The following is a 71,231-nucleotide window of genomic DNA, read 5'->3' as shown; positions in this document are numbered from 1 at the left end:
TACAGATTTTTAAAATTCGTCTTAGTAGACATATCAAAAAGGAAAACTTGTATGTAGGAATACTTTAAAGTATTCCCACAACAAACCAGCATCTATGCCTACTACACTATGCCTACTATTTCTGAGTTGGAATAAGTCTCTTTTTAGTCCACTCTTGATTCCAGAGGTGCCCACAAAACTTCAATGACCGTTACAAAGTCAAAGGAAATATTTAATTGTCACTTCATTATTTTTTCTTTTTTTCTTTTTCTAAACTGAAAATGAGATGAAGATACACATAACCAAACATGGTTAATTCAGAATAATATACTTGTGCTTAATAAAACAATTACAAGTATGCTGGGAAAGAAAAGTTCCAGAAAAATAAATTGTTTTTTATCCCTGTGGACTAAAATAACAACAAATCTAAGAGAACACTGTGTATTTTATCCTCAATTGAACTTGATTTTGACAGTACCATGTAGCAGTCTGGTCATAGATACTCGAAACTTGCCATTTTATGTGAGGAAATGGCTGCCATATATCTTTCTACAGTATAGTTTTGAGGTTTTATGCATATACTTTTAAGGATAAGCAAAAGATGGGATGTTGAGTCCAGTCCTTGGTCTTGTTCTGCTTCTGCTGTTCTTCACAGTAAAAGGCAAGAAAAGATGAAAAGAAAATAATTATTTTAACTAGACAATCAAGAAGCAGGCAGAAAATATAATTAATACTACTACTACTAATACTAATAATAAATAATAATAATAAGCTTTGTTTCAACCACCTAAAAGTTAGGTGTTTCATTTCATTTAATGTCATTGTTCTCTACAGTGACCTTTGGAGCAGTGTTCATCAATGCCAAGTAGGCAATGGAGAGAAGGAAAATGGGTCATCTTTCTGCAGATACCCCACTTTCCCATCTGCTCAGAAAAAAAGCCAATGTACCAGACTAGACACATGATTTCTGGCTTGGTCCTGCCCTGAAAAACTGCTACCAAAAAGTTCTCACTTGGTCTGAATGTCTTGATGGTTACAGGTTCAGGAGATATGCAAATGCAAAGGACGCACTCCATATCTTAGACACCAACTACAGCAGATGCTGGATGTGTTCCTCTCTTGCTAAATGTAAGAGGATGGCTTCTTAGGCCTGACCAAGCTTGGATGACCTGTTGGGCTGACAAGGGGATTGAAGCTCCAAGCAAGGAGCAAGGCAGGGTCAGGTGAGCTCTGCAAGAGGTGGAGAGAGGGCACACAATGTTTCAGCAGCTCTGAGGTATGCGACAGAGTGTGTTACCTGCTGACAGCTCTGGAGCACAGTGTTGCAAAAAGATCCCGAGCTGCTGCTGCAAAAGGGTGCCAAAAGAAAAAGCATTCTGGCATGGCTCCAGCTACTTCTCTGCTGTTTTCCCTGCTGATTTGAGCAGACAATGAGGCAGCAGATGAGAATGAGGAAAAGCCTTCTTAGCTCATCGGGTTTTCCTCTTTGACAAGGTAGAGATATTCCCCGTTTCCTGCATGGGGACAGTCAGCTCTGGAAGGAAGTACAGTTTCAGATCGCCTGGAGTGAAATTCCCACATTCCCCTCATGCACCTCAACATCACAGTTGACACGAAGAAGAAATGTTGATATTTACAAAAAAAAAAAAAAAAGTTGTTCTGGATTACGAAGGATGTAGCTGCCAACCCCCCACCCCAACTTGCCAAATGTTCTCCCTTACTGCACAGCAGCCCCATTTGAGCACAAGCCTTGTTTGCTTATTTATTAAGTACATATGTTTTATGGAGTCTATGATCTGCAGAAAACATTCCAGCATTTGGACCCAAGGGCAAAATCTCTCTTTCAAATCTGCACAGCCGATCTTTATGTTGATATTTTGCTCTTCCTAGGGGATTTCCGTGCAGTGAGGGAAAGAGAAATATCAGAACTCAATTCCACCAGGTGTATCTGAAAGGAAAAGCTTGCTTCATTGTCCTCCTCCTTGAGTCCCTCAGAAAAAAAAAAAAAAAAAAAGCAGAAAGTAAAATGTCATAGAAGAGATGACGGTTGATATTACTGATATTTAATAAATGGGATATTTTGAACTAAATCTGATGGCTTTTTGTAATAAAATGTTGGTTTCATCAACATTAGTAGGACTTCATATCTCTACAAAGGAATGGAGATATTTGTCTCACACTCAACTTAAGTGTTTTCTGTGAGAAAGAGCAACATTTTAGAAAAGGCTTCCTTTCCACTCTTTAGATGTGTGTGATCTTGGATCACCCCTCTAGTTTCTCTTCCTTCTTTTTTCAGCAAGAGTAGTCATTTCCAATAAGGTTCATGAAGGCTTTCTGCTTTTGAAGGTCCCAAATGGCTTAAATCACTCCTAGCACAAATGCACTCTCTATTGTGGAAACTGAAACCTGCCACACCATAAGGTGATCTGTATATTAGAACCAGATATCCCTTCACATCTGCATTTCCAAGCAGCAATGTGGTATGTTTTGAGTTAGCCTACTTTTAGAGAGTGGCTCATCAGATAGAGATATAGCTATAAATACTGCTAAAGGGATGGTGCTTGCCAGGCTTTTGCAGGGCTGCTGGCTCGGGAGAAGATGACATGTAGGCAAGGGGTACACTCCTTTGCAAAACACACATCACAGCCTACCAAATTGCCATACCTGCATGCATGATGACAGGGCACATTTTCTTCCTATTAGTTTGTACTAACATTATTTTTCCTACTGCTTAACAGTGTTTGGGGTGCTTTCGGTTGGATTTGTGCTCACCTGATCCTTTAGTCCTGAGAGCAATTGTCATGGCATGGCTTGGATCTGCACACTACGTCCTCCTCCAAAACAGAGTGGTCTGATACTCATCATGAATAGTCCCTGCCCTTTATTTTCCTTGTGAGTGTCCTGAGGTAGTCTGAATGAGAGCTGGTGGACCAAAATATGCTAGGGAGCAAGCTGTGTGAAAACAAGCCTGTGCAATGATCCATTTTAGCTTGCTAACATACACAGAGCCATATGGAGCATTTGAGCTAGACAAGAGAAGACCATGTCAGGTGTGACCTGGAGCTGAGAAGCCGGCTGAAGAGAGTGGCCCCATCTCCCATTGAGTGCTTACCCTTACAATATTTGGTTAACTGCATCTGTACCATGGCATATACTGTCATGACATGGCAAGAAAACCTCTCCAAGGCCACGCAGCTGGAAGACACAGGGAATGATTCACCTGACTTTACACGACAGTTACCCCCTGAATGAACAGAAAATGTTGAGTAGACATGTACTGGCTTTAAGGGGAGCATAGGATGTAAACGCTAGTCATAGATGTCTCTGCTTAGTTTGATGAATCCCCCCAAGTGAGAGGAGAACCTTGCATGACAGGAGGCTATAAAAGGGGCACTGGCACCTCCTCCTGGTCAGTCAGCTGGACATGTACCCCTGCCACTCACCACGAGGGTGCACCTTCAGCTCTCCTTGCCCATCCTTCCAGTACCTTTAAAACAAGATTTACCATTTAAAACAAGACATTATCTTTCTCTGGGTAAAATGTGGATTTACAAAGTGTGATATGAAAATGTTCCTGCTGCAAGTCCACTTACCACTCCAATTTCAGATAACTGCAGTGTAGATTTTGTTATTCATAGCCAGAGGCCTGTGTAAATTTCTAGGTTGACTTCTCATGTCCTCACAAGGGTAGAATGTGGGCCACAATGTTCAGGTTTCATGAAGAATTACTGTGGGAACTGACTCGCACCCACCTAACACAACTCGAGGATTTTGCAAAGTCAAAGGGGAATCTTATGAGAAGGAGCTGATACGGCTGGGTTTCCTGCTGAGCTCCGCTGAGATCCTGGGGAAGATAGCACATCTCAGTGTGCTTGCCGAGAGAAAGCAAACAGAGCTTTACCACTGAGTTCACTCAGTGTTTGACCCAGCCTTCCTACCGCTTCAGGGTTTTCTAGGACTAATCAGACTTGATAACAAAATAATTCAGAACAAGAAAGTGAATGCATTTGGGGTTTCCATGGATTTACATTAGGATCTGTGCTCACTACAATATTAATTTTGACTAGGTCCAGTCCTTTCTAAAGACATTTCAACACTACTTTCATGCTATGTGAAAATGTAATTTTTGTATACCATAATAAACAAATTCATATGCATGTAACTGTATATATCTCCAGATATGTATCTCCACATATGCTGGAACATTGCAAAACCATTTATAATACATCACAGAACCATTTGAAAACTGCCTTCATCCCCAGATTTTAATGACTCACATAAACTCCAACTACTCATTGATTTCTGTAAAGATTATTTCTAAGCTGATTCAAAAATTCATGGGCATACTTATGTACACATATATCATGGATGATAGGGGTATTTTAGATAGAGGTGGGTAGGAAGAACTATATGCCTCATTCAAATATGATTTGCCAATATATATTTTTCACATGCCAATAAAAAATATTTTTCTTGGTGTAACAGCAGGTTTAGAGATAGGTATTGTTGTCCTCTAGTAGGATAAATGGATTACAAGTCAATGGAAAATAGATATTTTCTGCTTCCTGTCTATGCACTCTTGCTTCTTATTAATATAGTTCACAAATATGGGTGATTTTATACAGAATAAGGCTCCATCATGATTTTCACAAGTTTTCTTAAATCTCTGCCTTAGAATATACACAGTTTGAATCATTTTATTAGCAAAGTGTAAAAGCTAGTATAATGTTTAATCTTATGTTAGCAGTGGTTGGGGGCTAACTTTGATCTATGCATCAATTTTCTTTTTACACAACTGTAAAAATACAAAGAATGTTTTGTACCATACAGTTCTTAATACCTTCTTTGATTGAATTTGGCTCCTTCCTGGAATTAATCTAAAACTTCTGAGTCAATCAGGAGTCAATCAGATTTAAGAAGGTAGGAATTTTTGCTGAATTTATAGAGCTCTAAAAGTTGTTGAAGTTTGATCTAAGAATCCAGTGTATCAACACATGGGGGACATTCATTGCAGTCCTTGACAGTGGTTTAATACTGCACTAAAATCACACAAGATTGGATGAAGATAGGTGAATAACATTTTCATTAAATCTTGCTTTAGAATCCTGAACTTCAAACTCTGGTACAAAATCTGTTTCAAACTTCAGGTAAATACAAACCACAGGTAAAGGCTACCTTGTCAATTAAAAAAAAAAAAATCTTAATATTCTTACATTACATAACACACATGCACAAAAATTATTTCAAAATAAAAACAGTTGCATTCTGTTGTGACAGTGCAGTGTTTTTCCCCTTAATCTTTTCTTTTAGGCAACGCCAAAAGTCATGTGTAGTGTTTCATTTCAGGAGACCTTCATTTTCTGGGGGAAAATAATGCCAAAAGTTTTAGGATAATAGGTTAATGCCCAATGGCTCTGAAAAGTCACTTTTTTTTTTTTTTTTTTTTTTTTTTTTTTTACTGTGTCTCTGTATTTTCCAACTTGATTGTTAACAGAACAAAATATCCATGGTTAGGTCTGGTAAGGATCTCTTTCCATAATGTTCTTTTGTCTGTATAACAATAATAAAAGCTTTATTGGCACCTATTTCACATGACCTCCATAATTCTCCTGTGGCTGACCCTAACCAGTACCAATAAAACCATGCATTCTCTCACTGTACATACCAAAAGAAGTCATTTTAAAATTGTGTAATGAAATCGATGCCAAAGACCTTTCTGGAAAAGTCACTTTAAAGCAGGACTGTATTATAAATGTTAACTCTTTTCAATAGGGACTACTTTTTTTTTTTTTTTTACATCACATAATTTGCTGATTTTCTCCCTTTCTCCTAACCTCTATTCAAATAATGAATAACTATTTCAGTTATTACATGGAATAGATATTCCCCCAAATCATTCTCGAATTGTTTTCTTCATTTGTTTATCCACCTACACAAGGATATTCCCCTGCTTGATCATTTATCATGGGTTAAAATTTCCTTCACTTAGAAAGGAAACAGCACTTAAGTCATGCGATTAATGCTCCCAATTGCATGCCATCTATAACGAACAATAAATGGGCAACACAGACAGTCAGGACATTCTACGGACTGGAAGTTTCCACCCAAAGCACTTAGTGACTATCTGTGAATAATGAATACATTCATGGGAATCAGCATGGGTTGTGCAGCATTCTTGAAAGGGGAAAAGTCCTCTTCCAGTGTCACTGGCAGTGAAGAATTAAGTAGGGATTGGTTTATAGTTAACAAGTTACTGGAGAGAAAAATAAATAAATAAATAAATAAATAAATAAATAAATAAATAAATAAATACCAGTTTCCCTGTTTGCCCATCTTTGGGCATCCCTTAAAATGTACTTCGCATTAAGGGAAAGCCCCAAAGTGTCGCTGCGTTAAGTGCTATTTGACTCGCATTTGAAAGTTTTTAGTACTCTAAGAGTTCTCAGGCTTGCATGTGCCTATAGCTTGGGGCTACGAAAGGCTCCGGCCAGAGCCCCCTGGGGCTTCTGCAAGGCAGGATTGGGTCCCCCGGCTGGGCAGTGGCTGGTGGTCTACCTGCAGCAAAAGGGGGTCCCACTCTTCCAGCCGGCGAGGCCCCCTGAAATGGAGCATCCTCGGGAGATGCTCCCGGGATCCTCACCCCGATGGAGCTCTCCTGGCCGGGACACCCCCTCGGGGATTCCCCATCCGCTCGGCCCGGCCCGGGCCGAGGAGCTGCGAGCCCAGCTCCCGGGGTCCCACTCTGCACTCGCGGATTTCGGAGGGCGGCGGAGCCGGAGCGGGGACCCAGCGAGTTCCCTGCGGAGACAGGAGCAGCCCCGGGGAGAGGCTGTGGGGACCCCCGGGCACTCAGCATCCCCGCATCCCCAGCGCTCACGGGGAAGAAGAGAAGGAAGAGGAGGAAAATGTTACTCAGAGGCCGGTAAACCAGCTGCTGGTCCATCGTTTTATTTTACGATCCTTTTCAAAGCAGACATCCAAACATTTCCACCACTATTTGTGCTCTTCCAAAGGAACGCTGGACCCGAAAAAAGTTCCTTCCGAGTGTTTCCCTTGGCGTTTTTGACGGCTCCCGTCAGTTTACTGAAGATGTGAATACGGTCTTTTATTAGCTTTATTTTTATAGTTCAAGCGAACCTCTCTGAAAACTATTTTTTAATATTTATATGTATATACATACATGCATATATATCAACCAGAGACAGATGTTGGCCAAGGAATTCCTTATCTGCGGCGCTGCCTCTGAGCTGTGAGGAGGGCAAGAGGAACCCAGGGATCTGCTCAGAGCCTCTTTTCTGGCACGGGGCAAGGAGAACCAATCCCCCCTTCCCCAAAAAACCCTTCTGCCCGCAGCGCTGGGGGGTTAAACGCCTCCTGCAGAGATCTCGGCTGCAAAACCCGCGGGCCCTTAAAAGCAGAGAGGAGCAGAGGTTAGGTAGCGAGCGCTAAAGCCTGTCTTTCATTTCGCTTCTATTTTACGACATATCGAGGCAGTGCCGGTGGGGGGAGAGCTAGGGGAGACATCAAACACAGGCAGAGTAATTGCATTCACATTGCAGGCAGGCCCGCTCCACTTCGGGGACCGGCATCGCCTTGCTGCGCCTCTCTGGAGGCACTTGTCACACCTATTTGCACGCTTTCGGCCCCAAACGGAGCCCTTCTCCTGCTGGTCCGTCCGTGTCCCCCGTGTCCCCCCACCACCCCAGGAACCCGAACCCAAGCCCCCACTTCTGCCTGCCCTATGCTTTGCGAGCACGTCGAGCAAGCGCTGCCGGCGGCTCGGGCGCCGTTGGAGGTGAAGAAGGGACAAGGTGAAGAGGGACGGCCCCGACCCCACACAGTTGCTCACTGCCGGCAGCCCAGCCAGCACTGAGGAACGGAAACTGGGAACCAGCACCAGGCTGCTCAGCGGGAGAGACCCCACCCCAGAGCCCCAAAACCCCACTGCAGAGCCCCGCGACCCCATTGTAGAGCCCCGCGACCCCACCGCTGTCCCGAGATGCTTTGAGTCAGGGGAGAGAAGCAGAGCCAGGGGGTGGGAAATGAACCCCCCCACACACACGACGGGCAATGCCCTGGGCTCAGGGGACATCCCCCGTACCCCGTTACCTAGGGGGCTGCACCGAAAGGAGTCGGACATGCCATGGACTCCGCCGCTAGGTGCCAGCCGCCTCCGGGGGTCGCCGGTCCCTGCAGACGGGCAGCCGAGATAGGAGCAAGGCCTGCCCGGCCCAAGGGGTCCCTCTGAGAATAAATGACGAAAATTCCATCGCTGGATGCTTTTCTTGCGCTCTACATAGAGCCCTGCATGGTGGCTGCAGTGAGACATCCAGTAAACATAACCGTGTATTTTGTTTGTTTGTTTGTTTGTTTTGTTTGTTTTTTCTTCCTTCTTGTCATCATAATAAGCAAAAAGAGTACTCAGCACAAAGTTTCAGCAGTCGTGCTGCTAGAGCTATGCAAAAGGTACACAAATATATCAGCAAGCCTAAAAATTACACCACACACAAACACGTCTGTGCAAGTGTTGTGTTTGCAGGTATAGAGTTGTATACATAATGATTTTGTGTTTCGGGAATATGTCTGAATAAAGATGACTTTTCACAAACACAGTTCAGGATTATTGCACGCTAGAAGTTATACATTGTGCTTTTTAGCACAATGAAAGGAAAAAAAAAAAAAAAAGCCAGAGTGAATTAATTCTTATTGATTTTATTATACTTTTTCTAAGTGGAAAGCAAACAATATTACAAAAGTTACATGACTACACTGTAGGAACACTTTAAAAAATACAGGCAGGGGCTACATGCATATTGTTTGCACATTGAATATAAAATATATAGAAGTAACCGGGGTCCACATTCTTCTTTTTATTCCGGAAAGCACACATATATTTTCTGAGTCTGCCAGTGCAACAGAGCAGACGGTTTATAGATGCGTAAGACATATTGGTCAGACTCATATTTCCTATCTAGTAAAACGCACCACGATGGACAAAGCATAAAAGAAATGTTCACTAGCATCACTCCTGTGCAACAAGAGATAAATGTACTTTCGCCTGGTTTACAGTTTGTTGGTCATCAGTCTCTGCTCAGGTAGTACTGAAACCCGAACATGTCCCTGTACATTCCTGCTTTTCCAGAGTTCACTTCAGAGTTCTGATAGCTTTTTTTTTTTTTTTTTGAGTTTTTGGAAATTGAAAGTTTTTTCTCCTTTCTCTTTCCTTCCTTCCTTCCTTCCTTCCTTCCTTCCTTCCTTCCTTCCTTCCTTCCTTCCTTCCTTCCTTCCTTCCTTCCTTCCTTCCTTCCTTCCTTCCTTCTCTCTTTCTTTTTCTTTTTCCCTCATTTCTTTCTCTTTTTCTTTTTCCCTCATTTCTTTCTTTCTTTCTTTCTTTCTTTCTTTCTTTCTTTCTTTCTTTCTTTCTTTCTTTCTTTCTTTCTTTCTTTCTTTCTTTCTTTCTTTCTTTCTTTCTTTCTTTCTTTCTTTCTTTCTTTCTTTCTTTCTTTCTTTCTTTCTTTCTTTCTTTCTTTCTTTCTTTCTTTCTTTCTTTCTCTCCCCCCCTCCCCATTTTGCCCCTTTCTCCACCTCCCTAGACAGCCCCGACAGCCGGTTCCCCCCAGGGGCCGGCTCTGGCTGCTCCCCGTCTCGTCGCTGCGGCGGCCAGGTGGCAGCAGGCAGTGCCCGACTGCTCCGCTCCCTAAATCGAGCACGGGAAGGGGTGCCCAGGGGTACTGCAAAGGGGAACAAGGAGGGAAATCCCGCCGGAGGAGGTAGAGTGGAGCCAGGGAACTGGTGAGCATTGCCTCTGAGTCGTGCTTTTAATCCGCTCAAGCAGTACTCCCAGAAGCAGAGGGCAGTGAGTTGAATATGTAGTTTTCAGGGCATTTGTATACTCACCCAAACCTTCCCGGTCTCCGACGTGCATTTCGGATCGACAGACTTGTCCCACTTGGTCTCCAGGAAAAAGGCAGCGAGTCACTGTCCTGCCCTGGAGCTCTGCGGGGATGCTGGGGGTCCCTGTCCCGAGCGGGGCACATCCGAAAGGCTCGGCAAAAGGAGACAAGCAGGGGGTGGCTTTACGGCTTCACATGAAGTGGGATTATAATAGCAGCAAGAATCACAAAATCGAAGTGCAGAGAGAGAACGCCGGGAGCGATGGGCTCGGGAGCTGGCAGTGGGCGCGCCCTGGGCAGTGGGAGACGGGGATGGAGAACTGTCTTCCTTCTCATAAACTACCGCCTAAATCTAGAGACGTAATATGCATATATACACATACATATACATGTGCATACAGGATAAGAGTATAGACGTACATACATATAAATATTCATATAAAATAAGTGTATCGACATAATACACTTATATATAAACATACATATAAAAGTGTATATATTATAATATATATATATATACATAAAGGGAATATTTATATATAGAAAGAGAAAGGTTGAATGGCACTAACCGTGCTATGAAGAGCAAGGCGGACTCGGGAGATGAAGGCCGCCCGCCCTCCAATGCCGCCGGCCTCTTGGCCACTTGGGCACCCTGGGGGCAGACGCTCCCTGGGTTCTCCCCGATCCCAGTGCTCCGTATGGGGGTCCAGGACAGGGGGATCCTGCCTGCTCCGCCAGGAGCCCACGGCGGTGGCTGCAGGGCCACATCTCCTCCATCCATCCATCCATCCATCCATCCATCCCCGCCGCCGCAGACATGAAAGCTCAGCGGCCGCCGCACTCCAAAGGGGGGGGAGGGGGGCTAATTATTATTAATGATATTAATATAACCGCAGTGCCTGCAGAGCCGATTGGCTGCGTGGGCTGCCCTCCGAGCCCGCTGCATCCAATGGCAAGGCAAAGACGTGCGGTGGCCAAACCTCCCCCCGGCTGTTCCCCGTGCGCCAGGGCCGGCCCTGCCGCTCCCCCGCTCCGGGATTTGCTCCCTAATTGACCTAAATAAGCAGCTCGTGAGTAGCAGCCCCGGGGCGGCGCACGCACACGCGGGCACACACACACACACACACACCCGCACACCCAAACGCACCCGCACAGGCAGAGCCCGGCCCCGGCCCCGCCGAGCTCCGCGCCAGCCATCGCCCTGCGCGCCCCCGCGGAGATCCCATTTGCCTCCGCGCTCCTCCAATCGCAGGATCCCCCCCCTCGCCGTGCACGGCGTTTAACTCGCATGACATTTTTATTTCGTTATTATCGTTTTCGCGCAGAATCTGGCGCCTCCGATGGGTTGTCGGCTTGTTTTTTTTTTTTTTTTTTTTTTTTTTCTCCTTCCCCGTTCCCTTCCCCTCCTCCCCCTTCCCCCTCCCCTCCTAGCTCGCAGGAAATGATGGCAAACCGCGATCTGAAATGATTACTCCGGAAAAAAAACCTTTTATACCAGGAGAGCATCCACGGGGCTAAGCAGAGGCAGGAGGCGGCGGCGGGGCAGCGGGGAGCCGAGAAGCCAGCCTCCCGCGGAGCCGGGGACACCCCCCCCCCCGTCCCCGTCCCCGTCTCCTTCCCCGTCCCTCCCTCAGCTCCTCTCCGACGATGCCGGACGAAGCGACGGAAAACTCGGGCTCCACCTCCGCCCGCGTCTCGTCCTTCTTCATCGAGGACCTGCTGGGCACCGAGGGCGCTGCGGGCGGCGGGGCGAGGAGGGCGACTGCGGGCGGAGGTGGCCGCGGGGCTCCGCGCTCCCCGCTGCGCCTCGGAGCCTCGGGCTGCCCGCTCCGCGACGCCGCCGTCGGCTGGTACCGCCGGGCGCACGCCGCCTTCCTGGGCTGCGCCAGCCCCGACAGTAAGTCACTTTTCCCTGCTAACCCCTTCCCACCGGGCCCTGATGGGTTTGGGGTAGCCGCTTTCCAAGGCGGGCCGGTGCCGCCGCGGTCCCCGGTGAAATGGGAGAGGGGTGTGCCGCAGGGGAGCCCCTCGCAGCCTTCTCGCCCTGCATCTCTCCGGGTTCGGGCTTCTGGTGTAAATTTCCGGAAATGTTCGCAGTGTGGCAGGCACCTGGAGCCTTCTCCCCGCCTGCTTCTTGCCCCAAAATGTAAACAGTTGGGGTTGTTTGCTCGCTTGGATTTCTCTCTCTCTCTCTTTTTTTTTTTTTTTTTTCCCCTACACTTTTTTTCATTTTATTTTTTTTTCCTAAGAGGGATGTCTAGCTGTTTCAGACTCCCCTGAAAGCCGGGGCCACGGTCTCTAGCAGAGCAGCAAAGAATTTGGGACCCCCAAAGGGCAGCTGGGGGCCCCGCTGCCCTTTCCCGCAGCCCCGGCCCCGCTGCTCTCCACGGACAGTGCAGCTCTGCACAGCGCGGCCTGGCACCTCTGGAGAAAAAGCCCCGATTCCCCGGGCACAAATTAACATCTGAAAAAGTTTATGGGCTGCGATCAGTGGTTATTTTTATCCTGATAGAAAAAATATTGTCCCTCGGCGCAACTCTTTGATTCTGTACGAGCCTGTAGAGTTCACACGATTACTCAGTGAGCAGAAGAGGCGTGATTTATAACCCAAAGAGTTTCTTTTTACAGTGATGGGTTTATTTATATTTTTAATTTATCTCAAAAGTACGCCTAGAAGTAGAAAATAACTACCAAAACAACTGTTTTGTCTTCCTGGCTTGATTTGCTTTTATTTTTTTCCCTCTGTTCTATAAATACTAGGGTATTTTTTCCCCTTTAAAATGCAATTCGAAAACACAGTGTTGGAAACGACGGAGACATGCTGGAAGGCTATTTTCCGATATTGGAGTAGCTGACCCGAACGATTTGGTTTATCTAGTTGAGAATATTAAGAGTGAAAATATTTATTTCCCCCCTCCCTTTATATACACACACGTACTAATATGCTTGCCCCACTATCCACACACCCCAGTTTACTTACATACGTACTTGTAAATATGTGTGTGCATGTGTGTGAATAGATTTGTATATGTATACATGTGCGTATAAATATATACATGCACATGTGTTTATAAGTGTATGTCTCTATTATAAAAATATTTATATTCTTATGTACATATGTACATGTGTATATACGCTTACATATATATGCTGGTATTCATTCGTACAAAACATAAATCAAAGTACATGTATGTTACATATATATATTTGAATTTGCATAGGTATGTGTGTACACGTAGACATGTTATTATATCTTATCATACCTATACACACGTAGATATACATATACACATATACGTGCATGATCGTGTCCGTATATGCGTATATATGCACGAGATGTAACTTACGGGTTTGTGCAGGACTGTGTGCACACATCCTCACGGCTGCCGGGAGGGTACGGCAGGGCTATACAGCAGGCCATATAGCAACCCAGGGCCGGGCTCCCCGGCATCGCCCTTTCCGCGGCCTTTTCCCTTCCCCTCCTGGTGACCCGGGCAGGGGCAGGCGCAGCCTCTGGGCTCTCCCCATCCCCATCAGGGGCAATGTCCAGAGCGGGCCGCCCCCCCCAGCTCTGTCTGTGCCTCTCTCCGCAGCCAGCGACCGGGACTCGCCCGAGCTGCCCGAGGAGCCGGCGGAGCCGGCGGGTGGCGGCGGCGGGCGGGCGGCGGCGGTGCGGGGCCCCTCGGGAGGGCGACCGGGCCCCGGAGGCCGTGAGGAAGAGGAGGAGCGAGGCGAGGAGCCGGGCGAGCCTGAGCAGCGAGCGGCCGGCCGCAAGAAGAAGACGCGCACAGTGTTCAGCCGCAGCCAGGTCTTCCAGCTGGAGTCCACCTTCGACGTGAAGCGCTACTTGAGCAGCTCGGAGAGGGCCGGGCTGGCAGCCTCGCTGCACCTCACCGAGACCCAGGTGAAGATCTGGTTCCAGAACCGGCGCAACAAGTGGAAGAGGCAGCTGGCCGCCGACCTGGAGGCGGCCAACCTCTCCCACGCCGCCCAAAGGATAGTGCGGGTCCCCATTTTGTACCACGAGAACTCGCCGGCCAGCGCCTTGGGCTTCACCCTGCCCCACATGTCGCCCCCCTTGGTGGGCTTCTCCAGCGGCGTCAGCTACCCCCTGGGCACCTTCCCCGCCGCCTCCCTTCCCTTCCTACGGTCGCAGATGACAGGACTCGTTTGAGCGCCCACCTGTGCCAGGACCGCGGCCCCTTCGCCCCAGCCCCCGGCTTCCAGCTCCACCTCCCCCCCCCCCCCCCCCCCCGTATCATCCCCAGACTTTTTTCTTTCCACTTCCACGTTTCTCGATTTACCGCTTTGGGACATTTTTTTTTTTTTTTTTTTTTTTTTTTAACGTGCAATACACTCACCGCTGGGGTTAACTCGGAACGATGCGCGGCCGCCGGACACAACCGAGGGGACACCGGGGACCGCCGGCCATGAACCGGGAGCCACTCGGCGGGGCCCCCCCGCGCCAAGCATCCAAAGAAAACTCGGACTCAGCCCCGGGGGGACACAGACCGGCGTTTTTCGGGGGGGCAGCAGCCCCCTAATTCTCCCTCCCCCCCCCCCCCCCCCCCCCCCCCGAGCGTCAGACGAATGTACGGAACTGCCAGGGCCGGGGGCTCTTCCCGGCCGCGCGGTCCCCGCCCCAAAAGACGGCGAAGCCTCGGGGCCCCCACCGCGGCCACGGGACCCTCAGCAGCTTCTCCAGGGCCCTTTATTTTAGCCACTTAATTCCTACAGACACCCAACCCCCCTCCCCCCCCCCCCAATTGTTACTCTAATTTTCATACGATCAATACCCAAGCATGTGTTGGTGCCTCCCCTGGTCCTTCTCGGTGCAGGCTTTTTGATTTCCAACAACTTGAAGGCAAATTACTCGAGTGAATTCGCCCCACTGAAGTCAGAGCTGTGAGGATTTGGTTTCTTTATTTCCATTTTATTTCCCCGATAAACTATCCGCTAAAGATACGCGGTGGAAAAAAAATATTAATAATAATAAGTGAACATTACTGTGTTTTATTAGCTGGATTTGCCTCTTATTTGGGTCTCCTGAGGAGGCCGAGGAAAATGCACCTCAGCTTTTTCCGTCTCTTACGGGGTCGGTTTGTAATCGATTAACAGTTCGCACTGGCAGTTTAAAACAGAGAAAAATAATCAGATGGCGACAGACTGGGGAGTTGTACGGCTAGTTATGCAAGCTAAACTGTAATGTGGTATTATATGAAGTATTATGCATGCCAAGCTATTTTTCCTTTAATAACTGTTTTTGTTTCTCACTCTCTACTCACTGCTAAAATTAACATCGGGTTATTGTTTCCAAAGGTTTGATTTTTTTTTCTTAATATTAAGGGGAAAATGACTTTATAAAACTCAGCCTTGAGCTCAGCCAAGGTCAAGCTTTGATCCTACGTTTTAGGGCATAATCAGGTGTAATTTAACTGACCAGCTCGCAACACTCGGTGTCCCCGTGGCAAAAAACGGGTCCATGGGTCTGTTGGGGTACGTGCATGCAGACTGGTCCCGGTGAAGGAAGAAAGATCTAATTCTTACTGTTTCCTACACTTTACATTATGTTTGGAGCGATCTCACGCTTTCGTGTTGTGAAATCGATCGGCGAGATGCGGCGGAGCTTCAACTTTGATACGAAACCCAAGAAGAAGGCTCAGGGGTGGATTACGACCTCTCCACTGCTTTTTTTTTTTTTTTTTTTCCCCTCTCTTTGGCCTGAAACACGGCTCTGGGCATCATGCACAATTGAAGTCAGGACGCTGAAAACTTCAAAACCACTCGAGAAGTAAAATAATAATAATAGATGCGTATTGTGGGTTCCTGAGAAAAGCGTTAACTTGCCGGTATGCTCGTTTCGACTCGAGCCTCGGGTTTGGGAGCTTTTTTTTTTTTTTTTTTTTTCACTGCTCTGAAATTTCTCTTCTCGCTCCGGGAGGGCTTTTCCAGCTGTTTGCTTGGCGTAGCCGGGAAACTCCCGCTTTTGGGGCGAAAACTTCTAAAAGCTGTTGATCTGATACGGGAAAGGGGAAGGGGGATGGGGAACGGCGGGGTGGGGGTCCCGAAGCCCCCGGCGGGACTCGGGGGGATTTAAGCCTTTTAATGCGCAGAGGGGGCGGCTTTGGGCGACGTCGCTTCCTCTGGGCTCACCGCTTGGCTTGGTACCGTTCAGAGCCTGACTATGCCTGGAGGAAAACAGCCAGAGCCTTTCCCCGTCCTATCCAGCTCCCCAGCTCTCCCAACGTTACCTACTGGAGCAAAATCCTGACTCCCTACGGTCATATCAGAGTAGATTGTAATCCAACGGGAAACTGAACATGCCTGCCACTCTCCACATGCCTTTTCTTTGGAGTAACATATGAGATTATTATACTTCTGATTCTACTAAATATTATTTTCTTGAAGTTAAGGAACTGGCAGGGCTAAATGATCAATCGGATTTTTAAAATGTGTTTTGACATTAGTTTGTTTGTTTTTTAAAGACGTGCTAATTATATCAATAAACAGATTTTTTTTTCATACACTGTATTTGTAACTTATGACCATAGTAAAATATTAAAAGGTGCAAGATGTGAGTTCTTCTAAGAAAAAAAAATGCTTACTTATGCCTTATTCTGTACCTGCAGGAAGTGCTTTATTAAAAGTATGTACTGAAAGTAGGAACATAAACACCTCAGGTTTCTTTATCTAGTCGATTTTTAACGACTCTTTTCATTGTACCTGATGGCAAGAAAATTGCAGGATCTACAGAAACAGCTAGCAGAAGACGTGGTCACTGATGAATATATATTGGCAATTTCAAAGCAGGCAAAAAAAGCCTAACCTCAAATTACGAGAACAGATTCCTCGCAGTTTTATTCCCTCTGTATATCTCTATTAAACAAATCAAAGAGGTAAGAGTCACTCTGTGCTTCTTCTGCAAACAGAACGCTATAAGAAATATGTTGGCAGACTATAAAGCCCAAAGTAGTTTCACAATGGCTGTTTGCGACATATAGAGACATACGTTGCTGTTTTATAGATCAAAGCAACCTCAGAATAGCTTTAAAATAAATCCAGTTATACTACAGCTGTAATATTATTATGCAGCATAAATCCTTGTCTGTTGACATTTATTTAATGAATGTTGCTACAACAGCTTAGCTAGATGGCACTCCAGAGGCGAGGCTAAGGAAAACCTTGCCAGACTACTCAGAAAGATAACTTGTGCTTATTGGAAGCTAATAAAAATAATTAGTGAAGAGGTGATCTTTTAACTTTTTTTTTTTTTTAAGCAAACAAAAAAAAATCAAAATACTGTACGAACTGCCCCCCCTGAAATAAACTAGTTTAGCTGCTCTAAGATGTTATTATTAATTACACTTTAAATGAAAGCGATCAATATGCTGCAAAGCACCTTGTTACAAGGCTGCTTTGCAAATGGTACAGTGCTCACCGGCTTAAGATGGCCTATAACTTTTCTCCTTGGCAGGGGTCTAAAATATTCATGCAAATCAATACTTAATAAATCTCATAGGTGCGCCCTGGCTCCACTGTTGAACAATATATTTGAATCGATTTTTTTTCCCCCCCTTTCTTTTATACTGCATTATCTTGGAAGAGACTGTCTCTACCCCCTGCGAACACGTCAGCCTGGCGGGGTGCGCACGCCGCGTCGCGCCATCGATCGGGGCCTCGCTGCAGACTGCAACGCCCTGGCAGGATTAGTGCTCTCTGCCTTGAATTAGATCCAGGCAATTTTCTTGTATTTCTCATCCCATTCCCAATGAATGCTACTTTACGACGGACTTCTTAATGCTTCATTTAACTATTCTGAGGTTCTCAACTCTTCTTAGTGATCCTATGTTTTAATTTCTGTGTACGGAGATGCATGAACATCTGTGCATGTATTATGAAAATCTGGACTTGTGATGAGAATGTCAAACTTTTTTTTTTTTTTTTTTTTTTTAATACTGTTCTTTGCTTTGCTTTGCTCTTCTTTGCTTTTTCTTTTCTTCTACTCCTAGTTCTTCTACTACCAGTTCTGCTTTCTTGGTTCTTCTCCTTTCTTCTCTGTTCTTCTACTTTCTTCTCTATTCTACTTTCTTCTCTATTTTACCTTCCTCTCTATTGTCTTCTTTCTTCTTATCTGCCTATCTCTCTACTTATCTATCTATCATCTGTCTATCTCTTTCCTCTTCTTTTTCTCCATCTTCTTCCTCTTCTCTCTCCCTTCTGTCTTTGGCAACCCTAGTCTGTTGAACACCTGGGACTTACCTACGTTATTCAGAAATCCCCTCTGGAATTTTACTGCACACCTCTCGTATCAAGTGCAGAGGTTGCAGGAAGACGATTTAACCGAGGACTTTAAACTGACCTAACAAAAGATTTCCAAAAAGGATGCGTCAGGGCCCCATCCTGCCCGTGTCCTGCACCTCGGGAGTGAAAGAATCGGCCTGGTTACTGAAGCTGCCCCCCGCTGAAAGCCTGTTTATGCGTGACAGTTGTAGCTGCCTTCCTACGGGAAACCCTTTTCTCCCCCGTCCCTCCCAGCTCCTGTACCTGGCATAGGCGGGCGATGGCCCTGTACTTGGGGGCGGAGGTGGGGGGGTTGTACCCTCGAATTTCAGCCGCGGGGTGGAGGAGAAGGACATCACGATAGTAATCGGCAATTAATACCCAGCGAGTGCTGAACTGCAAGGTCGGGTTTATTTGAGGGACCTGCAGCACTATCCCAAAGCCACCGTTTATTCCGTTTATTTATTTATTTATTTTTATTCCGTTTTACTTTTTTTTTTTTTTAATGAAATTTTTATTTTCAGGCAGCTCTTTTGGTTTGGATCTTCTACGCCCTGCCGGGAGAGGAGTGGGGACTCCTTAAGGACTGCTTCGAAGTCCTGGTGCGGCCGTACTTATTTGCAAGGGGATGTGAAATCCAGATAGGGCCTATTTTGTCCTCCAGCACACCGGGGGATGAAACAATCCCGATCCCGTAAACCAAGCAAAACCGGACCCTTTCGCTTTTCTGTAGAATCTAATCAGATTTCGTGTCAGTGACTTTTAGTTTCAGATTTTTTTTTTCCTTCTCTGAGCTGAAATGGAAATAAAGATATGCATACTGTCTGGTTTCTCGTAAAAAGCTTTCCCAGGTAAAAGGTTTCCATTCAGCTTGACGTGAGTTGCTAGTACAGGAATATATTATTCAAAGATAAAGACCTGCTCTCCTGCCCTGTCGCTGCCCGTTAGCGGACTCCCTGGCACGAAATGTCGCAGACGACAGGATCGCTCCGAGATACAGCGCAGATGAAGAGCAGGATTTAAAAGTATCGCTAGCAGAAAATCTCTGTAGAAAAATCTCTAAAAATATATATATTGTAGGAAAATCTTTTTGTTTGTTTGTTTGTTTGTTTGTTTTTGTCGGAGTGGCTGTGCGCCTTGTCCGTCGGCCTTTTGTGGCTGAGGCAGGGAATTGCGTGGTGTGGAGCGGAGACTTGGCCAAAATCTCCCCTCCAAACACCTCCAGCCTTTGCCCTAGGCTTTCGCCACGACCAAAGAGCCAATGACTTGGAAAAAAGTCTGTGACTTTTGGCAACGTCTCTCGCCCAGCCGTCCCGTGGGACACTTTTTTTCCCCTTCGGGTGCCCCGAGCAGGTCCGCGGCGGCTCCTCCGACCTTCCCGAGGCAGCAGCCTCTGTGTCCCCCCAGCCTCTGCCGGAGACCACTTGGCGGTCTGCAGGATTGCAACCTGTCGGCGTGCGGAACCCGCACTTTACTCTCCTCTGAAGATGAGGGAGACTCTAAGAGAGGGCGTGAGGTACGGATCTGACTTGTAGGACCCGCTGCGGGGGGGCAGCGGTCGCCCCCATCCTCTTGTTACCAATGAGTTGCCAAAAAGCCTGGGGAGCTGCGGGGCTGCGCTGCATTCCCTCCCTGCGCACAGCTTGCCAGGGAAAAAGCGTTTCTGTAGGGCGGCCAAATGGGGCTGGGAAAGGAGTCAGACCTCTCCCGGCGGGGTGCTACTGGGACTGGGTCTGTATCTGCCAGGGCTGGCCTTGAGCTGCTCGTAGGGGGCGCAGGGGGCCGCAGTGTAATAAAACGAGTAGGCAAAGCTTAAGGAGCTTATGTCTCTTTCTTCAATTTCCTTCTAATTTTCTGCCTTCTTCAAATTGTCCTTTTTATTCCAAGAAAATGTCTTTTAGGAAAACACATTGAGAAGTCGATGCATTTGTTCTTTTGTGTGGATTTTTTTTTTTTTTTTTTTTTTTCGCGACTAAGAGGGAAATAGTTTGCAGCAAAGACAGATGTGAGCACCTGGGACGTGGCTACCTCGACCCTTTCCAGGCAGAGGGAAAGGAGGCCGGGACAGCAGCACAGGGACTCGGACCGACCCGATCTGGCATCCAAGTGCTCCACTCTCTGAGTTGTGCCAGCTGACACGGAATAATGTAATTTATCTTCTCAGCTTCTTCCCACTTCGCACCACTCCTCCCTTCCCTCTCCCTGTCGCTCTCCCTTAACAGGACGTTTCGCCCCACCAGAACCGCAAGCTTGTACAGGAGATTGCAAGACAAATACAATGACTTTGGGAGTTTGGCCAATGACCGTGTTAATGGAAGACGGGACGTTTTATTTTTTTTCGCCTGGTGGAAAAAAATACAGCTCTCCAGCAGACGGCTGCATTAAAATCTGAGTGCATTTATAAAGCGAAACAAAATTTCATGAAAAAGAGCTGAAACCCGCTCTCCCAAGAACCAGTGCTTTAAAGATTAACACAGTCCAAAGCCTTAAAAGATGTCCTGATTTTAGCTCACGGAATCTTCTGCATCACAATATTTAAGAGCCTGTCAGCACTTCTATTGTCAACTCTTTTTCAAGGGCTTCTCGCTTGCCCTCAGCACTTTTCGTGGTGGAAACATCGAGACTCGGACTAAAAGGCCTCCTAAAAGCCGGTTACAAACATTCGCCGGGCTTTACAAAGGGGCTCAGGGGAGGAAAGGGTTCCCTGTGCTCAGCAGCTAGCTGCTAGCTGATGGCGGCCCTTGGGTTGTGTAAACCAGTTTTAAGACATTGCGATGTTGGTAGGTGGTGGAGAGCAAAAGTTCTCCAGACACCACACAAACGTACAAATCCTTCCCCGAGTCCCGAGGAGCATCGGGAGTGCTTGCTCCAATAGCACATTTTCTCCAGCCTCCAAAAGGTTTAGCTTTCGAAATTTTTAGCTTTTTCGAAATTTTTAGCTTTCGAAAACTACAGAAGAGCTGTGCAGATCTGCGGGGCGGATTTCGGGATGACCTTCACACGGGGCTCCTCGGAAGGAAAGGGTCTCCCTTTCGCCTCTAGGACCCCGAGAAGCTGCAGTGATTTCCCCCTGCGCATCCATTGCTCCCTTCCCTGTCCATTACTCCTTTCTACTCTTCCTCCCTCTTCTGCTTCTTAAATCTCCGTTTCATTTTTTTTTCTCGACTTTATCTCTTTCCCCTCTCCCCTCAGTAAAGGCTCTCACTTGCTGCCTCCTCCCTCGTGATGACCCCCTTCTATCACTCACCCCCTATCATTCTTTTGACCTCTGTGCAATATTTCCTCTCCACCTCTCTGCCCTCCTTCATTTTCCAGATCCTCTTCTTTCCCCATCCCGCCTTCCCAGAGACCCATTTCCTCTCTCTTATTTCCATCCCTCTCTCCCCATCCCTTTCTTTATTCTCCACCCCAGAGCCCTCCGCCCTACCATCCCACCTCCCCATCGCCCTTTCCCGTGGGCCTGACTCTGCCCCGTCCCTCCAGCAGCGAAAGTCCGGAGCTGGGGGACAGCCAACCCTGCACTGCGCAGGGACACCCCCTCGGGCACACCTCATCCACAGTAAAGAAAGAGGCACTTTGGCGTGCTTTCCCCCATCCCCACCCCCCCAAAAAAAAATATAAAAAAATAAAAATCCTCTTCGCTTCCTTCCAGCTCCTGCTCCTTTCTCTTTTCTTCTCTCTCTCTCCTTCTACCTCTTGCCTTCCTCTCTCCCTCCCCTGCACCACTCCCTCCTCAGTCCTTTGGCTCCCTCTAGCTCCATCCCCTCCCTCCGCCGCCCCGACCCCTCCTTCTCCTCCCCCTCGTCCCCATCCCTCCCTCCACCCCGGCTCCCTCCCTCCGCAGCCAGTCCTGAGGCTCGGCTCGGCTCGGCTCAGCGCGGCTCGGCTCGGCTCGCCATGGTGCAGCTCGGGGGCGGCCGCGGAGCCCTACCACCGGCCCCAGCCGCTCCGCCGGCTTTCAGCATCGACAGCATCCTGCAGCCCGGCCCCCGCCGCCCTGCCCGGGAACAGGGCAGAGCCCTCTGCGCGCTGCCGGAGGAGGAGGAGGATGATGAGGAGGAAGAAGAAGAAGAGGGGCCTGCGGAACGAGACCCGAATAAAGGCTCCAGCGACTCGGGTACACAGCCGGCCGCCCGTGTCGCACCTCGGGTGTCAGCCCGACCCTCAGCCCAGCCCGTCGGGGGATGTCCAGGGGGTCCCAGCGCCGCCGGGCCGGGACCGCGCCCCGGAGGCTCGGGTGGGGCGCGGGCACGGACACGCATACACAAACACAGACACACACAGAGCTTTTAGATGCTGCAGCAGGAGAAGGAGCTCGCCCTCTCTCCCCAGTGCTCAGACCCTAGGGGCAGCCAGGCTGTGCATGCATGCGGGGCGGGGGCTAGGGGGGGTGGCGGCGCGGAGGGCTGGGGGGGGGGCTGATGCTGTGCTTTGCCGTTGCAGGCAGCGTGATGCTGTGCTTTGCCGTTGCAGGCAACGAACCTCGCCGGCTGCGGGCAGAGGGGCCGGGCCTTGGGCTCCGCCCGGGGACCGACGGCATCGTCGTGGTGTCGCCGCTCCCCGTGGAGGGACCGCGCGGCCCCCGGCAGCCGTCGCCGAGGGATGCCGGGGGTTGCGGCGGAGAGAGCGGCAGGTCGCCGGCGGTGGGAGGCAAGAAAAAGACGAGGACCATCTTCTCCAAGAGCCAGGTCTTCCAGCTGGAGTCCACCTTCGACGTGAAGCGCTACCTGAGCAGCGCCGAGCGGGCCGGGCTGGCGGCCGCGCTGCACCTCACCGAGACCCAGGTGAAGATCTGGTTCCAGAACCGGCGCAACAAGCTCAAGAGACAGATGTCGGCCGAGCCCGAGGCTCCGGGGCCGGGGCAAGCAGATCATCCCGGGGAACCGCCACCCCTGGCTGCCTCCGCGGCTGTGTCCCTGCCGACCCTTTACAAGGACAGCACCCTGCTCAGCCGCTGCCTGCTGCCTCTCCCCTTCCCTCTGTTCTACCCGGGCAGCGCCATCCCTTACCTCTGCCTCCCCAGCCCGGGCAAACACTTCAGCTTGCTGGATGGGGACGTATAGCCTCGCCGCCCGGCTCCCCCCCTTCCCGTTGCCGGGGGCGGCACCGATAGTATTTACGCCCCAGGCGTGTCTGTGGGGTGTCCGCCTTCTCCCCGATCCGTGGCAGCTGCCCCCCCTGCCCACGGAGGGGCTGTCCGGGCTCCCCCCCGCATGTCTGTGGGCAGCCCACACGTTGTTGGAGCTCTTGCAGCGCTCTTTCTCTGGGCAGGACGGAGGAGAGAACGGAGGTGCCAAAGAAACCGGGCTGTGTTCTGCCTTCCTCCCTCCGAAATTATCCCGTGCCCGATATTTCAGGGGAGCCGATGCTCTGCCTCGGCCCACGGGGACGGTGTCACCACTCCTGGCCCTGAGACCTGGCAGTCCCGGTCAATACAGCCTGCTCAGCGCCGAGGCTGCCATTCGCTCCCCTCTCAGACTTTAATATCCCTCCAATTAAGTTTTCCCAATTTTTGACATTATCAATATATACACACCTTTCTAAATCTGGTTCACAAACTGTGGCTTCTCAGATTTCACCCCCCCTCCCCCAACAAAACAAGCCCTCTTTTTTTTTTTTTTTTAAACAAAAAAAAACTTTTTTTTTTTTTTTTGTTAACTCGTTCTCAATCTGTGGCCTGTCTGATGTTTCTGCAGGACAAAACAAGCTCCCTCTCATACTCCTTGTGCTAATCCTGCTCCCCGAAAGCCCCTGGGATAATTTTATCTGGTCTCCTAGAGTAACAAAATGCTTTTTATCCCAATAGATTTCCAAACGCATTTGTCTTCTTTTGGTTTCCAAGTTCACACGCTTTATATTCCGAGTTGGGAAATAAAACTTTTCTATCAGAAAGCTGAAATGCATGCCTTTTCAATACAGTCGCTACTAGGCAGTGTCAAAGGACAGACGTTTCCTAGACGTTTTCATTTTAAAAATAAACATTAAAATGCAATTGTCGTATTACGAAATTCACCAGTGCGTGCGAAAACGGGCGAATTATCGCGTTTCCAAGTGAGGAAAAAAAAAAAAAAAAAAGAAAATGAATAAAAAAGAAAAAGATAGGTATTTAATCTGGATAAGCACAGATTTTTCTCCCTTTCCCCACTCTCCTTCCGTGTTTATTTCCGCGGACAAGCAGCCCAGGTGAGCAATGAGCCCCCGTGCAGACGCCTGGGCCAGTCCGGCGCAGCGGTGCCGGCGCAAGCGGGAGTCTAGAGGCTGCTGCTCAAAGCAGTTTTTGGGATTTCCTTCCCATCCGGGAAAATGCTGCTGAAGAGGCTGTCACCGGGTGCCATGCAGCTGGGGAACCGGTGCCAAGGCTCCATCGAGCCTGCCGAACTCCGGAGTGCAGCGCTGTGCTACTCCGGGTGGTTGTCTCCCGGTCGCGATTTGCAAGCTTTGGTTGACTTTCCCTCTCTCTTTTTAATCAGTCTCGAATTCGTGTCAAAGAGCAGGGTACCCTTGATCTGGAAAGAAAAAAAAAAAAAGAAAAAAAAAAGAAAAAAAAAAAGAGAAAAAAAAAAAGAAAAGAAAAAAAAGAGAGAGAAATTATCGAGGCTGTTGATGATAGCGATGAAGCAGACACGTGAGGTGCTGAAGACACAAGAGGAACTACCAGCTGCGCTTTGCAGCTCGGGTTTCCCCAAACTGCAGCTCCCAGGAAGGTGCAGGCGATGAGTTAATGGCTTGGGTCCCCTCTTTTCTGATCTGACTATGTAAACTTCAATGCATTCAGATCTTCCGAGTCTGCTAGATCCTTAGCTCAAAACATTTTGGAGACACATTTAAGCTATGTCCTCATTTCCAAGAATGACGTGATATGGCTCGCGTGTGCCTATATATATGCATTGAAAATTGATGATCTATACTGGAACCTTTCTTTAGTTGTTGCTTTTAATATTTCCAGTGTCAATACACGCTTACTTGGTTACTGCCACGAGATTAATCTATACCGATAGACACAAAATCGGCGTTTCAAAATCCGTGGCAATGACAATTTCAACTGATGCAGTACCTATACAGTAAGATCCCTTTCTTTAATTCTTTAGCAGGTAACTAAATTTTGGTTAAAGAAAACTGTCCTTCCACTGAACTGCAGCTTCAGATGTGTCTGTGGAAAAAGATAATTATGTAAAAAGTCGCTAATCGGCAATTAATCAATTTTCTCCTAATTTATTAAACCATTTTCATTCCCGCTTTCCACTCTTTTTTTACCCATTTGCCTCTGAATTATTTCAGCGAGTTTTCAGCGTTGCACAGGCGACTGAAGAAAAACACATCCCCAAAACACAGAGCGAGTTTATTTTATAATAAAAATAATAGAAAGAGATCTTCTGCATGCGGTAGTCCCAGTGCTTAGTCCCATTCCGCAACTTTCTGCTGAGTAAAGATTGAGAGATAACTTTGCCATCAGCAAATGCCCGTGTAGCTGGAGAAAATAAATAACCACCCCTTAATATTCATCCAATATCAAGATAAAACTGCTGATATTGAGATCAGTGGGCAAAAATATTAACCATATTGTTGCTACTCAGTGTAACACATCCAGTGGCAAGATAGCTTTCTCTGAAGAAAGCCAAGTTCACAATGTATCAGGATTTCCAGTTGAGCAGTCAATTCTGATCCTACTGAATACTACTGACATTTCTTTCAGACCTTAAAACATTTGTATTTGCAATTAAATGCAAATCTTTACTAAATTTTACTAAATACTTTACTAAAATCCTTACTAAATCAAGAGATTGCTAACCACCTTGCAGCAGGAGATTAGTACTAACCTATTGACAGAACACTTTTAAACACAAAATACAGAAAATTAAATAAATCAATCAAACAAAAGAAAACTCTGCAAGAGCTTGTAAAGAGATAAAAAATATAAAATTGATTAGTTGATGGAACTGAGATTTTAACAAGTGCTGTTAAAGTTCACCATGATAACAAGAGAAGTACAGCTGTTAAGAAGCAGCTGGAAGGCACAACTTGCTTACATATTGAAAGGATTCTCTATTACAAGTTCTTTGTAACAGCACCGTATGTGTAAAGTATGTGTATGTGTAAAGTGTTGCATTTTATTAATTTTTATTACTATTATTATTTTACATTAGAAAAATAGCTAGAGGCAGTACTTGTGCTGGGAGATCCCTTGAATTAGACATTGTTCATATATAATGATAATCTGGCCCAAAACACTCTATAAACTTAAAAGAAAAGAAAGATATGGACCTTCCAAAATAAGGACAGTAAACAAACACAACCTTTCTCAACAGGGAAATGTATTTGAAAAGCAGTTGGATACATACATTTCTTATGAAACAGAACTATATAAGGGCTTAAAAAGCACTTCATCTCTCTTTTTCATGTCTTCATCAAAGCCCTACATGGCTAATCCTGTGTTCAGCAGCTATGGGAAACTTGATTTTCATCTCGCTTGTGATATCATAAAATTCACTGGGACTAAGGTGATCAGACTCAACCACACTATTGCGTACAATTATTTGGGCCACAAAGTGAGTGAGTCTTCTCATTTATCTGCTGTGTTGAAGAGTTTCTCAAGCTTTCCCTAAGGCTCGTTTCCCTCTCCTGATCTGCCCAAACCTGGCACCTGCTACTGTTTAGCTTTGCTGTTCTCTAATCACAGTGTACATAGACAGATTTATGAACACAAAGATGTGCCAAAAACAGAACACAAAGATGTTGTGCTAAATCCTTTTGTACAGCTCCTTTGCTGTTGGGACTTGTTGCTCCTATCCAGGCTGGTGTTCACTTTCACAAAGTGAGGGAAGGTACAGTACAGCCTAGAGAGAGAAAAGTTACTCAGGGTAGCTCTTGTCCTTTGCCAGAGGTCAATCTAGAGTAGGAAAAAATCTCCTGCTTCTTCTCCTCTGCTCCTGGATTTGGTGCTATTTTTTTTTATTTTGCTTAACCTGTAATTATTGCATACCTTTCCATTTTTTTAGGAAAGAACTGAATTTGCTTTACCATTTGTGTGTTGATAAACTGAAGTGGGGATTCATCTGTCTGGAGATAGGCTTGAAGTGGTGCAAGATGTACCCTTCCATATTTGGCTAGGAAGACATCACAGATTTACATTACTTTGGTCTCTACCTAATGGTAGAGACCAAAGAGTCATAGCTCTATCTGCTGGATGAGAATTGCTTGAATCTTACCAAGATTAATCAAATGTAAGGAAGATAAGAATTCATCATGGCATCACTTTGGAGATGATTCTAATTGTCCTATGTCTTACAGCAGATTTGTGAGGCTGTGAATAGCATTTGTACATGTAAGTGAATGTATATACACATATATACAGATAGATGCACATTAGATAGACTCACTTTACTGTTGAGTTGATTTTCATGTAGAAAAAACAGCTTACTTAGTATGTTTCATCTGATACCTGATAGATTATAGAATGCTTAGAAAAGGCACAATGTTTATTATCTGAAAGGTTCATGTACAAGAAAATATTAGTTTTGAAGGAGATGCAATAAAAATGCTTCCTGTGCGTCTTCCATACAGTGGAAGTCAAACCACTTTTTTTTTTTCTTGAAAAGCTGTTAGTGTCTCTGCTTCTTTATGGATGTAGTGGGCTGGCTGCAGGTTAAACTTGGGTTGGAACTGGTTCCGTTTTGCCTTTCATGCATACTGTTAGAAGGCAAAGATATGTCCTCTAGAATATGTTTCACTTATAGTTGAATTTGCCAGATTGTTTCCTTAAGATCTTTTGGTCTGATAAGTATGTGAAGTAGTAATATCCTCATAGTTATGTAGTGAAATAACAAGTATACTGAAAAAAAGAGATGGATTTAATGGAGAGGTTTGAGAAAGAGTGAAACTCTGTTGTACTAGCGCAACAACACATCATCAGTAGGGTAAAACTAACCTGTCTCACAAAGGTCTAAACCCAGCTCATGTTCCCTATTAGTGGGTGAACAATCCAACGCTTGGTGAATTCTGCTTCACAATGATAGGTGAAACTCACTGATCCATGCATCTGCCTTTCCCTTGACACTGATGTTGAACACGTTCTTACACCATGTGATGTGATTGCTGAACAGTTCATCTGTCACTTCAAAGTAAAGATCATAAATAAATTGCTTAAAATGTGGTGGAAAAGAAGGTGATCACAGAATCACAGAATCACAGAATCACAGAATTTCTAGGTTGGAAGAGACCTCAAGATCATCGAGTCCAACCTCTGACCTAACGCTAACAGTCCCCACTAAACCATATCCCTAAGCTCTACATCTAAACGTCTGTTAAAGACTTCCAGGGATGGTGACTCCACCACTTCCCTGGGCAGCCTGTTGCAGTGTCTAACAACCCTTTCGGTAAAGAAGTTCTTCCTAACATCTAACCTAAAACTCCCCTGGCGCAGCTTTAGCCCATTCCCCCTCGTCCTGTCACCAGGCACGTGGGAGAACAGGCTATCAGGAGTAGTCAGCATGGATTCACTAAGGGGAAATCATGCTTAACTGATCTGATAGTCATTTATGACAGGACAACTGGCTGGATAGATGAGGGGATGTTGTCCACCTTGACTTCAGCCAGGTTTTTGACACAGTCTCCCATGATATCCTCTTAGGCATGCTCAGAAAGTGTAGGTTAGATGGGTAGACAGTAAAGTGGATTGAGACCTGGCTGAATGGCAGTGGCACAGTCTAGATGGAGGCCTGTAGTAGGCAGTGTCCCCCAGGGGTCAGTACTAGGTCCAGTCTTGTTCAATTTATTCAAAGACCTGGATGAAGGAATAGAGTGTTCCTCTGCAAGTTTACCAATGACAGAACTGAGAGGAATGGCTGATACACCAGAAGTCTGAGCCTTCAGGCTCAGGTCTATTAGAGGGACCTGGACAGGCTGGAGAGGTGGGTGGAGAAGAAACTCATAAAGTTCAGCAAAGGTGAATTCAGGGTCCTGCACCTAGGAAGATCTAGAAGATGATCAGAGGACTGGAGCATCTCTCCTAGGAGGAAAGACTGAGAGATCTGGGCCTGTTCAGCCTGCAGAGGAAAAGACTGAGAGAGAATCTTACCTATGCATATAAATATTTTAAGGGAGGGTGCCAATACAATGGGGCCATACTCTTTTTGGTGGTACCCAGTGACAGGATAAGAGACAATAGGCACAAACTGAAACATGGGAAGTTCCATCTGAATGTGAGAAAAAACTTATTTACTGTGAGGGTGACAGCACTTGACAGGTTACCTGGAGAGGTTGCAGAGTTTTCTTCCCTGGAGATATTCAAAACCTATCTGGATGTGATCCTGTGCAACCTGCTCCATGAGCTTTAGGAGAGACTAGATGGACTGGAAGATCTCCAGAGGCCCCTTCTAACTTCAATTGTTCTGTGATTCTGTAATTCTGTAAACTAAAGACCCAGAAACCATTTATTGCTAAAAATAAAGGACAAAAAAAACCAAAAAACAAAAACAAAACAAAACAAAACAAACAAACAAAAAAAACAACATCAGGAATATTTATCTTGGGCCGCACTCGGTGTTGTACAACCTGGGAAATGCTCCCCTACGTGCAGGAAGTCTTTTATTTCAAAGAAGAATTTAGTTTTTGGAGAAGTGTTTTGGAGTTTGTTCTGGCATGGGAAATGGTGATTGCAACATAATCAGTGCATGGGGAAAGAATTGTGCCTGCCTCTTCTCTGTTTACAACCAATCAATTACATTGGTACCGGTCTTAATATAAAATCCAACAGAGACCAGACAACATTACCATAAATTCAGAGAAAAATGAAATATAAAGGAATGTCCAATGTGAAAGAGCACAAAATTCCCAGATGTATAATCAAAATCAAGTTATTTTGAAAAAAAAAAAAAAAAAGCGGTTGAGAATATATAAACTGAGAAAGTCTATGAGATCACTTTGTAGTTACAAACAAGGAGACAAAGACACTGACATGCCAAATAGGGCTTTAAAGAATGCCAAAATACAGCAGTAGATAACAGATTGTTTTCTGTGCCCAGCTGTGAGCTTTTTGGGACCTAGTAGACAACCAAAGTTTCTTATATAAAGAGGTATGTTGTCAGAAGGTAAGGAGGCACATCTGGAATTAGCAACCCAAAATACCAGATACAAAACATGAGTCTACCAGCAGAATTGGGTCTCATGTCAGACCAGAATCAATGGGTGGGTTTGAGGCCAAAGACTGCAATGGAACTTTGAGTGACAACCTCATTGTACAGCTTCATGCCTGGATTGCAGTTCTCCACAGTCTGCTGGAGTCATATGTGTCCTTTGGGAAACTATTGCTGAGTTGGTTAGGTTGGAGCATAAGACACCCTTATTTGCTCAAAGCTCTATCATTAGATATTTGTGAATTGTTAGACAAGAACAAATGACATATTTTGAGCAGCAGATACTTTCCCACAGTTTCGAGTTTTTCATTATTTCCATACTTTGATTTATAGGGGTCAGAAGCGTGACCTTTCTAAAGGATGTACTCATATGAGAGAATAACTGGGGAAGTTCCTCTTCAGAGTCTTCCTCTATCTTGAATTTAAATTATTGAACCACCATGGCTTTTTTCAAGTAGGGAAGGTATTGTAGAAATTGATGAAGATCAGTGATTGGTTGAATCTGGATCAATTTCCATCCCAGCTCTTCTCCACAGATCTGCCAGATATAGCTCTTTGTTTCTTTCAACAGCCAGATGTATGGAAGCTACAAGAAACCATGCTCAGCCTGTAGATTTTCTCTAGGAGTCTTGCAAGGTTTTATTTGTGATCATCAGTGAGAAAAGCAAGGCTACACACACAGCTGAAGCAACTGGAAAGACAGGCAAGAACTGTAGTTTCCTTCTGAGCATCATGAATGGAATATTTAACCAAAGAAACAATCCCTATATGAAATTCTCATATATATTTTTAAGGTAACCTGTGATATTAAAACAAGATATTACAATCAGAAAGCATATTTAGCTATCAGCTAATCATAATATTTTCTGAATTCCAGACCTCTAGGTATATCTAGGTATATCATTATATACATGTAAACATTATACTCACTTTGAAATATATACTTCTTTAAGTTAATCCTGAAAACATAAGCATTCTTTATCCATCAGTTTTGTAAATAAATTACAGTTTAGATCTATGCTAAAAATCAATAGCTAGGACCCATGAACCTATGACTTTTTTTCTTTCCTTAGCATTGTGACATCTACTGAAGTGATTGAAGTTGGAGTGAACTTTTAGTGTGAATAGATAAAGATCTGAACGTCCTCATGTTCAGACTAAGATTTACAGTATTCCTGATTCCTATTAATCAGCTGAATAACTAACTGATGTTCACATATATTCATCAGATATATTTCTATGTGTTTTCACATGGAATGGGACACTGAAAAATGTTAAATGGATAAAAAAAGTTTTGTTTATACTGTTCTGTAGCATTTTGACAGGCAAGACTATTTGACAACTTCTCCAATGCACTCTGTAACATAATTATCTATTTTTTAACACCACTCAAGCGAACCACTCTGGAGGAGTCATTATATAATTTCAGTGTTTCTTAGAGAATCATTAATGTAAAATCGTAGATGAAAAAAACTCTAGTTACGCTGTAGGAAATGTTATGTGGTAGGATTTGCATATGTTTTTAAAAGAGCCTGTAATTTATGGATTTGTAACTAAATATCTGCAGTCAGTTTCCATTATTAAATAATTACTTCACATGTGTCTGCTTTCCCAGACTCTTAAACCTGACTTTAGAATGTATAAGGAAAATGCCATTAGTTTATATATCTTTGTGTCAACAAGCTTTATACAACCATGTGTTACAAGTTGTAAAATTGGGATGCATACAAAGGGATGAAAAGATAGATACTGAGTTAAAAAAGAAGTATGCTTAGCATCATGAACATAGAGATTGTATTACAAAATCTAGGAAACTGTACCTGGTGAATGAATTTGTATCTTCATATTTAGGAGCTTACAGAACTAAAAACACATCTAGCAACAACTGTTTCTGATTTTTTCCATGGTGTTATTTTACTAGATGAATTTTATCCTAAAATGATAATGATTTTCTTGAAAATAATTGTGTAATTTAAACGTGCAAAATAGTTGAAAATTATAATTAAGCATAGCAATTCCATTATTAATACAAGTAACACCCTTTATGAAGTCTTCCAAATAAATAAATAAATAAATAATAAAACAAACAAAACCAATCTGCTGGTCAACTGCATACATAACACTTTTCTGTCTCAGAGACAGAGAACCCGTAAGCATCGCTCTCAAGAGTACCAGATGGCTGATACAGTTAGGACATCAGTCCCCTTTGCCATGTCATTGGACTCTGATCTAAATCAATGGGGAAAGGTCCTTAATATGTCTGCTTGCCCCTTTATTGTATAATCTTTTGACCTGGGTCAGATGCCAGGATCAATGGATTCTCATGTTTTCTGTTGAATTCACTGACTTCATATTATGAAGAGGACTACTTAGGACAGTGACAATAATAGCAGGGGACTGCACTTGAGTTAACTGAAAGAGCCTTCTACCATAAGTCTAGCCTGGGATTACTGTAAGCAAACACTGAGAAACATTGTCAGTGAAAGCAATCTGGGGAGAGGCTCTGGGAACTTTTGAAAGCCATGCATTTTTAAACATATGGCTTTTCACGATGAAGCTATGTTTTGGCAAGTGCTATTGTCAGACTTGATTAGATTACTCCCACCCTCACAGATCTGCTTAGAAGCTGAGGAACAAATCTAGAAAACCCGTGGGGGCATGATATCAAAGGGAATCAAGTGACTTAAAAAGAGTGTCTCTGCTTTCAAGAGCTTTTGATCAGGTCTTTTCTGGGTGCTCCTCTGAATAAAAGTGGTGAGAAAACCGTGGCTTAATTTACTGGTGGTAAGACCTGAGATGTGTCAGACCTCAGAATCCTAGATAAAGAAAAGTAGAACTTCTTGCATCTTTGAAAAGATTACTGTGCAGTAATGTTCCACTGCTGTTTTTGCTTTCAGCTACAAGACCCAGAGGAATATACAGTTTACATTCTCAGATTGTTTTATACACTCAGATTTTTTCAAAGGTCTTTTTTTTTACAAACATGCAAAACTACAATGAAATGTCAGGTTCACAAATCACGCATAGCACTCTCACAGTTTGAATGAAATGAAGGAGCATGTATTTTCCTTCAGCAAATCTTGTAGGTCAAGGACTCTTTTCCAGTGTCAGGCAAAAACTGAGACAATGGTATATAGGACTATGAAACAGGGTTGTGTCTCATTGCTATGTAGAATACATATGGATCTTGGCTACATTTGAGAGTATGTACTTTCCAGTTTTTAATAAAACCAGTACTTTCACCTGGCACCACCCTTTTCTAGTGGTGGTGGAACAGATCTATAATTGCAATTATTCTCCTCATGGGTAATTTAGCTCAACTCCCTTCATCATGCAGGATATTCCCTTACATTATTTCTACTACTTATCTAATCTATTATTGAATAGTTCTGGTGATGGTGCCTCAATTACCTCCATTACCTCTCTCCCGATGCTTAACTGCTCTGTCTGGTACTATTTCCCCCCACCCTAATGAATGGCTTGGTTTGTTCAATGTGAAGTTTTAGGCTATGTTCCTTAGTTTGATCACTTTCACATTGTTTGAAACCTCTACTTTGAAGAGGTTTATGGTGTCATCAAGACTTGTTGTGTAATCTCTTCCAGTCCCCAGGCTTATGAGCTGGGATCCTGTCCAATCCCTCTACCATTGATGTGGCTTTCCTTTACCCTTTCCTGAAGTTTTTATTGTGTGTGTTCTGCTTTGTTTTCTTCCCAAGTGCTTAGACCAGAAATCCTCACAGTACAATGAAGTGGTATATAAACTGGTGATGCATAGTTTAAAAAAGTTGCTGTATCTTCTTCTCTTCATATTTCAGTGTCACAATACACTGCAATGCAATGACAGTTCTCTGCACTTTTTTTTTTTTTTTTTTCAGGATCAACATGTTAATACATTGCTTAATTTTATTTACTGAATGAATCTTTATATCTACCCACCTATCCACCTGTCTATCAATCTATTCACTTCCACTTCCACTATGCAGTGTAACCACAGTATATCAATAACACCACATACTTTGCTTACAGAAGCAGATCTATGGCTCCTATCCTTATTTTCAAGTAACACCTCTCTCAAGAGCATTTTCTGGTGACCCTACTGCCCTGAATATTATGTCCAAGGGAAAATGGTAAAGCAGAAATATAATTTGTTATGTAATTAACTTAGCAAAATGGGACCGATCTTGGTTGTGATCTTGAGGCTGAAAAATGCAAGTGTGTCACACATCAGTGATGATGCTGATGGTGTGGTTAGAGATCCTCTGTTGTGTAAACATGAAGTAATTTGGGATCTGTTCCAGCTTTCTCTGTGTGTGTGTATTGGGGCACATAGCCTAGCCAGGGAGAGCTTGGATGTCACCTAATACAGATAAGCAAAATAGAAACACTTTATATCAGTGAAGATATATATAGTTACACATGTAATCTCTGCAAGCATGTAACATATGCTTGAGCATTTGTGTATTTGTGAATACACATTCACAAATGTGTATTTGTGAATACACAGAATTTGTGTTGTGCATGAACAGGTGAAAATGGCAAGAAAAGTAGCATAATTCTTTAGGAAGAAAGTGGAAGATGGGTGTGAGGGGAACATATGTACCATGACAACTGTCTGATCTCTAGAAAAGGTGTAGTTTGGACTCAGACTTGTGCTATTTTCCTTGTATCACTGTTGCAGAAGAAATGGGCTATCAAATGAAAAGTGCATTATCTGTTCACTGCTCTAAAAAGTGTTCAGAGCTGGTGCTGGTGTCCTCTCACCACCACTACTTCTGAATCCTTCCTGCTAGGGCCCAAAGGCACCTAAGTATCTCAATGGTACACTTCTGCCCTAAATAATATTTTTGTTTTCCTATGCATTTGGTAAGCAATATTTACCCAGGGATGATACAGCCTTCTTAAAGAGGACCTACAGAAAAGCTGGGGAGGGACTCTTTGTCAGGTACTATAGTAATAAGATGAGGGGTGATGACTTTATACTAAAAGAGTGTAGGTTTAGATTAAATATTAGGAAGAAATTCTTCACTCTGAGGGTGGTGAAACACTAGAACAGGTTGCTCAGAGAAGTTGTGGATGCTCTGTCCCTGGAAGTATTCAGAGAGATTGTATGGGGCTTTGAGCAACCTGGTCTAGTGGGAGGTGTTTGTGGGAGGGTTTGATCAACCTGGTCTAGTGGGAGGCCCATGATTGTGGTCATGGTTGCGGCTGTGGGTCATGGGTAGGGAACTGGATGATTTTTAAGGTCTCTATCAACCCAAACAATTCTGTGATTCTGTGAGAAAAAAAAATAAAGGGGACAATTACAGAGGAGGGATAACTAATCAAGCTCATCAGTGTTATGTGGTTCATCTGTGACAGAGTGAAGATGAGAACCCAGACTACAGAAATTTGGTATCCCATCAGGTAAAAGACAACAATAATAGCTATTTTAACTAAAATCTTAAAGTTTATATTTTTATTTTACTTCTCCTCAGAAAAGAAAACTGGCTGTAGATCTGGCAAGAAATACTTCAGCAAATATTACTTTAATTGTCAATGTTGATTCATCCAAAACACATCATGGGAAAGGAAGTATTTGGCTGAATTACTTTCCTCTAGGGCATTCTGAAAACACTGCAAAACCATCAGAATTTTTGGATGCAATGTTTTGAAAATGACAAGTGCTGACTTTATGATTTGAAATAATTTTTTTTTTCCTTCCTTAAAAAAATTCTACTGAATACATCTTAAAATGCCTGAAGGGAAAATAAAATATTGACAAATTAGAGAAACTGTTTTTCAGATATTTGTGATGATATTTTTCTGCAATTTTTGAAAGCTTTATTTAAGATAGGAATATATATATATTTAATTACAATGTTTGTGGAACTGGCAAATTATTTCAATAGCAGGCTGAAACAATCAATAAGAACTAGAGAGGAACAAAATTCAGATCCTTCCTAGCATTTTATGCTAATTTCAATTGGAGTTAAGGCGGGCTTCTTTTCATGTTAGAGGCCGGCCTAACCCAAATTCATGCTTCAGGTACAAACTCTGAACACAGCTGGACATCCACATAATCTAGAGCCCCATGCCACCAGCCTCATTCCATCACACAAGTCAATGCATGCAGATTGTTTCATCAGTATTTCCAATGAATCAATATTAATTTTAGTTATATTTTGGAAGTATTCCATGGATCAGTTCCAAAGCAAAAAGTCGAGGAGTGCAGCATTACATGTGCAAGTGTGACAAATGGAGTCTGACATGACCAGCAAGAATTAGCTCTGAATAGCCCAGCTTTGTGCACTTTGACAGACTTCCATGACTGCTCTCTGGAGCATGAAATAAGTCTACAGTATGACTGCAGCTCTGCTAACAGTGTGCATGTTTCACCATAATTTCTTTATCATTTGCTGAAAAGAGTGAGAAATTGTGCCTTATTTATGCTTGTTAAAGAAGTAACATGCACTTGTAATTTTTGTAAATATTTGAGGTAAGACAACTTATTTAGAACTTAGAATACAGAAACTGAACTGATCAGAAGTTGTTACACTCCTTGTGAGGAGATTGTCAAAAAAGATTCAATGTTTGGGAATCTATAAATATCAGCTTGAATACCATCTGAGTTCAATTTGTGGATCCTGAGAAGACAACACATTGCCACTGGAAACCAGATCCTTTTCCTGGCTTAATGGTGCAAGTTCTCCAGATGAAAAACTCCTATTGGAGTCATTCTGAGAAACATCTCCTAGAATTTGGTTCCCACCTGCCCGTAAAGCAAATCAAGCATACCAACAATATGAAAATTTACTATCAACAATAAAGTAGAGATTACACCAAGGAAAGAATTGAGCCTTGAAAAACAAGTCAAAAATTCACATTTTATGTTGGCTATGTAGGATTGTAGAGGGAACACAAAGTAAGGGAAAGGGACAGCAGAGATTTGGCAGTTAGAGAATAAGGGTTACATTAATCTAACCTTCTTGAAGAATTATTTGTTCTCATATTTATTTCTGGTTAGATTAGAACATATTTTACTTACATTACGACCTGTGCACTGGTTATTACCAATGGTGAGATTCCTGTTTTAAATGAACATAATCAAAATGAGTTAATTAAACTACCATCAGAATATATCTTTGTACAGAAAATATGGAGCAAGTCAAGCTCCATGCAAATGCATGAAGTGCATTAAAGATGATCTCTTCTGAATGTAGTGGATAACCATTTATGGTCAGGTGCAACAATGAAAAGATGTCACAGCTTTACTTAAGCCAATGTGTTTGTTCCTGAGTTACAGCAGGATTTGTACCAGAATCCGGAGTTGTGGAGTACCTGAATTTCATTTCTTCAGGCTTCATGAACAAATGACAGAGGTATGAATGAGAAACTGTATAAATAATTCTGTTTTATAGCTATCTTTGAAAATATGTGAAAGTAGTTACAGATAATTTGGTACATATAATCTGATCAGGTTTATTAATGAACTCTTGATTTAATATCTCCTGTGACTTGATATGTTTGGTTGTGTATTCTTAAGGTTTCTGCTGAAAAAGGGACCAACACAAAAGACAAAAAAGCCAACAACAGATAAATATTCATACTTATCTGCTTGTTTTATGGGTAAAAAGAATGATACACTCAGCTTCTGGTCTTGGAGATTATTCTTGCTGTAGAAAAGAAACACTAAAGGTAATTTCATTGCTGGTCTGGGGACTTTCTGGTGAAAAAAGACTTCATGCTTCAACACACTGCACCTCTTTTAAGTCTCTGAACTCAGTTGAAAATAAATTATAAATTGAACAGAAATAAGTATAAAAAGTTTTGAGGCTGCTGTATGTAATTGGTGGAGAACAGGTCACTTTTTGACTTATGTCAGTGAAGGCGTAAGATTTTCAAACATGGGTCCTGTTCTGTGCAGGATTTGGCAGGATCAAAAGTCTAGTTTGGTGAAAATACACATAACATTCCTAACCAAAGCCTACGTTTGCCCAGTTTATTCATCAATCAACCAAGGAACACACGTATGCATTTTTACAATTTATCCTTATAAAAGTATCGAATAAGTATTTACAGGGAAGAGAACCCTGCAGAGTTAGTTATTCATTATTTTGGGAGCAAAGAAAAAAAGCAAGCTAAACTATAATTATAACCACAGTGATAATGTATGTAGGAATCCTTCTTAATCCAGGCTAATCTTGTTCCATGTTCTTACCTACAATAAATATCTGAATGATTTTTGACAAGATTCAAAGTTTTGTCAGTTGTTAAGAATTAATTGAAAAAATTACTAGAGCACAGCAGCTATTTCAAAGGGACTGACCCAGAACCAATTAGAATTTTGTAACAATTGACCATTCACCACAAAACAGTTATCATGAGCTTTGGCCTCTGAAGTGTGGTGTTGGGGGTGGGGGAGAATCAGATTAAAGAAACTTTTAAATTTTTTTCCCCTTTAACTAAAATATCGTTAGTAGCAGCTTTCTCAACACAACTATCAATCAACTTATCTGAGTTTTAAAGGCTATACAGGAACAGCACTACAGAATATAATGGATGATTATCCCCTGGCTTTAGATGATACACAATATAGGTTACTATCTTGAAAAAACAGGTCAGACATAGGAACATTCTTTATCAAATTGCTGTTGACAGCCCAAACAAGAGATTGAAGAATACCACAAAAAGGTTCTTTCATCTAAAGACAACAGAGTTTATAATTGGTCATTCTTTCCTCCTTCATCCTCTCCTTCTCAGCAGAAAAAATAAAAATAAAAAATCCTAATGCAGTTTCTTGAACATGGTCAGCACAAGGGTAGACTGGTATACACTGAGAAACAGATTCAGTGTTCAGTGTTGATGTCCAGATGCCTGGGGAGAGGTATATGGGGGGAAAGCCCACAGCAGTCTTAAATGTTGAAAAAGAATAAAAAGCTAGAACTTTGTGCTGGATATTCAGTCTTCCAGGATGATATATATATATATCATATATATTTTAATATTATAATTATATAATTTTATAATATAATATATTTTAATATTATAATTATATTTGTATTTATTTATAATTATATAACTATTTAATTATAATATATATATTTTTTTTTTAAAAAAGGGAAAAAAATAAATCAGACATAAATAATTACCAGATACTTCTATAATTTGTGGATTATTTTATATCTTACTTTCAGCCCATAGTAAATATACATGGTAGGCATGTAACTGTACAAATATGTCTTATCACATCATATATTTCACTCAATACTTTCTATACGTATGCATATAGGTGTAAAACATAAAGATATCAGATTGAAAGGAATGTTAGATTTAAATATTTAATGTTGAAGGCTTTTTCCAGAGGACCACTGTGTTTAAAATGAAAAAGTGTTATCTGATAGGCTGCATTTCTGTATGTTTCAGGCTCTTACATTTCACCCAGTCACCTCTCATTTAAGTTGCCTTGGGCTGGTTAAGGCATATTTCCATGCAAAATTTGCAAACTTATTTGGAAAATACCAGAGCTGGAAAAATTACTATTCTCTTTGGTGTTCTTCTGTGGCAGTTAATCTTTCATGAAGAATAGCTAAAAAAAAAAAAAAAAAAAAAAAGATCAGAGCAATTAAATCACTGTCCTGCAAACACTTATGCTTTTGCTTACCCTGACACATGTGAGTAGCTCCACTGAACTCAATATAAAGAGAAATCAATAGAACTGCTCATGTGTATCAAGTTAAATATATGAATAAGTGTTTCTAGATTTGTAGCTTTGAAAAAGTCTACAGTAAGATTTTTACAGATTTTATAAATGAACTTTGTCCTGAAGAAGAATATTCATCAAGGAGGTTCGTAACATGAATAAACTTATCCAACCATTATTCTACAATAATACCTAGCTCAGTTCATGTTTCTTCAGCTCTGGCTAAGCATTATGACTGGAAATAACAGAAAAAAATCCTCCAAACTTCACAAGATAAAGCTTCATATGAATCCCCTATGCCAGCTTCCTAAGAGGAAGAAAAAAAAAAAAAAAAAAAAGAAGAAAGAAAACAACAACCACAATTACTAAGTGTCTGCAATAAAGTCAAAGCCTTTATGATTTTTTTAAATATTTAAATAGTCCCAAATCCCTCTCCAGGGACTGAAAAGTATTAGTACTACTATATAATAAAAACAGAGAATTCTCAGCCTGTTGAAGGATATTGTATGAAGTCTTCACGGTAAATCAGCACAGCTTTGTCAGAGGTTGCTACTGTGAAATAACTGAAGAAAGTTTGTGACAAAACAGAGTCTAAAGGTGTTTTTTTATTAAAAAAAAATATTAATTTTCATGAAATTTGTGAGCTATGTTATGTCTTGTTTTGTTGTATATGATTTTGAATAAAAATCATTCTAGAAGAGTAAAAAATCATTCCTATACAATTCAGGGAGTTCAAAGCTAGGAAAGGACATGGTCTCCTCTGAAGAAAACATTTTGTCGATGCATATAGACATACGCTGCCCTGAACCCCTACTGGATCAGGGAAAAATAACTGCAGAACAAGGATATCTTGGCTTCCCTGTTTATGTGAAGACTCTGTGTGGGAGTCTCACTTAAGTTTGGTTTCTAGATGACTGTAATTCCAGTCACTTCAGTGGATTTATTTCCAATTCATTTAATGTCATTGTGAAAAGAAGCAGACACAAAGTTTGCTTTGGCGCTGCACATCGTGTTGCGTCACTGTCTAGCAAGCTTCCCATTGCACATTTTTTCAAATGGATGCATCTGCCAGCCCAATACAAACAAAAATAACTTGCATGTGTCTTACTTTAAAGCTGAATGAGAAACGTGATGCCATGTCTATGTTGTTCATTCACCAGTTAAAACCCTAATGTCTTATTAAAGACATCAGAGAAAGTGTGCATGTTTTTTCTTTCCTTCCTAATGCATAAAGGATGGGGTCAATTCCTAAGCAGCTTCCATTCAGAGAGCTTTTAGGAGAAGATCCTTTACTTTTGCATGGACTTGAGACTATTTTGTGCACCTTTGTCATATTCTTCTATATAACATGCTCAATCTTGCAACCATATCTGGCCTTATTTTCCTTGTCACAACTCAATGGTAGCTAATGAGACAAATCTTGAAAGTCTCAGTTCACATGAATCTAGAATATCTGTGAGGCTTCAGGGGCTGCACAGTCTCTTTAAAGATCTTCCTATGACTTGGATGTTCATTTCCCCCTCTCTTTTTATTTAATCCGATTCATTCATTTAACCCTAGACTAAATGTTCATTTTTGTGTTGCTCTGCTCTTCCTGTGTATTAAAGCCATTAGATGAGAGCACTTTGACTCTCCACATTGACTCCAAATCAAGCTTTTGAGAAAAAGTCCTTTTGTGTCCCAGTGTTGAATGCAAAGCTCAGTTTACAAAGTTCCCTGGTTTTGCTCTTGCCCTATTTAATGCAATGTTAGTCCTGTCCTGAGCTCACTCTCCCTCTGTGTGCACTGGACTGTGCCCTCCCAGGCAGGCAAGTAGTCACTTCCATACAAATGTTTCAACTGGAAAATTGACTCAAAACTCAACCTACCACAATAAAGTGGGTTTTGTTTGGTTAATTTGTCTTCTGTGGTGATGTCAGTGAAGTGATAGCTTGGTGGCCAGTACCATTTCTATCTATCTTTCTCTTAATATTTTGTTCTTTGTTCTTTGAAAGAACATTTATAAATAACTCAAAAATTAACAACAAAATGTTTTCTATGGCTCACAGGTCATATTACTCATGGAAGATGTTTCAAATGACAGCTGCTGCTGCTATTTTATCTATTTACTTATTTATTTATTTTTGTTTGTTTGTTTATTTTTGTTTTTAGAAAAAGTACAGTGATATGTTTTTATTATGTCATATCTAAAGACTCTAGCCATCCCAAGAGATCCATTGTGGGGCTTCGTGCTCACAGTATAAAACAGATTTTACTGTTCATCACTGTTGATCTAGATAAGTGAGACAAATAGTGTATTTACTTTATTCTGTAGGGGAGGTGGGGAAAAAAGAAAAATTCTGCCAAATCTGGGAATTGAAGTGAGCCTTGTGAAAAACATGAAGTGCCTTGATCTCCAGCCCACCCTCATCCTTATGTTTGCCATTTATAGGTGGGTTTTTGCTTTTCATGAATTCAAGAGAATACTCTTCGTTTGGGATTTCAATCCTCTTTCACCTACTTTTTGCTGTAACTTATTATTTGGCAGAAAGCTTAAAGGATGTGATGGTTTGTGTATTACTGTTTCATCTGACATTGTTCCTCCCTCTCGCTGTGTCACTATATCACACACTGAGTCAAGGAGAAGATAATGTGAAGGAAAATGAGATTGTTTATTCATAACAGAAAAGTTACAGGCTTTGTCTCAAATTATCACAAACACATCTACCTAACAACATTTCCCTTTTTTTTTTTTTTTTCAGCCAAGACTATTTTACCATCTTCATGAACTTTTTTCAATGACAGACCTCCCATCTATAATAATGACCTTAATATTACTATTTTACCATCTTCATCAACTTTTCTCAATGATAGACCTCCCATCTATAATAATGACCTTAATATCAAGAGCAGAAGTGAATGAAATATATATTTCTTACTGTGTTATGCTAAGGAAGTAACAAAATAGACAAGGCTCATGAGTTGATTCAACTTGTAGCTGCTGTTACTACTTTCTCTTTTACAGTGTTCTTTTTTTTTTTTATTGTGATTAATATGGAGTTTATACAATTTAGCAGTATGTGATAGAATTTTTATTCCCACCTGGCTGTTTATGCAGGTTTGTGTTAAGGGATGAAGATGTAATGTATTTTATCACAATGTCCTCTTGATGTATTTCCAGTTGTAACAGAGGGCAACTCACAAATAACTTGAGTGTATAAAATCTTCTTTTCCGTTAAGTTGAATGTTTAGAGAGATTGTGATTTCCTTAATATTTGCTGTAAGAAATCTCCTATTCCCATCTGAATAAGCAGTGTTGGAGGTTTTTGGTTCATGAGTTGTGTTCAGTCCACATGTACACAATAATTCTCCATGGGGGCTGTGCTAATCAGTGGTCATTACTCAGGTGAATAAAGAATTATTGAACCTATTGCTGTGTATGCCAGAGAATATTTATGAACAGGAAATTTGGCTCCCACAGGCATTTATGGAGAGCCTCAGTCTTTGTTTTCCTAGTGTCTCTGCTCATGAAACTCAAAGGTATACATGTACATTGATTTCTGGATGTAAGTGTATACGAATTTCTTACAATGTGAGTGAAGTCACTGCATTGGCTGTAGTGCCATAGTATAGCAATGAAGAACCAGCTTGGATCATCAACTACAGAGGAAACATTGCTTCTGGAGAGGTTGTAGAGGACCCATATATTTTGATCATACCAATACCCTTGTGAATGGTAAGCTAATTCAGAACCAAAGGAAATGGTAAGAGAAAAATATTGAAATGCCACTGCTAAAGAAAGGTGATTTGGGGTGTAGTGTGCAGTTATGGACCTGCATGGGAGAAAGAAAGGGCAGGAGCACATATGGCCAATCTGGTAGTTAGAAAATGACATGACATATAGATTATATTCAATAACACAATGATTTCCAGGTGACTCTATTAAACAATTTGATGCTGAATTATGATTTCCTGTATTCTCCCCTAAGACAGTGAATTTTCTGCATTATAAATAACAGGAGAGGGGTCTGTAACTTCCTTCTTATGTCTGATAAAGATAAAATGAGGAACTTGGGTGAATAACTTTGAGGAAAACATTTATTCCTTCCAACTTAGATTTCTGCAGAAAGAAAGAAAAAAAAAAAAAAAGAAAAAAAAAAAAAGTATTTTAGCACTTTCATTCCTGAGAAACTCTTGCTTCCATAAATAAAACTGATATTTAAAGTTTGGTATGCCACTGATATAAACTGTGAAATTATTATCTTAGAAATGCAATTTCACAAAGTGGCTCAGCTGCATTTTCAACGCCCAAATCCTGTGGGGAACTTTTGTTTGTTTGTTTGCTTGCTTAGCGCAGTGGGCAATAATTGTAGGTATTATGATAACATAAATAAAACAAATTATAGATTTATCATATCATAGTTATGAACTCTACTTCTGGATATATTCAGGCCATTTGGCATCATGTCTAGGCTGAGGGGTTTGCTGGAAATTAGGACACTTCTAAAAAGGTTTAGTGGTCTTCAATGATGCAGCAGTTTAATGAAGTAAAATATTTTATTAATTAGAAAAAAAAAAAAAATCAACCCAGGACTTATGTATAAGAAAATTTGACTTCACCCTCCAGTCAATTACTTCTTGCGTAAATGAGAGCAGAGTTTGGGGATTAGTGCAGCTGTAGTTCTGCTTGTCCTTGGGGCAGTTCTCCAAGGTGATGTGGAGCAGGAACACTCCTCTCACACTCCTCGTTCTGAGGGGAGCAGCTGAAACAACCATGCTGCATTGCTGATGAGAAATCAAATGTTGAACAGTTGCAAATAATCTTGATGTGCTTCTCTGAGTCTTTTTGAGCTTGTGGCTTTCTAGCTGCTCAGACTACCCTGTTGCTGGAAACTTCAATGACTAGGAAGGTGGCAGGGACTTTCCTTGCAGAGAAATGTCCATTGGCAAGCTACTTCTTTCAGTCGATCTAGAAAACCACCCTTTGGTGAGTTGAACACAGGGTGAGTTCAAGCACAGATGAAGGCAATGTAGAATAACTGACCATATTTTTATATGATATTACTAGTTTCCAATTTTCCTGAAAGCTTCAGAACTATGAAGAGCTTGAGCTCTCAAACTGATGTATAGGCACCAGCAGAGAGAACCTCAGGTTCTCTGTAATATTATAGCTTGAACTAGCATCATTATATTCTGGATTATTCATTATCTTTTTAGTAAATGAATTTCATGCCAATAGACTTTAGTGTACAGTTTAAAAAGAAAAGAAAAAAAAAAGAACAAACAAAACCAAAAACTCCTCAGTTAGGTTTTTGATGTGGATGAAATATTGGGAATCTTCATATTAGGAAAATAGCCAATTAAAGTCTCCTTCTTCCCCTTTTACCTTATTTGGCTCACTGTGCATAAAAAGTCATCTGATACTCAAATCTAGAAACTTTGGCTATTGTTTGCTTTTCTGGTGGGATTAGCGTGTGCCTCAGAGATCTGAGAAAGGATTCAATAAAATCAGTAGAACTAAATATCCTCTGGTATTTTAATCTAGCTGTGGTGACCAGTTTGTGGAGTTCAAGGTCCAAATTCTGCTTCTTAGGGGCAACTTAGTTAAGTAATTCCTGTGTGAATGAGGAGGAAGAATGTGCTCCTGTTGTATTCTCTCCTTTTCAAAGATAAATGTCTAAATCATCCTCATTCCTGCTAGAAGCTGGCAAAGCAGGTGGGTAATTCACTTTCCCTTGTTTTCTTCCCTTCTTGCTTTCTGAAGCTCAAGATCATCGGGTTTCCTGACCATTTCTGAGGAAAAAATTTCCCAAAAAGCAAATGCAAGCTATGAGACCAGAGCAACACTCGGAGATGCAGTGAGAAAAAGACCACGCCTTCCTAATGAGCTTCCATTAATGGATAATTTATAGTGCAGATAATGAAAGTATTGATCGGGGCTCTTTAACTTTGAAATATTACATTTAGCTCAAGGCCATAAAGATTGTTTATTGTAGTGGTGATAATGACATTCTGTGGAAGCAGGAAAGCTTGTTGACATCTATGAGTTTCCACAAAAAATAGGGGAGAAGTTCTGAAAGGTCATCAAGGTCTGGAGGACTGGGGATTATTTTCACAAGAGAATACTGATGGTAATTCTATAGAAATTGCTTATTTGATCCTGATTAGGGACAAAAAGAGGAGCTGATAAGTATGGCATACCTAAGCATTGAGGTCATATGTGAAGGTACAAATATGCTCTGGTGAAGACTGGCATCTCATTTGGAAGAATCTTTTCCATTTGCAAAGTATACTGATATGGAAATGAACATTAAAATCTGGGGTCCCTGGATCTGGAGTCTTTAGAGCCCAACCCCCTTACATGTAAGCAGACAGCTGGCTCTGTTGGGCACTAGCATTTACCGTCACTGTTTGACAGGTACAAAAATGGGGGGATGCCATTTATGTAAGCTCAAATGCAGGCAGCTGTTTTTGGCAAACAGAATCCTTCTGCTTCTGCTTGCCAAAGAGCATGAATATTTCTCTGAATTATCTATAAAGGGTGCTGGGAAAGTGCATCCACTGGTGTTTGTAAAATTATATGAAATTTAAACAGATATGCTATTAGTATAGTTGGCATTGAACAGAAATGTTTCTATTAAACTTAATTGATGTTTTCAGAAGATATATTTGAATTCTCAATATTTTCCCTAAATTACATACAGCCTAATAATCAGGGTTTTTTCACCACCTCCAATACACTCAACAGCCTGTTGCAGCCAGTGTATGAAATGGTGCAGCACCTGACGTTACTGCAGTCCCCTACTGGTGGAGAAAACTGGAGCAGACTGTACACAGATAGGGATTGTGCTGGCTGTAAACTGGGAATTGCTAGATTTATTTCCATCATGCAGTCTCCTAAAGTTTTGACATCTTCATCAAACTAATGAACACAAAAGTGACAGACGTATTGGTTCACTAATATTAGGTTACCAGTCTTTTCCTTAAGTCCCCATTAATGCTTCTTCCTTTGCCTGCTAATGCTAGGATAACAGATAGCAGCCAGACTTTCTGGCTCTACCTTGTGCAAAACTTCTAAACATTGGGCCATTTTTGTCTCCCACTGCACTTTGCTATAAAACCACAAGGTTAACACGACCTTCTGGCCCATTCCATTTTGTGTCTTGTTTTGAGTCAAGCTTTGTTAGGGACAAAAATCTATGTTATATTCCATCTGATCAAAGTACTTCAGATGAAGACATGCCATCTGTATTCATTTAGTGATATCTAAGACTATAGAGCATTACAGTGGTATTTTGTACTTAGTATTGATTGACTTCATTTGTAGCTATTACAGACACCGGACACTGTTCACTTTTAAACCTGAGCGTCAGATTTCCCATCTACGATCTCCAGGCACTCTCTTCCCACTCCCTTGCTTCCATAGCAGCTTTCAAAGGCTCTGTTTGAAACAGCTTTCTTTAAAATAATTGAAATAGTGTAGCATGTTATACATTGCATTCTTGTCACAATTTTCTATACTGTTATATTTGTTAAATGTCCTAATGCCCCTGTGGAGGAAAGGTGCTCAAATCTATAATTTACTCCATATCTACCAGATGACTCTGTTTGCACTTTGTTGCTATTATTACTAGTAGTTGTAGTTTTTGCATCACTACAAAGTGTTGTTACAGATCAGATCTCTATTAGCTAAGCACTGCATTTTTCTGTTCTTGTTTAGCTCCTCCTTCAGAGTTGGCAGCATGACCATATCTACTTACATCTTTGTATACATGTAAGTGGGTTCTCAAAGCCATCTTCACTGGCAAATTTTCAGATGAGTTCTGGCCACGGTAATCCATGTCAGAGGTAAAGAAAAAGATAATAGCTTCACACTTTACAGCTAGGCAGACCTGAACATCGGATACTTTCATCAGATGGGGATTTTGAACTTGGGCAAATCAGCTGAAAATTTGATCTGTTTTCCTGGTTATACCTAAGAAGATGAAACCAACTGGTTGTGTTAAAAAAATATAAAATTGATCAAAAGTTATTATTGGAGTTTATTGCTGCTGCCTGTTACCTTTAGGAGAACACTCCGCAAAGGTTAATCAGAAATTGGCCTGGCAAAGAACAAACCAAGGTATAGATAAGCAGATAGGTTTATTCCTGTTCAAAAAAAAAAAAAAAACAGCCAAAAAAAAACAAAACAAAAAATCACCCACATTGGGAGAAAAGAAGTGTTAGGTCCAAAAGCACCTATCTAAAGTGTCAAAATAATATGATAAATCTAGCATAAAAGCTGAGAAATGACAGTGTCTCTGTAATTCCAGACAGGATTTCTAGCATTGACACTGGGGGGGTCCACAGTACCTGAACCAGCAAAGGCTTGGAAGTTGTTACAGCGGGAAGTGTTTTATAAAACCAAAGGAAAACATAATTCCCAACAGTAACAGGAGCAAACGGATGGTCTCAAAACACTCAGCACATTAACTCCCAATTCCAAATCAGTGAAAGGAATACAGGATTCCACACCCTCCTCTCTATCCTTACTTTTGGGAATAATAGCTATTTCATTCATCTTCCCCTTGTCGTGCTCAAGTACCCACATGCACATCACAAGGTGCAGTGCTCTATAGCTGAGGTGTGGAGAAAGGGAGTAAGGCAAGGAGCAGAGAACAGTTTGGAAAACTCTTTGATGGTGGTGAACTCATACACTGATACACACACTAGGTTGGATTTTTATTTTTAGGTTTTGAAGCAACCGGAGTAAATGAAAACTCCCTGTTATGACAGCAGAAGTGGAAAGTGTCTGTGCTTGCGGCCTCTTCTTGCCCTCTGGGCTAGCCTTGCTTTTCCTCCCATGAGAGGAACTCCTGCTGTTACCAATCCTCTTTTTAACTGATCTTGCTAAGCAGCCTCAAGCCAGAACTGTTTCCTTCAGCAGAAGGGAGAGCACTACCACGCTTATAAATCTGCTACCTCTAATGCAACTCTGGGCAGTTATTTCTGGAGCATCTGTAGAAGAGCCCATCAAAAAATGAGCAGCGGATGTTGTGCACAAAGTATGCTTCCAGCTCTGGCTCCTTGCTGCTATTCATGGCTGATTAAAAACCCGCTGGAGTATGAAGTAGAAATGACAAGTTCTCCATTTGAAAGGCTTGAATGAACTTCAGGCTTAAACAGCTTAATTTTCAGAAAAAGATGAAAAATCAACTGAAAGATTTAGTGAAGATTTGATTTATTAATTATCATGCACCTGGACTGTAAAATGAAATTTAGTGCAGGCAGCAACCAGATGCTTCCGCTGGGTGAGCTGTCTAGGTAAAAGTTGTATCTTTGTAACAGAGAGCAGATTTTGTACTCACTGCTACTCTTTAAGGGGGATGGTAAGTAAGAGGATGACTTTACAGCAATAAGTCATTGCTATGAGTATGCATTTTAAAAACATTTAACACAGTAATGACAAAAACAAGAACCAGATCTTCACATACTAGTGAAAATATTAATTTTACCCCTAGGTGTGCTGCATCATTCTGTAAAGAATAAAAGTGCATAGGGAAGATTTGCAAGAGACTGTTCTCTGCAAAAATACAAAATTTATCAAGGGATATCCAATAGCAATCAAGCCTTTATTTGATACCATTGATTTCAGTAAGACTTAAGTCACTGCACATATGTAAAGGTCTTCCTGGACAGATGAGACTCTAGACTTGAGGTTCAACTAAAAATAGCACTCAACAAGTGGTCTGACATTGAAAGAATAAATCAAATTATGTGTATCTTATTGGGGGGATTCAGTAGTGATATTTTGCAGGCAAATGTCTTTGAGATTCATACAAACCACATACAGCTGTGAAACTAGGCTCCATTTCTGTTGTAAGTTTTTACCCTTCTCTCTCTCCCTCTCTCTCTCTATTTTTTTTTTTTTTTTTAACCTGAATGGATAACTCTTCATTTCTATGTAGTGATGTTTTGCACAAGGAGTAAAAATTATAGTTAAAAATCTGGAGAAGATAATAGAAAGTGCCTGGGGAAAAAAACAAAACAAAACAAAACAAAACACGACACAACACAACACAACACAAAATGATGAATTGCAAATTTGAGTCCATATTAACAAATAAAGCATGCTAGAAAAACAAGCAGCTACAATTCTCATATACAGGGGAGTACTGAAATAATGATGTGATTGCACACTATGTGTGCTCATACTTCCTTTCTGTTGACCATGAAGAAAAGACCTCTAACAAAAGTCTTAAAAAGAGACAGCTGCCCCATTGCTGAGCCTGGATCATTCAGCAAAATGTAAAACTCAAACAAGTTGTCTTCTCAAGAATCATCTTCTCAGAAAACATCAACAAGATGATCAAGATCTGGGTAGTGACTTGGAGTGGGAATAAGAGCTGAAAACTTTGTGTTGTGAGTGAGATGGTAAAATGAAGAGTGTATGTTCTGCCAGTTTACACAATCTTGGGATAACTCTTGTGACTTCTGGAAGACATGAAAGCTGACATTACCATTTAAAAAATATTTTTATTTTAAACATGCAACTCTGAGGATGCAAATTAGGAAATAATTTGTGAACAACTTTTTTTTTTTTTTCCTTCTTTATGTATGTATATATGTATATACATATAAAGGGAAAATTTATTTGTGGAACAAGCTGAGTGCACTGCTGGGTGGTTAGGACTCCATGATAGCACAGAGTGCAGTCTGTGCAGTAGATTTGCCCGGTACTTTTACATTCTTCAGACTTTACATCTAAGGAGATGATTGGGATCTAGTGTTTCTCCTCAAGAAACTTTCCAGAGGCCTTTTATATCCATGGTCCGTATGATTTCAGTGCAGTTTCAGAGTAGTTTAAATATCTGGGAAGGGCTGGTTAAAGTATGGGGTCATGTTCAAGGTATCTCCAAATAGGAGATGGGCATCTGCAAAGATTCAAGCACACGGAATTGCCCTTTAGAGTTTTTTCCACAATGTGTACAAGGTGATTGATAAAATGTCAAATAAATCATGTGTTATAAAAATAAAATAGAAAAAAAAATAGAATAAAATAAAATAGAAAAAAAAAATAGAATAAAATAAAATTTCATATTGTGTGACTGTAATAAGTAAGGTTCAAAAAAAGTATCTGAATTAAGACTAGAGAAAAAATGTTATTGGAAATGATGTTGTTCTGTTAAAATCTACTGACCTGGTTAATGTTCTGTAATTCTGTCAGTATCAACTGAGGAGCTAGGCCTTGGAGTCATAACCAAGTCCCCTGGTCCTCAGTGTTAAAACCTAGCAGCCTTGTTTACAAAGGCTTTTTCACAGACCTTAGCAGAGATGGAACTGGGCCATGAGTACTTTGGTTGTTGTGGTAGATATATTGTTATGGTAAGATGCGATATTTCTATGTTCCTGTGGTGTGAGGTATGTGTGAGTAGATATTAAAGTGCCAGACAAATAACAAGTCTGTTTCTCATAGTTCTAGTATGTTTGTATAAAACATTTGTGCACAGTGTGAGGAACAACACAGAGCAACCTCTGAATCTTTTAGAGATTATCACCTCTTGGAACAGCAAAACTGACTGGAAAGAATAGTTTTTGGCATGAAATACCTTAATTTTGAGTCTGATTCTCATCTTTGTCTAGTTCCTGCAATGAAACTTCACTGTTGTGTTTGTCATCATTCTACATTTATATTGATAAGAAATTAGGGAGGAATTCTTTGTATTGTGCCCAGAACTGCATGATTGCATGCTTCATCATACAGCCTACAAGAGGAAGTTGAAGATGTTTTATAATATAGGCAGATAATATGGTTAGAAATGTTAATATGTGGCTCTGAGAAGAAAACAGGGTTAAAGACTAGAAGTAATTCTCTCTGTGTCCAGCAAGTTTGTTCTGTGTTGTTGACCTACCTGAAAATGTAGTTGAACCAAGTGGTGGTTGAAACAAATAAACAAAACAAAACAAACAAACAAACAAAAAACACAACCCAGAGAAAATTGCATATTGTTTAGATAATGGAAAGAGGTCATCAGCTTTCACTTCAATGTTATTGTTTGTCATCATTGAGGGATCCTTAAGGATCCATCTGAGAACCAGTTTTCCAGCAAAATGAGAAATGAGTGCAATTAAAAAATGGAAGTAGATGATTGCCTGTATGTTAAAAATCAAAAGGAAATTGAGAACCTTCTCTTTGAGTAATAACAAATATTTTGGCCAGAAGCATGGTATTTTGCTTGGAGGAGACAGAAAGCCACTTCATCAATATTAGCTCAGTGCAGTTTTTTTGGCAAGGACCTAATGAGCTATCAGCTGTTATCTACTGGGGGGAAGGAAAAATTCCTCTTAGGAAACAAGTTGGTCCCTACATTGCCATAATACACATCCTCTGCTTCTGATCTGTTTTCCACGTTTTCGCCTATTGACTAGTTAGTAGTTGAGATGTGTGTAATAGGGTAATATTCAGCCATGAACTTCAGGCTTTTTCACCAGTTCAACTGTTTGCATTCTGAGCCTGGTTCTTAGAGGCACATCTTTTGTACTGACACATGTAGATAAATGACCCTTAGCACTGGAGGGAAGGGAGTTACAAATAGCGCTCTTTAAAAATCTGGCCACACACTCATTATATTCACTGTACTCGGCATCATGTCACTTGTGATCTAGTGGGCTCCATTCAACTTCCATCCTTAGGCTTGTGTGTGAAGAATCACTGTGATTGTTTTAATACTGTGGCAGGAACAGATGGCAAACATATTTTAAAGAGCTAAAAATATGGAAGGGCAGTAGAAATCTACATAGCAGACATCTCTTAAGCTCCCACAGCTGTGACTAATTATTATTTTTTAATAATAAATATACTGTATGGAAGCCTGGTCACTAGAAGGAAAGTCTCCTTTGAAATCAGTGGGAGTATTGAATTTGCCTGGGCTACAGCAAAGGACAGAATAAACTTCCACTTTCAGTTTCCAGTCTGTCTCAGTCATACTGATGGAAAGAAACAAATAAGTGTGGAGAAGAACTGCTGAACCCAGGCTTACAGTGACAGAGCAGCATGTAGAGGGCAGCCCCCATAAATCACTGTCTCATGGACACTGTGCTTCATTGCACTGAACTGGCTCCTAATATGGGATTTTTATAGCCTGCACAGATGTTTCAAGTTTCTGTCCATCTATCATGCTCTGAGAGGATGATTTCTTTCGGAAGATGCCCTGTGGCTCAAGCAGCAATCTGTACACGTAGCTGTCAGGCTGAAAAGGCTAACGCCCATCTATTCTGTCACATACTGTAATCTTACAAGTGCCAAGACAAGAACCTACAGAAAAAATACAGAGTATTTCTTAATGAGTTGCTTGTTACCGGCTAATGACAAAGCCCAAGGAGGAGCCTAAAGGTCAGGGTACATTTCTTAACTTTTGCTGAAGAGGCCTTTGCTAAAGGTCTGATTTATTCAGGGAGAGGAGAATCTCACCAGCAAGAGAGGGGTTATTCTTGATAAAAATTTGGTGGGGGGATACCGCTCCTATTTGGCCCAGTGTAAGCAAGGTGTGGCTGGTGACCCATTTCTGAGCAGTGCTCACTCTCAAATGAGCTGTTCATTTCTCTCAACTCGTGGGTGCCTGCTTTTCTGCAGAAGTAGAGGGACTTGGGGCAAGGTGCTTCCTGGGAGGAATGGAGGCAGGTAATGTGTTATTGAGCATCTTAATTGTAACGAACCAGGGGTGCTCACTGCTTCTTGACATAGGAACTCTGCTCTGAGGAATCCAAAATAGGTGTCTGAAAGTGCAACAGGCAACATCAAGAGGAGCTCCCCTGGTCATGGTTTCTTGCTGGCAGGTTTTGGGACAAAGGTGTTTCAAGCCCCCAAGAAATGTCTGTAGCCAAATTCTCTCCTCCAAAGTATGATGCAGAAATAAGTGTATCAGGTGGCAGTGCATCTTCCCAGGGCGATACAGCCCACTGGGAAATTTTGGTGAAGGAATCACACATCTGCAGTTTTTCAGGGATTAATGCCTGTGCATGGTGTCTGCTGTAGCCCAGTTGACTCTCAAAGAAAGGCTTTGGAAACAATCCCATGGAGGCCTTTGATGTGATGCATATAATCACCAGTCAGCCTTATGCTGTCTGAAGGCAGTGAATTCCCCACAGCTAGGGGTGTCTCTCGAAACTTCTCACCCTTATGCTCTGGAGGCATTGCTTGGGAAACAGATGAAAGTGCGTAGACACTGGCTGTAATCCTCTGGTCAAGCTCAGGACACTGCTGCAGAGCATGCCATATCCCCTAAGATGTGCCCTGAGGAGCTGAAAGAGAGCACGGTCTCTTCCAATGTGGCCCTTTCCACCCCACAACTTTTATGGGGCAAGATGAGGTGTGCCCATGTTAGTTCTCTGGAAAACCAGGGCATCAAATTTGGGGCCCTTTAAATTCTGGCTTTTTCAGTCTATAACATTGCTCTCAGAGTTTCTCCAACAGCCACTTCTAATTAATTTCACCTGTAGGAAACCAAGTCAGGAAGAGATATTTTCTGTGCAAGAAATAAAGAGAATGGGATACAAAGAGGAGACAGACTTCAAGGGGAAAATTATCTGAACAGGGTGTGCCAGATTGGATCTTTAAGCTGCTGCTGTCTGTGTCAGGCACACACACACACACACACACACTGTGGGCTTCATTTAGTTTGGCTCAGCAGATAGATCCCAACATGTTTTTAAGGAATCCTCTGAAAACAAAAACATGGTCCTATCAAAGTGGAAAGCAGGATGCCTAGCCCATGAATAACGTTACAGTTCTTAACATGTTATTTATAAGCAGTCTGAACTAACAGCTAACATGTGGCTAGGCTTTGGCTAAGGGAGGCTTGCTGGTCTCAGTGGGAGAACATTACGAACTGGACCTCATTGCTCTCCAAAGTCTGGAGGCAGGAGGGTCACTGCACATGGTGACAATGGGCAGGCGAGGCAGACTGCTAGTGGTATCTGGAGGGCTATGACTTCTAGCAGGGTAAATTTGGGCCATACTCAGAACTACAGAGTAGTGTAATATAATTAATAGGTATGCTATCTTAAGTCTTCACTGGTATAATGTTAATATGAAAAAATAATGACAGTAGAGATGTGCTAGCTAAAGGCAAAATATAAACAATTTATGTCACAGCTATTTCCAGTATAAGTTCTTATACCTTTAGGCTCTGTTCTGCAAACACTTGTCATAACTATTTATTTTAGCATAGATACGTGGTCCCACTGAATTTGGGGAGGTGTTTAAAAAAAGCATGTGAGGAAGACTTTGAGTATACTAAGAATACTTAGTGTACTCTTACTTACAAAATCACCATTCTGGCAGAGCTCCTGTTCTGCACATGCATGTGGAGTAAACCAGTTAGCATACAAACACTTAATGGAGTTAAAACATCCCTAAGAGCCAAACAAGATCAATCACAAAGATAATTTTTTCAGGCCCAAGTTTGTCCAAGCTGTGGGAAAAGTCTTAAAGAGATATTCTGGTCCTTGTTGCCTTCTAGTTGTCTCCTTTTACTTGCAGGCTTATAGGCAACATAGCTGGGACACTATTCAATTCCTCTCTTTCCACCATGCTATGGCCTTGCTACAGTGTTTCAAGGACACAGCACTTCTCCTAGCAGCTCCAGTAGACCAAAGCGGACTGAAGTCTGCAAAAACCTTGGTTATGACTTTACAGTGTTAGGACCTAAATGTGACACTAAGGGACATGGTTTAGTGATGGGAAACAGTAGGTCAGGTTGATGATTGAACTTGATCTCGAAGTTCTTTTCCAACCTAAACTGAAAAAAAGAAATAGCTCTGAATTTCTGCCAGTGCTTTTTGCACTGGGACTTGTGTCATGAAATGCAACACCACAGTATGGTAACTCCCGTACACTCATGATTAAACACTTCACATACTGGTGAAAATGAAGTGTTCACTGATGCAGCACAGGATTTCTCAAGCCTACTAAGTTTTGGCTGATTTTGAAAGTTTTCAGATAATTTAATTCTTCCTATGCGAAGATACAATATAACCCATTCATCTCACTACACACACAAAAAAGTATGTGGACAACATTAACTATATTGTTTTAACCTAAATTTCAGATAGGTGCTCTCTAGTTTTAGGGTATCTTTACCTTATATTTTCAGGATGTCAGTTTCTGTGCCCAATTCTGATACATGCAGTTCACGTGTAGATCAATTAGTTTTACAGTTTTCTACTATACAGACACACTGATAACCCATGTGGCTCCTTACCTTTAACGTGCTATCAAACATCCATGAACCATCTCAACACAAGCTGACAACAGTTTCTGTGCTGACGAGCTGCATGCCATTTACTGATCAATTTAATGTAAAGAAATATTTTCTGCAATTTAGAAATTTCCTAACTGAAGACAGGTATTTCCTTCAGATTGTGATATTGTTGCTTCTTCAGCTGCAATATTAAGCATTTACGTAGTACTTTTTTTTTTTTTTTTTTTCTACCAGTGATCCCATTGGGAACAGCATGTGGGTAGTATAGCCAAGACAGCGCTCAGAGACGTTAAACAATATGGCTTCTGTCCAGACTCTGTTGAAGAAATGGCAGCACTCCCATTGATTTCGGCAGGATCAGGATTTCACGGCTGTTGTGTGAAAGAGTTTTCCCAACACTCGGTATCTGCAGATTTAATTTATGATACAACTTTAAAAACTGCATCAAAAATATTAGGATTCTGTGACTGTTGGCTCAGACAAGGTGTTTAAAAATAGCTTTAAACTTAATTGAAGACAAGATGAGTCTCCCTTGTCTCTTCATTCAGGGTCAAAAGGCATGAATTTCATTCACTAAATTATCAACACTTAAAACTTTTTCTGCATGATTAGACTATTACTAAGAGTCAGGACAGCAGAGATCCTCCCACTGCATTGACCTGTGAACTTTGTTAAATCTTCTGACAGGGGTCATTGTCTATAGCATGATAGTGAATGACTTTCCAAAAGGGAGCCATTCTTTCAGTTGTAACATGAAACTGGTGCTGTTTTCTAATGGGTTGAAAATGTTAATTTACTTTGATGACATTTCTTGTCAATTTATGTGTCAGCTGAATTTGCTGATTAGTCACAAAAGATGATGTATTGCTTATGGACAGTTATTATTTTACCTTTAGAAAACAAAACAAAACAAAACAAACAAACAAACAAACAAACAAAAAACCTTCAGATACTTCAAATACTTCCAGGATTAGAAATCACTTCTTCCCTTCCATGTTCCCTTCCTTTCTTCTGTGACATACATTTCAAATTACCTGTAAGTATTTCGCAATTCTGATGGAATAGAATGTGTTGGCAAACATATATGAAATTGAACCTCTTTCAGAATCCAAGCTTCTTCTGTAAAATATGTATCAAGTTACTGTCTTTAAATTAACCTTCCTGAAAATACTTCTTTTTCAGTGACACATGCAGAAAACATCTACCTTTCATTAGGTAGCTGATAGGCTGGGAACATTTCTTCCCATCATCTTTCATAATGGTCTTAGTGGTCCATTAGTCACTTGTATCTTGATTTATACATTGAATATATCTGTTTACTTTAGTCACAAATATAAAACCAATACGATTTTATCTCAAAGCTTAGTTTTCCAGTGTTTCAAACATGCTTGTTCTTGCAGACTGAGACTTGAAAGCAATCTTAGCAGGCCAAGTTCTGATTTTATGTATACAGCTGAGAATCTGAGAAGCTTTGTAGTTTTCCCAATGTGTGAAGGCAGTTCTACAGCATGAGCAACTCTTCCTTCAAACAAAAGGATGTGTTACAGCCAGACACGCTTTATGGATGTGTTAGTGGATGTTCATGCTGGTTACTGAGCCAACAATTCCTGGCAGATCATAATGAATTACTGTGGTATCTTCCTTTGTCAGTTCACCTGTGTATGGGACTTAGCAGTATTGTTTTGTAGATGGCCTCATTTAAATTATGGATGATTGTTATGTATTATTGAAGACTTGTCTGTCTTATGTTGTTATTGCTGACATGAGTAATAACTGACAATTTTGCTGATAAACTACATCAGGGTAGCCAGGTTGTGTCTTGAACTGTTTGCAATGTTCAAACAGTTTGCAACAACTCTAGTGCCAGAATATATCATGTGACACAGGCAAAATCAGCTCCGGAAGCCACTATGTTTTTACCTCTGTCCTCCATGTTTTCACATAATTGTGGAATCTTTTCTCCATAAGGGTTAGGGAGATAGACATTGCATTCCTGATGGTGAACACACAACCCCAGCATGACCAATGGGTAGTGCTATCAAGTCTTTCCTGAATAACTGGTATCCCTGACCAGGCTGTCATGAGACACAATGGTACCTCAGCTCAGCTGGATTGTACACTGGCAATGTAAGATCCTCTTCTCCTGTCTCTCTGAGGAGAGACAAACACTATAGGGCATGTGTTTCATGACCCTCAACTATATCTGAATAGTTTTGATATATGGCTGATATGGTCAAGAACTGTGCTTTTTTTTTTTTTTTTTTTTTTTTTTTTTTTCCCCAGGGGATTTAGAAATTGAGCAGTTAAAGTCCCTGCTATAGTAAGCTAAATAAGGAGAAAATCCTCCCTTAGATAACCAGCAACAGTAGGTCATTGCTTGTGAAGTATTCTGTAGATCTTACTTAACATTAGCAAATCTATCAACAAAGAGGAGGTTGTTCATGTGCCTTTGCTTTACTTAATGAATGCCAATAAATTTAAAGAAGTCCTGGGATAGGCATCTGGGCACCAGAATGCTAGTTTAGACTAGTAACTTATTAAAACATCCCAGTCTACTTCCTGGGTACATTCCCTCAGTGCCAGCATATTTATTTGCACATAAATCAATACTGTTTTTAATCAAGATGAGTTTATGGCCTAAGCCCCATGGCTTTCAACACTAGCTACAGATAGACACCTAAATGTAAGAGAGAAGCTCAAAAATGTAAGAGAGAAGCTCAAGTATCTTGTCAACATTTCCTGTATCCATTTATCCATTTGGGACTGCTCTGGAGCCCCTCCAGATACGGCTTCAGGTCCATGAGTAGTGACTCAGAGTATAGTGGAGAGGGACTTTTTTTTCTTTTTTTCCTGTAGAGCTTTTTTATAGCTCTGCTTAAATTGGTACTGTATTTTGCAAAGCCTGGATATCTACAAATGAAGAAAGGCAATTTAAGAATCATTGATGATGTCAATTATCTTATAGTATTCAGTTAAGGGTGGTACAAGAAAATGCACCTGTACCACTTACAAATTGAAGGAAATGGTGAATTCTCTGTTGTCTGGAAAACCAACAGGACTGAGGTTTAGGTATTTTGGTTGAAAACCAGAAGTGGTGATTGGGCAATTCAAGATGAACAGTATCTTGGCAGAAGTTGATGGAAATTACACCGATTTGGGAACAGATGCTCCACCAATCTGGGTTGAATAATACTTTCAAATGTTGATGTTTTTGGATGTGGGTAGTCAACTTAATGCCAAAATCAAAACTGATGACATCCAGACCAGCCTGATGCTAGTTTTCTTTCTTTTTAACTTCCTCTGTTGTTCCTCAAGATCTGTATTGGACTTCTGGAATCAAATCTCCCTAATATGTTTCTCATATTAGTATAAAACCCCTTAATTCCACTTGGAAAGATCTGAAAAACTAAATATTTTTACACAGTTTTAATGTGCAATAAGTCAAATTGTCTTCTTTCAGAACTGAATTCATCCTTGTCCAAATGTTCTTATGCACATTAGTAATTTGTGCCAAAGTTGTTCTGGAACTAGATTAATATTGTCTCTCAGATTTTAATAAAGATAATGCTGAGTGTAAAGGATATGTTAATGGATAATTGGAATGGATGAATAGAGGTGGAAATTATTTTGTTTGCATTATAAACAAAACTCAGTAAACATACCTATCTAGAAGGAAACAACCTGCATTTCAGAATATAGTAAGGACTGGAATATTAAATTACAGGTCCAGTATGAAGGACTGTAACTAGTAACTGAATCTATTAAATGGGTTAACTGGAAATGCACAAACATAAAGAAGTACGAAAGGGCAATTTTTGTGTAATCTCAAACAGTAAAGATTTTGGAAGACATTTTAAAGAACATAATAGCGAGTAGTTTTAAGGATGTATGTAGTTGATTTCTCTATCTGATAGGGATTTATCAGCTGGAAATAGCATATGTGGAGGAATATTCTTCTTCATTACCTGACCAGGAGAGTGACAAACAGCAGGATGTTCTAAGGAAAGGCTAAACATAATATTAGGAAAGAAGTTTCTAGCAAAACCAAGGACATTTTATAGCCATTTTTCAAAGTAGTTTGAATTATTCATCTGGCTTATTGTGCATAGCTAACTCTGTTCCTTTGGATCATGTTCACGTGAGGGACTACCAAGGCAATCAGGGGAAAACTGCTTAACATGTTTCACATCGTGAAATGAAGGTTGAGAAGAGATGTGCTTCTGTGCAAATACGGAAAAAGAGGGATAGAGGAACAACTAAAGAACAGTCTTCTCACAAGAAGAAATGGGTATATTGTCTGCTAGTACATTCAAAGAGGAAATAGGAGAATGTTTCTAAGTCCTCAAGGAATGACATTCTATGGTCTCCCTCCAGTAGAAGAACTGTGGCCAAGAGACTTATTCATTTCAGTGTACAACTTCTTGCATTTATTATCTGTATTTTGTAATTTTCTTTAGTAGTAGGGATGAAACTTCATGATGCAGGATGTTTTTGTTTACTGTTCTCTACACTAAGAAAATATGTACCACTCTAGTTTCAGTGTTTTTTTTTTTTTTTTTTTTTTTTTAATGTAATATTTATTTTCATTGTAATTGTTTTAATTTTTCTTAGGTAAGATAAAAATATGGTAAAACTCAGAAAGAACTTCTTATACATATACAACCATTTCACAAATCTGAATATGATATTACAAAGCAGGTGTTAAACCTCTTCAAATAAAATGTTACTCAAATTTATTGAAGAAGAGCAAATGTTCATTTTGCTGATATATATTTCCCTTAGCTTATTTCTCAGAGTCTGAACTATTTTGGTTCAAATTTTTTCTTCCAATATTCATGCTTCTGATGACATCTGATATGGAAAATCTTGGCTTTAGGCATTGAAAACTGTTCAAGTTATAAGCAAAAAAACTACCTCAAGGTCTTTGAATAGGTGACATTAATCAGATCTTTTCTTTAATGTATTTATTTACCTCTATGGATGAAACTATATAATACCTTTAGAAATGGATATTTATATATATGTATGCATATTTATATGTAAAGACAGACAACATAGATTTTTCTAAGAATTGTTACAGAGTGTTCACATAAAAAGAAACACACTGACTACATGATTTGGTTCAGAATTGGAAAGTTTTCATATCATTTTGTAAAAGTTTATGAAAATGTATAAAGTTCTTGAGAAAGCTAAATAAAGGACTGAGAGTTCATTGGATGCCAGATAATTGGAAGTAATTTTCATTAGGAATAGCTACAGTTAATGTACAGTCAACTAACAAAATATATAACTAGAATTTATTTTAAAAAGATCAAAATCAAAAATAAAAGGATGAACGTTTTGGATCACATAGATTTTTTTCAGATCTATATATTCACCAGGTATGTTTGGACTATGGTCAGGAATTTATGAAAATCTTTGCAAATAGTGGTGTTTTATGAACCCTAGCACTCATCTGAAAACTGATAAGGAAGCAGAAAATATATGAGAAAATGTGTTATCAGTTTCTCAGAAACTGAACTGGGAATCTGAACTGGGAGAGCTGAAGTAAAGAAAAACACTCTTCCTCTAAAGTGAACTAATAATGGAATCTCAGTTTAAGAATATGCAGTGCTTAATGGCCTACTACCCATTATTTTCCCATTCTAAAATTTATCCATAAATCAGCAACAATAATATATGTCTCCAGGATGATCCTAACTATGATTACTGGAACACATAGAGTATGTTAAAAGTTTGAAGGATGAAAACACAAGGCAAGTGGATCAAACATTTATTTCTAAATCACATTTTTAAAGTTTAGGTTTTGCACTGAAATTCTTCCACAAATAACTTACAGTAAGATATTCTGGATAATGCTCCAATGTTTGTAATGAACATTATCAGTGCTGAACTGTTTAATCAGACCTGCTGTTGGAATAATTAATATGATTTAGGAAATTACAACACTACTTTATCTTCTGTTTGAATTTAGATACTCCTGTGTGTCAACTGGTTCTTTCCTTTGTGCTGCGCTGATCTACCCCGCTACATATCTAGAACATGGTTTTAATAGCTACAAAAATTGCTTCCACATCTAATGTTGCCTAGAAAAGAGGCAATCATGGGAAATTCTTTTAAAAATCCCAGGAAAATTTTTTAAAATAATGTAAGCATACTTTTTGTAAAATATATATATTTTAAAGATATTTAAAGACATTTAAGACATTTCTAAAGACATATTTTAAATGTTAGGCACATTCCATCAACATTCTTTGGCATGTAGATTGAGAATAGGTTGTTGTATGCAATCTCTCGTGCACAATTTTTAAAGTAATCTCATAAATAATAACATAAAAGCTTTTGAAGTGATATGCACAGCCCAATACTAAGCCATGCAATAAACTAAGTAGTTACTTGTAACTCTGGCTCAATATAGAAAAAGAACTGAGCAAATTAATTTTATTCTTAAATTAAAAAGTAAATTATTATTATTTTTTTATTTATTAAAAATTAATTGGAAAAAAAAAAAGAAAACCTTCACATTATACTTGCCTTCTTTCTGTTATATATTACCCTTTCAGGTGCAGAGAGACTTGGGCTGAGAGTGGATTCTCATCTTGCTAGGCCAGTAGTGGCCCGTTTGTGTTCCAAGACAGTATGAAGGAAATTCTGCCAAGCTTGGTCACTCTCCTGATTTAGATTTTCTTTCTTTTGGAGTGGTGGGAGAAGGAGATCAGACAGAAGAGAAAATTGTTTGCTGTATATAAAATCAACATCTCCATAAAATAAACTTATGAATAATTAACATCTGAAATTCCAGTTTTCACAGAAAAGTTAAAGTAATAATTAAATATTTTAAAGCTGTTCATGCAACAATTAAACAGAATATTCTGTATTATTTTATTTTATTTTATTTTATTTTATTTTATTTTATTTTATTTTATTTTAATCTTGTTGTATCTTGTTTTTGGTGTAGATTATTTGCTAACTACAAAGCTTGATTCAAAACCACAGAAGTGCAAATAAGAAAACTGTGAAAGTCATTACTGAAAATATTAATACTTTATTATTACTATTACTATTACTATTACTATTATTATTATTTATTTGTAGCTGAGATAGTATTTAAATGTGTACTTAGCCATAAAACACCACTGCTCTGTGCTGTCATTTTTTTTTTTCCCCTCTGGCTATCTTGGAATTTGTTTAGAGTAGGAATCATTCTCCATTTTCCTTTCTGTCAAGAGACAAAAGCTAATGGGACAGGGCATAATAGTGGCACTTTCATCCATAACTAAACTACCTCTAACTTCACTATTTCATATCATATCATAGAATGGATCAGGTTGGAAGGGACATGATAGATCTAGTTCCAACTCCCCTGCTATAATGACTAGGGATATTATGCCATAGTCATAATGCTCCTATGCACTGTAACAAGTTATAGCTTTTTTATGCAGTTTGGACGATCTTGACCAAATGTTATATCCTTGTTTGGTGTACATATTTCTGCTTTAGTTCTAAATTTACATAGATGCAAAATAATCGTGTACATGCAAATGAACACAGACTGCATTTCTAAAAAATCATATGTTTTATTTCAGCTTCCTGGATGCTCTGCTTGGGACAATGTCAGCAAGATACTTAGTTATAAAAGGCACTGTGATCAAACAAAAACATCTGGTCACCTTACACCAGGCTAATTAAAATGACTGTTTTTTTCAGAATGACTTTTGTAAATCCAGCAAGGAAAGCATATTTCTCATTTGGACAACAGCAAATTAGTCTGCAACCAAGATGATGCTCATCTTGTTTCCAAGCTTTATTTATCTGTTTGGGATCCAAGGATACTTTAAAGGCCATCTCCAAGAAAGTGTTGAAAGAAAAGAACTAATTTTTGTTAAAATATGGGAACTGCTGTACAGGTTAGAGGATAACTGTTGACATTAGGTAAATATGTTCAAAAAGTATCACATTGCTTAGCTGGGGTCTGGGACATGCTGCTCAGATTTCTGAGATACCAAGCAATTTAAACAAAGGTTGGAACCAAATTCCTTTATCCCTTTTGTGCATAAATATATTAGTGAATATTAGTGAAGCCAGATGGAGAACTAAATTATTTTATTAACTAATAATTTAAATAGGGAATACCATGGTATTACATTCAGTCTACAACATAAAAAACAAACAAACAAACAAACAAAAACAAGACTTTCTTATCAATACTGTGATTAGGATCTTGATTATGCACTTGTAAGACATCTGGGAAATTAAGACAGAGATCTTATTTCTACTATGATGATAGTTCAAATGTCGTAATGGCTGTATCTTTCTTCATGGGCTAAATAGATGCTTTATCAGTGCAGCAGTGTGATGGTTTTGTGACTAGAGCAGTGACACGAGATGACTGGCAACTGTGGAGAATCAGTTCAAATCCTGATTGTCAGTTTTCCTGTGTGACCTTGAATAAACCATTTAATCATGTGGCATTCCCACACCTGTGCTGGAAGTCAGCCGTATCCCTCATCACCTTGTATCTGTCTGTTAGAGCTACTGTAAATGTAGTGACTGTAGAAAAGGAATAAGAGTAACTGTAAGTGTAGAAAGGGGTATTGTCACTGCAGGAGTCTTCAAATGAAATCTCAATATATGAGATTAGTGGGAGATTCAGATATACGTAAGAACAAGCTTGTAAATTTACATGAGCAATCATTACACATTACACATATAACACTAAGCTGGAAATAAAGGGATTGTATAGAGTTACTTACAGCTCAGGTGAGTAAGGATATTTAATATAAATAAGCATCTGCCTTCCAGTCACTTCCATGTTCTTTACTACAATACTGCTACAAAGACAACCTTTCCAACACATGTGAATACCTTCTGTCAAATGAATCTTAAATATGATAATGATACCCCTTATCTGAAAATCTAATAATAAACATGAGCAAGTGTTTCAGGAATGAATACTCCACATCACAACTTAATTTTGATGAAACCTATAGGAGAAAGCAGTAAAAATTAAACTTGGAAAAAATATACAGGCTGGATTTACCTGTGTCAAAAGTAACCTTGGAATTCAAAAGTTAACTAAGAAAAGTATTCAGCATTATTAATTAAATTAATTAAAACCTAAGTAATTCTTAACCATGATTAATGTGAGCATCAGTTGCTAACTTTCAGTAGAAATAACTCAAAGCTACTATTTCATGAAATGTTAATCTATTCCAAACTTTCATATGTGGCTTATCAAAATATGTGTATAAACATCTTCATTCCAGAAATAAAGTTTCTATATCTAATTATTATACCTGACAAGTTTTGGAAACACAGATCATGCATTCTCTAACATTTAATGTAAAACAATCACTGCTGTATTCTTCTGTCAGATTAATTTTTTCACTCCTAATAGCTCATGCACTTATGGGCTCTTCTGACAGCTATTTTTGCAGCAGAGCTGCTTTCTCCTCTGACCACTGACATTTATTAATCAATTGATCAATAAGTCATTTGAACCCCCCTTGGGAATGCTGAAATACCCATTGTTCCTCTTAGATTGCAGAACTAAATGATTGTGTTGTTGTTTGTGTTGTTATGGGTGGTGTTATGGAGCTCTTGTTACAAACGGAGTATGAAATCTAAAGCACACTGGAGGGCTATCAGTCGCTTTCCTGCTTATGCACAAAGAAGGTTTGTTCTAGAGAAACTGCCTCTTCTTGCAAATACATGTGTATGAGCTTATCTTATGCACGCCAGTAACTCAAGAGATCTCACAGAGTATGAAACTTGTGTGAAAATCTAGACACATACAGAAGTGTTTTTAAGACAAGTTCTAGAAAAATGTTATGTATTTATTCAATTTCCTCCTGGACAATCTTCATCATACATGAAAACAAAAAATACTCTAGAGGGTCTCTCAAGGAAAAGCAAATTGGTCATGTTACTTTGAAGTTTTGGAATGAGTTGTTGAACATTTAGCTCCACTGAGGTTGCTCAATTGCCCTGCAGTGAATATCTGTCTTTTATACTTTCTGAAGGGTAATGTAAGTTCATTGTGCATTTAAGTAAAAACTCTATTCCCCCTACAGAGTTACTATTTTATGGCAAGAAGTGTCAGATATCAGATATGGATGTACTGTAAGGATAGTAACAATAGACCAGTGGAATATGTTTGTAGTAGAAATCCCAACAGAGAGACAGAAACCTTGCAGTTTCCTGATCTTAAATGAAATTCAAACACTATTTGGGGTAGTGCTGTGTAACTCTTAAGTTTTAAATCATACCAAATAAATTAAAATTAATGTTTATTTTTCTAACAACAAACTGTTAGATCTTCAAACCAACACAAAGCAGGAGAATAGCACTATCTGGTTGGCTTCCCATGAAGTCTGCTGCAAATTATTCATAAATGGAGAAAATTCACATTTAAACATCTCTGTCATGTTCCTGGGGCACTTCAGAAATTCATCATCTCCGTGGCTTTGTGCCACAAAGCACCACTCCAGAATTTACCATTGCCATAATGAGCAGATCACAGTAAAATGGGAACATCTAGGATATCAACTGTTCAAGAGAAGAATCAGATCTTAAATGTAATGGCAGCTTTTTTTTATTATTTTTATTATTATTTTTTCCTTCCACTCCTTTAAATGTAAATAGAGACGGAACTGTAAAAAAAATTAAGAAAAAAATTATTTCTCTGTCTGATCTAGAGATGAAGCTGAACCATAGCTGGAAAGAAGGTGCCAAGACGGCTTAGAGGAATAGTGAGAATAAACAAGTTTCCTTGGATGACTGATTCCTAGGGAAGTCCATGACACTTGTAAATAACATGTCCTGCTAGTGACTAGTGACCGAGGAATTATGTGTCTATTGCAGTACAAACAGAAGCTCTAAAACAAGAGGGGAAAAAAAAACAAACAAGATCAATGTAAAAAATTAGAAGGAGGGGAAAAAATAGCAATAATTATTACTTAGGTGATTTCTCTGGAGTTTCCAAATAGAAATGTATGTCTCAAGAAACACCACTAAATATATAACGCTGCACCCTCTTTCTGATTGATAGAGGTCTCTAGAAGCTGAAATATTAAATATGGGAGAAATTTCTTCTTTATTCTGTGTAAGACCTTACACAGAAATGCTGGACCCCAGGAATATTAGAATTTTCCACCAATGGAGTATAAAAGGGGGAAACTTAAGGTGAAGGTTTCTTAACAGCCAGAAAATCTAGGTGTGACATCTCCTTCCCAGGAACAGTATGACTATAGACCTCAGTATTTCAGTTAAATGTACAATCTATCTCTACTTTCTGACTTTTCTCTAAAAAAAAAAAAAAAAAAAGAAAAAGAAAAAGAAAAAGAAAAAGAAAAAATGTTGGAGTTTATCTCAGTCATGTAAATTTTTGTTGTTGTTTTTGTTGGAGCTACTTATACCTCTTTAAATGTAATTTATGTGCAGGGTTGTGAGGACTAAGATTCAGACTTATTTTTCTTCCAGTTGTGCCAGTTAGCAGTTGCTTCCTTCTAATAAGGTGCAGAGAGCTGAGATGCCTGGCAACCACATCAAGAGAACTTCAGCCTAGACTAAGAAGTTTTGGGGATTGCAGTGCCGCTGTTTAGAAATGTCTTGTAAACGAACAAACAAAAAAAAACCATCACCTGCCCACCCAAGCAGCCAAAAAAAACTCCCAAAACAACCCTTACAAAGTCAAGGAAATCCAGTGATCTTTCAGTTATATTAAGTATTACTTTCACTTGCATCATTAAAATAATCTTCAGCAGAAGAAAAGATAATAAAAGTCATTAGGAAGACTAATTTCTGGACCTCCAACAGAAATATTAGTTAGTGTCCTCTGCTGACCTTTGCAATTATATGTGTGCAAATTGACTGTGCATATACTTTAAAATCAATAATGCTAGCTGATAATATAGAAATGTGAGACTAATGGATGAAGAATTAAAATAGCAAACCAAAGGGTTAATATTCATATTAATATGGACAGCTAAGGCCAAGCCATTCTGCAGAAATGAGGGCAGCAGGTCACTTTGACAGTTTCTCCATAGTTAATGGAAGTTTATTGACTAAACTGTGTGAAACCACAGTGAATATTGCATATCACTTTGTCATATGGAAAAGCCACATTTATGGATTTCTGATTCATCAGCTAGAGTGAAAAATCTTTGTTGAATCCCCCATATTTTTTTCTTTTTAAATCAATGTGGCCTTGTTCACAGACTGCTAATACAAGCATCTTAGTATATTTTTTGGTCTTAGAAGCCTGGAGGCTTTTCTCATTTTAAAGCAGTCCTTCTCACAAAATCACCTCTATAGGTGCACCAAAATGCTGCACCAAATGGTACAGGGGAGCTTACTGTTGTTGCAATCCCATCCCACTAGTGTATTATTCAGCATCACCCATTACATTATAATCTGTTATTTTTCATGCACTAGCACCCTTGTCTTTGGTAATACACAAAAGATAAACTGTTCGCCTCAGCCAGTGGACTTCAATTGTAAAACCTGTAAACTTCAACCAAACCAGGTGACACATAGCCATTTTATGTAAATATAACATTTCCTTAAATAGGATATGGTGCCCCTAATTTCACATGTTGTCCAAATGTAGCATAAAAGAAAAGTCATTTAGTGAAAAAATAGTAACATTAATAATGAAACAACAGACAGGAATGCTTTGACCTTCTGTATAATATAAAACAAGATTAGTCTGTGTTCCGTATTTTTACAACATCAGTCTGAAGTGTAGGAACATATATTTATATTTCAACTCCGTCTACTTGTGTGTAGGTTCACTGAAAACAGTTGGAAGTCTGGATTTTTCTGATGTGATTGTCTTTTAAAATTTCCAGCATTTAAACAAAGTGAACTTAAAAAAAAAAATTAAAAAAAAAAAAAAAGTAAGCAGAATGGACTGTTAAAAAAAGTCTAAATAAGTGAAGACACTGAGATATTTAATTTAAATATTGCAGTCTATGAATTTATTTTTAATTATTTTAAAATAAATATTTTTAATCATGTTATTAATTTTGACATGTTGTATTAGTGAAAGACAATGAAAAACTTCCACTTTTCCCCACTGAAAATTGTACTGCATTCCTGAAAATGCTGTCAAATTAACCACCTTCACCATCCCTCTCTCCTCCTCCCCCCCCCCCCCTCCCTTTTATTTTGGTAGAGAGCTCTTCCACTGAACATTTTTGTCTCTCCTTATTTAGAAGTATTTATAAATTATTCCAAATTCCCAAGTCTGGTCTGTAAAGGCTAAATGTGTGTGTGTGGGGGTACATGTAGTAGAAGTGTTTTTTAATTTAGGAGAATTAGCCTCAGTAGGACAAGCTTCTGCTCATTTCAACAGCTGCAAACACTGGCATAAACCAAGGTAAACATGTTTAAATTATGTAATTTCCAGACCACTGATTTTTTTGCAACTAACTCCAGGGCAGTTCCCTTGAAAGAAAAACTCAAGGACAGATCTGTGATGCAACATTATTATATCTATTAAAATATTCAAGAAACATTCTGCTCTGGCTGTATTAAATATATTCTCCTAATATGTAATTTGGGCAAGTCTCCTACTCCCTTCAATTGGACCAAATAGTAGCAGCGGCATTAATAGTCTGGCCTAAAGATATTTCCACTTTATTTGAATTTTGCATGTTTCTTTGTGTTGTTTTATTTATTGTTTGTTTGTTTGTTTTCCCACTAGAATTTATGATGTTTTTCAGTTGTTTTATTTCTGTTATTTATTTATTTATTTATTTATTTATTTTCCTGGTCTGACACTAAGAACAAAACCATTGAGTCAGTGCAGAAGCCATTCATCTACATTATTGACAAGTATGTGAGATGGCAAAGGAAGTTAAAGATTTTCATCAGCTTAACCATAAAGTCAAGTCTTGACATTTCTGCCTCTGTAAAAGATTTTTTCATCCGCATGCATGCTCTCCTTGCTCCCTTCCCAATGAGAGAAATGTCTGATTAACAAAATAGCATTACCTCAGGGTCAGATTCTGGCAGCCTCACCCATCTTGGAAAGTGTCTTCCTTCTGGGTAGTCCAACTGAAATGACTCCTGTTGATTGAAGAGGAAGCACTATCCTAATTGAGTAAAGGTGTCCAGCCAGTGAGGCATTTGCAAGGAATGTTTCTCAGCTAATTGTTTAGAATAGTCAATGTAGAAGAAATGTTAGAGATCAATGAGGTGGAAAACAGGATAGGAAAGGACAATGGGTTTTTTAAATTCAAAATTTAGGCAGCATAGAAAGATGCATTCCAGGCCTGATAGTTAGGATTATTATTCCAACTGTGCCATTAATTCCTACAAACAAAAAATTGCATATAGCACAGAAATATCTTCCAAAGTCTCTGTGACACCTCCCCTATAACATGACCACAGATGAACCATGTGCAGGGTGTATATTTGTCTTTGATTACCTGAATCTATGGTCTCTTGAATTCCAAGTGATAGCTCTGTTTGCCAAAGACACACATATTGACCTGCAAATAAATAAATCAGTGTAAAGGGAGGAAATGTTAGATTTCCTAAGCTGTTTGACACTATGCACTGTTTGAAGTATGGAAAACAAAATATTTTATGGATATTACTGCACCAGCAGTAATTTCAGAACACAACATGGTAGCTTTACTCTGCATCCACAGTTATCAGTTTGCTATGAATGTACTATTTTGACTTTAAAATCATGAATCCCTGCAAATCTGTGTGCTTCTTATTGCAAATGTAAGTTGCTCAGAGACTGATGCTAGGCTTGTTAGTGAGCTTCTAGAAATGAAGGGATGTGGACCTCTTCCCTTCTGTACTGGGCCAGTGAACAGTTCCCTTCCTGGGAGGAGACATTTTATGAGGCAACAGGACAGCAGCATTTTTTTAGTGCAAGAAGTATCTCAGCCTCTGCTCTTCCTCAGTAGCTTCATATGACACGTGTATAGTCAGCATTAGTTCAAGGTTATATAGCATTATGTGGCTTTGCAGAGCAGTTCATCTAATTTATTGAGATTCTTTAAGTAGTACTTGGTAATTCTTGAAGTAG

At 40.5% G+C, this 71,231-nt stretch overlaps 2 protein-coding genes across 2 annotated transcripts; both read left to right on the top strand.

Moving 5' to 3' along the window:
- Positions 1-11,519: 11,519 nt before the first annotated feature.
- Positions 11,520-14,046, top strand: HMX1 (H6 family homeobox 1; the record flags this gene model as incomplete). The annotated part of the gene is made up of 2 exons (XM_084286396.1): positions 11,520-11,769; positions 13,466-14,046. 2 exons carry the CDS (start codon positions 11,520-11,522, stop codon positions 14,044-14,046), a joined length of 831 nt encoding a protein of 276 aa, XP_084142522.1.
- Positions 14,047-22,049: 8,003 nt separating this feature from the next.
- LOC311209340 (homeobox protein HMX2-like) lies at positions 22,050-23,215 on the top strand (the record flags this gene model as incomplete). The annotated part of the gene is made up of 2 exons (XM_084286616.1): positions 22,050-22,287; positions 22,626-23,215. 2 exons carry the CDS (start codon positions 22,050-22,052, stop codon positions 23,213-23,215), a joined length of 828 nt encoding a protein of 275 aa, XP_084142742.1.
- Positions 23,216-71,231: the final 48,016 nt, after the last annotated feature.

The sequence above is a fragment of the Netta rufina genome, assembly GCF_964035555.1.
Source record: "Netta rufina genome assembly, chromosome: 4".
NCBI classification, from domain to species: Eukaryota; Metazoa; Chordata; class Aves; order Anseriformes; family Anatidae; genus Netta; species Netta rufina.
Note: the sequence above shows the minus strand (reverse complement) of the source record. Positions and strands in the feature narration are given on the sequence as shown.